Raw genomic sequence first — 71,125 nt, 5'->3', positions numbered from 1 at the left:
GGGTTTGCAGCAGCCAGGTGCAGAGCCCAGTTGCATCCTTTCTCCACAACAGCCAGAGAAATGAAATGCAGACTCCATGGGGCAAGTAGGAAAGGAGAGGGTTGGGAAGACAAAGGGAGTTTTTGGAGGGGTGCAGAGGGTAGCATCCAGGTGAGGAGGAATAAATAAGAAGAGGTTGTGGGGAAGCTGGTCGTCTCATAACCAGTAAGTGACAAGAGATAGGAAGCGCCCATGGATTGACAGAAAGTTACTGACCATGGTGGTATGCCACAGGCAGGTGTGGGGAGCCAGGTTGCATTAGAGAAGAGCCCATTGCTACCTTCCAGGGGCCACAGCTCACAATCCCCAGGGGACTGGTGGCCACAATCTTCTCTCCCCCAACTTCAGACCTTCTGCTGCAGGGAGGAGCCTCAGGGGAGAGACCAACATTCCTGAGCTCTTCCAGCCCCAGCATTTATCTTAGGGTTATTTTCACTCCCAAGAACAAAGAAGCTTTTTATTCAGCAAGTGGCGAGAACCCACACCTCTGACAAGCCATAGATCACCCTCAGGGAGGGCGGGAGGGATGGTGGCCAGCACGCGAGGCTTCTCCCTCCCACCCTGAGCCTCAGAGAGGGGCGTCTGGCTCTTGGTAAGTTCCCAGGCAGAAGGCAAGAACTGTATAGGACAAATTGGTTGTCCAGCAGCCAACCCATGGCGGGAAGGCGGAGAAGAGAGGGGATGACCGACTGCCAGGAAGGAGCTCTGAGTAGTCCCTGAGCCGAGACTCTCCGGGCTCAGTCTCCTCATCTGAGATACATGAGGATCAACCAAATCACCTGAGGAGCTCTTAAAAAAGGAAGGGAATAAAAATTCCCATTGTATATAAAGGTCAGCCCTACAGAAAAGGTATAGTGTATTCAACAGCCCCAGTGGCCACCCTTGTAGCTGAATTTCTTGTTTCTTTCAATAAGTATATTTGAATATACTAGCATATATAGGTATAGATATATACACATACAGATATGCAGGGATATATGTGTGTGTGTGTGTGTGTGTGTATATATATATATATATATGTAATCTGTTTTTACACATTTTGTAAGAAATTAAACACATTGTTCTACCTTGTTCTTTGTACACTTATATGGTTGTCACTTCCATAGTTATACATGTAGAACTGTCTCCTTTTTACCGACTTAATATTTCATTGTGTGGCTATTGATGGATATTTAGATAATTGTCCATATCTTCCCATTACAAACAACACTGCAGTAAATATCCATGCAACAAACTTCCTTGTGCATAATTCTGAGTACAAGCAGGGTATATTCCTAGAACTGCCATGCAAATCAAAGGGCATATGTGTGTATTTGTGTTCCAATGTATATTGCTAAATTACTTTTACAGAGGTTGTACTTATTTGCACAGACACCAACATAATGTCTGAAAGTGTCTCACATCTTAGGCTAACACAGTGTGTTATAAAAAATTTTGATCTACATTAATTTTAGATGAGAAAAAAGTAAAATTTCATTGTGGTTATAACTTGCCTTTCACTCATCATAAATAAGGTTAAAAAACTTCTAATGTGTTTAAAAGCCACCTGCATTTATATAAGCTTTAAAATACATGGATTCCCCAGGTCGCACACTTCAAAATCTAGCTCAGTAAACCCCTACATCAGCATTTAAAAAAATACTGAGGTGATTGGGGTAGATAAAGATTTTTTAAAGAGGAAAGAATTAAAAAATCGCTATCCATCTAAGAATAAATTGATAAATTGTATTTTGATTAACACTGTAAACACCTGTTCATTAAAAGAGAATGAAAAGTCAATCAACAAATTGGGAGAAGATATTTGCAATTCTACAAAGAACTCAGAGCCAGAATAATAAAGAGCTTCTACAAATGAACAAGAAAATGACGATGACAAGGCAAAGGCTGGGACACAGTAGAGGTGACATCAACAGACTATGACTAGAACATGTGCTCCCTGAGGATACGGGCATTGTTTGTCCTGTTCACCAGTGAATTCCAGAGCCTAGCCTGGTGCCAGGCACATAGTGAATACACGGTAGTATTTGCTGGATAAACTAAAAGGAGTGATGAACAGAAAAGAGACAAAGATGACACTCTTCCCCCCCGGGTTAAAATATAAGAGACTAGGAAGATGGGAATTCAAGAGAAGATGGTTTAGAGAGGAAAGAAGAAGATGCTGGGTTACCTGGAGACAGAAAACCTAGCAGAACACCCAGCTAGAGCAACACAATAAACAGTTTTAAAAACAAGACTAGCATTTGGACCAGAAATCCCAAGTCGCAATTTTCCATGTGAGATTGTTCTCCGAGAACAACCGTTACAGCAAAGCTGTGTGACAACATGACCTAGGCAAAAGAGAATGGACGGAAGACGGGTGAGGACAGGATTCGAGGATGGGATGCTGGGGAGGCAGCAGGCAATGCGAGAGAGAAGAATCAGGAAGGCGGGGCATCAGTGAAGTCAAGGGAAGAAGACAGAGCTCCAAGAGGAATGCGCTCTCAGTTCAGTCTTATTTGAGGACTCCTTGTGTGCCCACCCTCCCAGTAATCCAGAGGCAGAAAAGCTTAGGAGATTGTATGGACTTGAAAGGGAAACAGACCAGTCTTGGGTCTAAGCACAGCGATATTACCAATTAAGAGTGAAATCTTAAACAAGTTACTTAAACTTCTATTCCTCAATTGATTGCATCTCCTGTTTTCCAAATGGTCAAAAAGGGGGATTAATATAATCCACACCCAAGGATGCTGTAAGGATTAACTAGAGGCACATGAAAATAAATGAAATGTATGAAAATGCCCAGCACAGGAACTGGAATGTAGTTGGCACTCAATTCTTATTCATTTCCCTTCCTTCCCCACCTGTGTGCCAGACGCCAGGCATCTGACGTTTGGGGGAAATGATGCTGACAAATGCTACTTGTGATACAGTGGAGTAGACAAGATCTGTGCTCCAGAACCATGCGTCAGGACTGGTGGGAGCCACTGCACCCTAGAACCTGATCAAGCTGTTGCAGAAGGCGTCAATTAGTAAGGAGATGTTAATGACCTGCAAAGAGGTGTTTTAATAGGATGGTGGGAGGGTGAGTTCCAGACTAGAGGCATCAACTATCATTCTTCAGCAGCAAGAGGAAAGAGACTAAACTACCAGGACGAAATCTCCTCAGGTTGGGAGCAACCTAAACATGTATGTGGGCATGGAGCCCGGGGAGAAGGTAAAGGCTGCAAAGAAGAAGACTGGCTGATGGGGCAAGACACTCAAAGAGAAGGGCTGCAACCCAGGGGGGATCCGGGTTTAATGGCATGTGCATAACTTGAGGAGGGGGGACTCTTAAGGCAAGAAAGACAAACCTATGAATGCAAAGTTGGATACAAAAGTGGGTGTTTATGCAGAATAAGAATATTAGCCACAAGAAAGTAAAGTTTTATACTGATAAATACCACAGTCACAAAACCCAGCAAAATAACATTATTTATTAATTCATTAGCTGCTTGACAAACTCCTATAATACTTTTAGGGGAAAAGTACTTCCTTTACTGTGTACTCTTTATTAAATCATTTATATCGAAAGTTTTGTGGTGTTATTTTTTTTATATTTTTGTGGTGTTCAGTAAAATAAACCAATCTTTCCTCTAGCATGATTGATCAAAATTTGTTTTTTATTAGTAATGGTTTAGAAAATTTTTTTTTAGCTTCACAGCTTGATATTGGTAAGGTCATATAAATGTTTAGGATTGTCGTCATATTTATAAAAACCATTATCGAGGTCCTTTCATATATAAGCTATAGTATTTCAGGGTGTGTCAAGTTTTCTTACACAGTGACTCACTCATATATTGTTTGAATTGATAATATTCACTAACCAGTTTGTTGATTTGTCTTTTAGTGGTTCATCTATGAGTTTTATTTATTTACTTTTTTAATTCTCACTTTAGGATATGTTTTATTGTTTTCAGAGAGGGAGGAAGAGAGAAAGGGAGAGCAACATCGATGTGAGAAACATAAATCATTTGCCTCCCCAACACACCCTGACCAGGGATCACACCCACAACAATTTTATGTGTGGGACAACGCTCCAACCAACTCAGCCACCCGATAGGGCTGTCTATGAGTTTTGTACTATCTCACTGATGTCAAATGAGCAATAAATTTCAATATTCATTATATGATTCAGTATTAAGCTCAGGATCATAAACACATGACTTTTCAGATAAACATTCTAGTTATTTGTAGCATTACTGCAATTTGTGCCCTACAAGGACAGGTATTCTATTAAATCATGTTTTACATAAAAAAAGAAAAATGTCTGGTGCATTTTCAATCAAGTATATTCTTGGCAGGAAAGAATGACCATCTTGACTTGGTGTTAATGAGAACCGAATCTTGTTTACAGTTTTACATGTCTGATGAATAATTAAAAAAATATTTTCCTAGACTAGTTTATGGTTCTGTAACAAGTTGTCTGCTGGCATCCAGAAAGATATGTCCATGTCTTCATCTCCTGAACCCGAGAATTTGACCCTAATTAGAAAAAGGGTCTTTGCAGATGTGATTAAACTAAGGCTCTTGAGATCATCCTAGATTAACCGGGTGGACCCTAAATCCAAAGACAAGTATCCTTACAAGAAACACACTAGGAGGAGACATGGACACAGAGAAGAAGGCCATGTGAAGACAGAGGCCGAGGTAGGAGTTGTGCTGCCACAAGCCAAGGAATGCCAGGAGGGGAAAAAGGCAAAGACGGATGCTCCCCTAGAGACTTTGGAGGCAACGTTGTCCTGGCCGCACCTTGATTTCAGACTTCTGGACTCCAAAATGGTGAGAGAATACATCTCTGTTGTTTTAAGCCACCCAGTTTGTGGTGATTTGTTACAGCAGCCTGAGGAAACTAAGACAGGTTCCATACATTCCAAACTCTCTTTCTTCTCCACTACCCAAATACTTCTTACAGGATTGCAATAAGACAAACTCATAATCTAAAATGCCCTCCAGCCATGCACCTCCAAGTAGCGGGTAGGTCAGCACAGTGAACTGCAGAAAATCCCCCAGAAACCCTTCCCACCGTGGATGGCTGGCAACACCCCACCCCAATATTTAGTAGTTTATAAACAACAACCACTTTATTTTATCCCCCAATTTTGTGGGTAAGTAACTAGGGAAGGGATCCTGGGTGATTTATCTCTTCCATGTGGTACTCATGAAGGTAATGCAATGGCATCAATTGGTAGATGGTGTGGTTTGGGGGAATTTAAGGTCATTTTGTTCACATTTCTGGTGCCTTAATGGTTGGGAGGTTGGATTCACCTAGGAACACTGGCCTGAGTGCCTTCACCAGCATGTTATGCTAGGAATGGGCAGACTTTCTATGTGGTGGCTCTGAGACAGTGTTCCAAAGGACCAGGTAGAAGCTTCAGTGGAAAATTCCAGACATTGACTTCCACTGCGTGCTATTGGCTGAGCAAGTCACAAAGCTGCCTCATATTCAAGGGAAATGGATTAGACCCACCTCCAGTAGGAAGAATGTCAAAAACTTTTTCAGGCATCTCTAAGCCATCACAATGGGTTCGGGGAAGTGATGCTTATCTTTTCAGAATGGTGACCCTGGCTGTAGTGTCCAGCAAGGCTGAGGAAGAAAGGAATTTGACTAGGGAGATCCGTTCAGAGCCTGCTGGAAAAAGAAGTGCAAAAGTTTAAATGATGGTGGTACTAACTGGAAGGGAAGAAAGGGCATGAATTTGAGAGATGTTAGGAAGCACTAAAGAATAAGAGTAAGAACATGGACTCTGGGTTCATACAATCTAGCTCTTAATTCTTGTCCCACCACATACCAACTGTAAGAACTTCAGAAAATACTTGCCTTCCCTGGGCCTCAGTTTTCTCCTCTATAAAACGGGGATAATAATTGTACTTATTTCACAAGGTTGTTGAGAGGATTAAAGGAGTAAATGCATTCCAAAAGCTCAGAACAGTTTTCACATATGCTAAGAATACAGTAGATATTAGTTATTAAAAACAAAATATAAATGAAACTTTATAGAAGTCAAGTTATATCTACAGACACAGAGCACTGCCAGGGGAAATAGGAACAATTCCCTCTCTGTATCTGTGTCCTATTTGTCAGTGACGTTGAGGAAGTACTTTACACTTCCAGCTCTGCAGTTGTACCATAATTTAAGAGTGTTACATACCCCTATAGTACCTAGACATCGTCACTTGCTAGGTTTATTCAATTAATTCAATTCAATTCAGTTGAAGTGAAGGAGAAGGAAGCAATTAAAAAATAGAGGTTTTGGAAGTATGGAGGAGTTAAAGGCGCTCTATAAAATGGCCTAAGTCTTCATAAAATTGTTGTAACTCATGTCTTTTCTACTCTTTGTTCCTTCAAAAAATAATGATTTTGTGTTCACTCTCTTCCAGTCCCCATGTAAGGTTCTGGTAGACAGTGTGAAGAAGACACCAACCCTGTGTTTAATCCACAAAAAAATAAGTGCAGCTCAATGTCATAAGGGTTGAATCATGGAAGATGAGGGGACCCTTTAGGCACATGGAGAGAAGGAGGGCATTCCAAGCTGATGAGCAAAGCCACCGAGGCATGTTGGGGGTGGTATTTAGGATGGTGTCAGCACAGCAAGAATGTGGGATACAAGGGTCTTGGCAAGAACAAGAGAAAAATCAAAGAGGCGGCATTCAGACCCATGACAATGCCTACCAGTGGCTGGGCAGGGAGCTTGGGGATGTGTGGGTTCTTTATCTGGGTCTGCTGGGTACCTTTTCACAGAAATAGCTCAGAAAGCCACCAGAATGCTACCTGCCTATCTCTTTGCAGGAGCAGAGAAATAAATGCAGTTGATTGCCATTCCTAGGCTTTCTTCAAATTGTTTGAAAAGGCAGAAATCTGGTCACCTAAACACCAGAGAGCCCAAGGTGGCCCCAAGACCCAGCTGGCTGACTCTGTGCCTCAGGTCCTGAGACTGAGCTCCACAGTCTTGTCCCAACTACTTGGCGGTGTAAAAGGAGAGGCGAACATCACTGCCCACTGCTTCTGCTGCCCTTCTGCCTACACAGGGGTCAAAAGAGATAAACCCCAACACTGGAGGCCGCGATGGGGTTCATACGGGACATCTCACCCCCAAACACTCCCAGAAAGAAAATAGTGTATCTCTATTTTTTCAGCCCAAAACTGCACAGCAGGAACAAGGGCTTGGTCCAAATGAGCATGAAAATTCAGGCACAGCAACCCTCAAATGGCGGGTCCCCACAGATGACCTTCCAAGAGTTCAGTCCTAGTCCCAACACCAACAGCAACCACATACTGACCCAAACCCCACCTGACCCTCACCCTCTTTGCTAACATCACGACCCCAGCCCAGGCCTCATCTAACCCAACGCTAACACTAAATAAAATGAGTAAAGTAACTCAAACGCCAACTTCAACTCCAATCAGGCTTATACTAGCCTCCAAGCCCTAACTTTAGCTCCAATTCCAACCTCACCCCAGGTCAAAGGAAAGACGGCAGGGAATGATCTTTGGGAAGATAATCACCACTGCCCACAATCTGGTGGCCTTGACCAACAGCTGTCTGCAATTTGTAGCTTGAAACCTGCCTTGAACAATTGTCCTTTGGGTTTAAAATCTGATAGGAGACTATTGCCATTATTAAAGGATTTAATACTCAGAAATCTATTTGGAAGTTCATAGCTGAGAAATAGAGGCATTTTAGTTACTTCCTCTACAAACAACAGACTGGGATGAAAGTTCTTAAGAAATTCATCTCCCCCCACCCCTGGTCTGCCCGCAGTCATCAGGAAATGGGATTATCTTCAATATATAAATGATGAATAATTGCAAGCTTCTAAGAAGACAGAAGAATCCACAAGGAGAAGCTAGATTTTTAAAGAGATACCAGCATGTTTCATGCTGACTTAACGTCCAGCCTCTTCCCAAACCCTGGGAGGGTGGTTAGGGGGTGCCAGGCCTGTGGCCTACTGGGTATAGGGTTCACCGTGAGGCAGGGAAAGGGGGGTTTCAGAGCGTAAGGCCGGAGGTAAGTCCCAGAGACTTGAGAAGGCAGAAGGTCAGCCTGGAAATGTGGTTCCAAAATGAGCTGTCAGTCAAGGAGAAACAAGACAAATAACTGAGACTGAGACACAAAGCCCAGGGGCTGGGTGGCAGGAGCGGCAAAGGCCAGAACGAGAAACTGCAGGTTGGGGCAGGCACACAGGGGGCGGCCAGCCATCTGAACTCACCCCAGGGTCCGGAGGCCAGCACCCCAAGCAGCTTTCACACCCTTATGACCCAGGTTTGCGTGGAAAAGACAAATTCCTTTTTTAATAACTCTTCTTTCTGACTGATTAAAAATAGTTGAAGAAAATTTAGAAATTATAAAAAGTTTCTAGAAACAAATTAAAATTATCCACAACCTTTTGACTTGAGTCACGGTCATTTAAAGCGCTACGACATTACTAGCATTTAGTTATTTCAGGAATTTATCCTTTTACCCTCTAGGTTCAGTTCTTAACATCTAGAAGGAAAATATTCTCCTGTTCCCTTTCTTTGTCCAAGAGGACAAACGTGAAAAGAAACCAAGGCGAGATTCTATTTCCTGCATTGCTGGGGGAGGCAGCTGCCCATTGAGAAAACATGTACTGATCACTTCCTGTGCACCACACCGTACTAGGTGCTGGGTTACAGGACAGCAGACACCATCTCTTCTCTGGCACATCTACCTTTTTCAAAGGCTCCCAAAGGGCCCCCAGGCCAATCCCACAACATATCACTGGCACACGCTCGTGTGTACACACTCACAGACTCTGACAGCACAGCACACTCACAAGTACATTCAGCCACGCAGTCACTGGCACACACACATGCTCACATCACACCAACATACATTTAACACACTCCCATTCATATTCACACTCTCACACACACAGTCAGTGATAAACACACATACTAGGCAGTTACCTGCTTTTTCCTTAGTACTCCCCTAGCCCTGGTGTAAAGTCAGCTGTGGCATTTACCATATATAATGTGATTAGCCATATAACATCTCTCCTTCATCTCTGCCTCAGCCTGGAAACTTCCCAGGTTCATTTCTGAAAGCCCACCTTCCCACACAGTACCTGGCACGTAGTAGGTATTTAATAATGCTCACTGTGTGAATTTTGAATGCCATAACTAAAAAGACTTTGGCCCAAGGAGCAAGGCAATCTCTCTCTCCCCACCCTTTCTGGCTGGACTTGAAATTGTAAAAAAACAAAAACTAAGGGAGCTTCACAGAAAAATGCCAGGTTCTATGCCAAGGTTCCCTCCTCTCAGCTCTAGACTCATCCCGGCCCCTACCCCGGGCAGAGAGAGACAGACAGAGACAGACCGCACCCCTGAGCCTTCCCTGCCAGTCCACGGATGTGCATGAGACCTGTGACCTCGTGAGAAAAGGCAGAAGAGACTTTGTCAGTACGGCATCATGGTCTCAAGGTCCCCCTTGCCCCATCTTATTGTCTCCCCTTTCCTATCATATTCTTTCCTAATAGACCTTTTGCACACTTAATTCTGAAAGAAGGAGGAGGGGGAAGGGCAAGGAAGAGGAGGAAGATGAGGAAAATGACTGCAACTCCAAAGGGTGTCCCATTGGTGAGACTGACGCAGGCCTAGGTCTGACCCACAGCTTCAAGGAGCCAGAAATCGATTCCTTGGCCCTCCAAAGGCTGAGCAGATACCAGAAGACTGAGATGTACTCCCCAGTTTCACACAGGATGATGGACAAATGCAAGTGATTGATAAGTCTCAGAAGAGAAGAGAGAGACTTGTTACAAGACTTGATGAAACTTGACCAGACTTGAGGGGATGGGGCTTGATGGGGCGGGACTGGATGGCACGGGACTGGCTGGGATGGGACTGGACAGGACGGGGCAGCCCAGGTTGAATCTTGGAGCGCTCACTCCAACGTTTGGTGGGGCAGACAGCGCAAGAGCCCGAAAAGAAGCAGGCCAATTTCCAGGGCTGCTAAAGCTCCACACAATTGCCCTTCTCTCACCAGGTCAGCTCCAATCCACACCCAGGGCCCGCAACAAAGGTCAGCATAACTGCAGGGCCTCCCACCCTTTTCCCCATCACAACGGCCACACCATACACTGGCAGGATAGTCCATCCTCCACACACACACACACACACACACACACACACACACACAGCCTGCTTTGCTAAGGCACTGTGGCTCCCTTGGCCTAACATCAGGGCTGGGAGCTGAGGAGAAGGCTGCCATGGGGTCAGCTGGGGCTTTGCGACTTCGGTGGTTAGAGCTGCAGTTCTGAGCCCCTCCTCTAACAAGAGCCTGAGATTTGGGAGAAAAGAGAAAATTTGGGGTGGCATGAGGGCATTTCAGGTCAGGTTTGGCCATCATCATCCCTCCCAGGCTCTCCCTCTGCACAAGCACAGCCCTGGGGGGCTGGCTCCACAGCGCAATGCCTGGGGCTCATGGGGAGACCAGGACCTGCCCGCCTTCCCCAGGCCAGCACAGTACACAAACACTCAGCGTCCCCCTCTCCTTCCTGCAAGGCCAGCGGCAGCTACTACAACCTTCTACGCTTTGTGATTGCTTCCCTCACCCCCACAGCTGCCTGCAGCTTACTCTCCACCCTTGGACCCATTAGCATTTTTAAGGTTCTTATCCCCATACACATCCTGTCCCGGGATTGTCCTCTTCCTTGAGGCATTAGCACCTTCCACAGACCTTTTATCACCGGGGGGCCCTGCCTGCCTGGGGTCAGCCTTCAATCCACAAGTGTCTGAGGAAGAGCTCGGAAGCCTGGTCACACCTCCCAGGTGAGTATCACAGTCCGTCCCTTTCTGTCGGTGGCACGTCCTGAAGTCCCACCTCCCTTCTACCTTTTCTCCCTCCTCCCACAAGAGGTGTTCCCATAATCAGTAGGCATCAGTCGGCTCTAATCAACCCCCTGTTTTGACTATTTTAGCAGCAATAAAAGGGCCATAAAGAGAAAGTCAGTGGGCCCTCTAGGAGCAGGATCTCCTTCGCTGTGATATAATGAAAAACACCAAGTGCTTCCTCAGAGCCCTAAGTGACAGCCCTGGCGGCGGAGCTATTGGAGGAAGCCTAATTATGCTATAAATTAAAGGGCTTTTTTTTTTTACCCAACATTATGACCTTTAATAAGATTGTTTTTACAACCAGCTGTCAATAAATCATGCAGGAGCACCAGTGAGAAGCATTCTCTGAGAACTTCTGCGAATTTCATTAGCTGCAGTTTATTTGGTTTTGGCGAGCTATGATGTTTTTTAAATCTCAAATTAAAGGCTCTGAACCATAAAAGCTAATTCAGAAAAGTTCCTGTTTCAGCCTCTGAAAACAAGCTTCCCTAATTGCAGAAATTAGCTGAGATGTGGCCAGGCCAGGAGGTCATTAGCTGGAAAGCAGTGACAAGTGGCTAAGACTTCAGCAGGCCTGGCAGCCAAGAGCCCCGTAAGACCTGAAGGTGATAGTCCTGGGGGTCTACAGTGGCCAGCCCTCAGAAGTCCTCAGCCTGAGGACAGCTGACTGTAGAGAGACAGGCTAGCTCAGCAACAGGCGCTGGGAGAGGTGGGTCCTGCTGCAGCAGACAGGGTCCTTGGACTACCGGACGGGGAATCCCACAAAGCTGTTTGATCTACTGATCGGAACTTTTCCCCAGCCCAGCTTTCTCAGAGTTCATTTCTTGTCTTCCTTTCAACACCACTTCTGACTGTACTGGTGTTGTAATTTCCCTGAAATGCATACGAGGACATATTTGAAGAATAGGATATAAAAAATGGCATATTCGGGGACATCACTATGGCAAAGGGGTACACTGAGTCAGAAGAGACATGGTCAACAGAGGCAGAGAAGATGACATGAGGTCTGTTGCCCACTTAAGAAAGAAGGTGGACTGGGTTTAAATTCCAGCCCTGCTATTGACTATGGAAACTTGGGAAAGCAGAGTGCACAGTTAAGGACATAAAGCCAGACTGACCTTGTTCAAATACTGGCTTTGACACGTGCTAGCCAAGTGACCCAAGGCAAGTTACTTTATCTTTTTGGGCCTCAATTTCCTCATCTGTAAAATGGGGATATTACCAGTACTTTCCCCAGAGGGTCCTGAGGATGAGGGAGCAGAGGCAGGTTAATCATTTGCACAGTGTGGTGTCTGTAAGCTCTCAGTCAATACCAGCTGGTAACAGTGCCAGTCAGAGGAGTAGCGATATTTTCCTCTCTGGCCCTCAACTTCATTTTCTGAAAAGAGACTGGGACTAAACGATGTTTATGGCCACTGTGTAGAAGTGATTCAGGGAAATGTCAGCTCTCTGCTTAGCCCCTTCAAAGGCTTCCCGTTGTCCACAGATTTAAATATAAGCAAGCTGAGAGGAACCCACAGGGCTGGGTCCCTGAGCATTCCCTCAGACCCGTCTCCTGTCTGCCGCTGTCCCACCATGCAACGGAACCTGCGTTCCCAACGGCCCCTGCCTCTGAGCCCCGGCACCCTGTCCCCTCTCTGCGTGGAATGACTTCCAGAGCCTCTTGACCTGGTTAAGTCCTACTCCTTGCAGGCACGGAAGGTCACTTCCCCCAGGAAGCTTTCCAATGCCTCATCTCTACCCCTCCGCTCCCACAGGTGCTTCTGTAACACCTGGTACTTCTGATGCCAGAGACCACGTCATCTTACACTGATGGCTTTGTCCAGCACACTGCCCCCACCAAAGGCAGCAAAGACTGTGCCTGCTTTGGTTTCCCAGGATCCCCAAAGCCTAAAACCATCCTCGATGTATGTGCATAAAATATTTGTCATAGAAATGTTAAACATAGCATCCAGAGACATACCTAGAATAATTGTATGCAGAAATAGAATAAGTTACCTTGTAAACAGATATTTAATTTGTAACTAGGAGTTAGTTGGGCTCCTTTCTTTTAATGAAGTGAATATATTGGATTGTCAGAAAATAAGACAGTTACTACATCTTACCACAGCCTCATCATCTGCCCTTCGTCTCCTTTTTCTCAGAGAATGAGGAGAGAAGAGGGAATGAAGCAGGGAGTGAATAGGGTGAGGCTGGCTCAGAAAGATTGCCTTTGACGACCAAGAGAAACGGAGGCTAGGACCCAGGAGGGGCCGACTGCTCTCCTCCGTGCTCCCCCACCTGCCCAGCTTCCACAGCTCTCCCAGGACAGGAACATCAGTGGTTCTCCAGTTTCCGAATGAAAACCATTCGTGAAGTCGTGCGTGGGAAATGAAATGCCAGCACATGGGCGTCAGTGACTGTGAAGAAATCAGGGCATCTACACTCACCTGGCCTTCCTTTGGTTTGCCTCATTAATCAGCTCCCCAGGTCATCGGGGTGTCTCGCCTCAGGCTCACAGGTCTGGTTTTTGTATAATACACATTCCCCCCAGTTTTTATTTCATCTGCTTTTTTCAAGCAGCCTTTCCATTATTTCTGAACATTTGAGTTTTTTTTTTAAAAAATGTAAATTACAGACGCCTGTGGATTGACGTAATGTGAAAAGAAGGCGGCTGTTTTCCCTCCCTCCAAACGGGGAACGTAGTTTTTAAAACTAATAAACCCCTTAAACCTCACGAAGCCCATTTCGACCTTTTAAAATGGCTATTTTCAGAAAGAAAAAGGGGGAAAGAAGAAGCAGGGAAATGTGTTTTGGCCTATGTCTTGGCAGGAGGAGGAACAGTCCCAGCCTGTGCCAATGGAGTCTGTCTCCTTCCTCAGGTCCAAGGTCATAGACCAAGGAGAGCCTGGGAGGGGACGGCCCACAGGGCGGGGATGAGCCTCAAAAGTCCTGGTAGGGGGGAAAGATTGAACAGATACAGGAGACGGGGATTTCCTGGTACAGGGGCTTCTGGAGAAGGTGAGAGCAGAGAGATCAAGAGGGAAATAGAAGGGATCAGTTTTGACAACCAGGCTGGGACAGTGGGTGGGAGGGCACTGGTAGGAGCAGAGGGTCAAGAAATTAGCTGGGAAGCGTACTCAACATTGTTTGCCTTCTCTAGACAGGAATCGAATGGGCGGGAGACCAGGGAGTTGGATTTTATGGACTATGGGGAGATCTGAAATAGCACCGTGAGCAGCTCTAGGGAGATAACAAAAGCCACGTGTGAAGACTGATCTGACCTTTAACGAGTACAAGACTCTCTGGTTTTTGAACACCCACAGACTAGGAGCCCACTCATTAATCCTTACAGACAGAGTCAAGGGTCACTTTCTCTTCCCAGCAGGCTCTGGCTGTCTGTCTACTCAGGCATTGAGTCCTGTTCTTTCTACAGCCCAGAACCAAATGCCTGACAGAGACTCATAGAAGACATCTAGGGATATATATAGAATGAATAAATGAATCAATTAATGAATATAAGTGGATCAATGAATGAATGACACTTATATCTTCTAAGCAACTGTATTCCTTCTGGGAGGAAGTACAGGTGACTCTTCTCCATCAACACCAAAATCGCAACCCCCCAAAAAAGGCTGCTGTGGACAGTTGCACAGGTACAAGAAATCCAAATATATATATATATTTTTTTCTTCCAACATGGCTTGTCATTCAGAAAGCAAAATATTCTAATAATCATTAACTTTCTTTCTTGCTCTATGTCTCTCTCCTGGGTTAAACAGGTTGGGATTTGAAAATCAGAGACAGTAGCAGGGGCAGCAAAGGCGATTTGGAAGTGTTCTGCAAGAGCCTGGCATGAGACACCCTATGTTTTCCACATGGGTTGCTGATCCTTGCTATTTAGAAGCCTCAGAAGGCAGAGAGCCAACCCAGTCACCTGAGGGATGGTGCCAGCTCTTCCAGTTTCTGGGGTAGAAATGGGTCTTTGGAGTTTCTCAACTTGCCTCCCTGTCTCAAGAGAGATTCCTAGCAAGTCAGCCAGTGCTTCCCCTTTATGGTGTTTGAAAATAATTTCTCCAGTGCCTCCGTCTCCCAATCCACTGAGGAAGCTTAAAAATGTATCAAATTTAGCCCTTCTCTGCCACACCCACATCAAAGGACACTGCTAGGGAACTCCTCCTTCCAGGCTGTTGCAATGGAATGGAGGGGGTGGGCGAAGATGGAGATCATGTGAACAGAAAGAGAACCCTCAAATCCACCCATGTCCCTTCCTCGGCAGAAGCCAGGGAGGTGTGGGTGGGTTGCCAGTCAAAAGGCAAATGTCACTGTGCCTCGCAATTTGAACTGGCTAGAAGAAAGCATGTGTTTCACCATTGTCATTCTACTCTGGGTTATAATTTAGGGATCAGAGGATAAGTCTTCATACAGCTAAGAATCTCAAGCTAAAACCATTCAAGCTAAAAGTAAAATTACTTTAAAAAAAGTACAACTGCTTATCAACTTTATTCACCTTCTATTTAGAAGTGAAAAATGCTCCAGAGGGAAGTTTCCTGAGCAAAGGCCAGAATTTCCCATGTACTTCTCACAAACAGGGCTCCCTGGCTTGTTCTGTGAGAAATGAAACCCAGAAGACCCACCCAGCAAGCCTTTTGGGCAAAAACGAGTCTAAGCCAGACTTAAAAATCCACTTCAGGACTTTTTTACTGCTGGGGTGGGTTGGAGAACTGTCAATGGGCAGGAAAATAGCACATCTGGGATGTGGCTCTGTCCCCTTTCTGGCTGGTATAACTCAATATGTATGTTAGATCTTTCTTCCTTCCTTCCTTCTTTCTCCATTTTTCTTTCTCTTTCTCTCTTTCTTTCTTTTTTTTCTTTTTATGGCCATGATTTATCTGGCCTCTATTCATTTTTTTTTTAAATCCAGGATGAATATGATTGTTAAGTTCTATACATTTACATATGTGCAAATTAAAAGCCCTATTTCACTACTGGGCAGATCTCCCGTTTGCCTTACAGGTAAAAATGGCGAAACTAAGCACAACGATCCAAGACGCTGGTTACCCAATTCACCCAGAAGATACTAAAAGACAAGGATCTTGTGATTTTCTTCACTAAAGCTATATCCCCTCTGTGCCTTTATAAAATCTGGTTCTGGAAAAGTCGGCGCCAAGATGTTCAAACTGAAAGTAGACTTTTGGATTACTTTAGTCAGTCATGTTCTGACTGTGGCAACAAGAGGCTATTATAGAGGCCTTTTTTGCAGCAAGCAAATTGGTTTGTAAAATTGATAGAGCCATATTAACTCCTAAAGGGATTTGCGAAGAAAGTGAGTAGGCCCTTCTGGAAACAGTGATTTTTTGCTTTTTTTGGTCAGGGACTGACATCAGTTCTGAGGATAAGAGAATGTCTTTTGCATGGAAGTCCACACTTGGAATTTGCTCTTAAGTTAAAAGCAAGAGCAATGTAATAAATGTTTGGTAACAACCCCCCACATACTTAGATTTATTGGCTAGTTAAATCTTTAATGGTTAAAGTTAAAAACCTTTTATTTCAATGGCCCGGGGATTTGCACAGCTGGAAGGTTGTATTTTAACATATTCAAATTGGTATGGAAAAGCCAAAGTGACCAGGACATTGACTTTCTTTCTTGGATACTCTGAAGCGGGTAGAGAGCAGACAACAGGCACGGCCTTGCCCCAGGCCCTCCCTCCTGACCCCAAACCAAGCCCAAAGCGGGAAGAGGAGAAGGGGAAAAGGGAGCACGCTTCAGGGGCCAATGTGAGTGGCTCCTTTCCTACTTTCACACTCTTGCTCTTGTTCTCCACCCAAGTAGTCAAGAAATCAAGGAGCCTCTCTACGCAGGTTCTGCCACCCAAGTGACTCATCTTGGCTGGGTCATGCCTTGCCAGCTTCACCCCTCTGGAAACTACCAATTTGGTGTCCTGGATTGGAAAAGTTGCACCAAACGGCAGTGGTAAAGGGGCCGGGGTAACAATTGATGGGGGTTGATAATGTGGTAAAGGGAGATGGGGGAGAATGGACGGCTGTCGAGTCATAATGCAAGTACAGAATTTGAGATAAGAGCTCAGGGTGATGGAAGCGACTAGGTGTGGTGCTCACAACCTCTAACCAAATGCTTACTCTGGGCCAGGTAATTTCAAATTGCTTTATGTGAATTAGCTCATGGATTCTCCAGTTCAGTAGTTTACTCTCCCTTTAAAGGTAAGGAAACAGATATATAGAGGTTAAGCAAGTTTCCCAAGGTCGTATGTCTGAAAGGAGATGGAGCCAGAATTCAAACCCAGGCAGTCTGACTCAAGAGCCTACATCTTAATAGGGCCTTCATAGAATTGGGTATGGGAGCACCCAAAGTCTTGGAAATTAAGGGGCATGAGTGTCAGAGCCACCAGTCAAGCAAAACCAGCAACGACATCTCCATCACTCTCAGGAAACATGAGAATAAGGAAATTCTCCTTCTCATGCACATCCCACAAATGCACACCACCACTTCATCCCAGCAGTTTCTCATGCACCTTAACACACAGAAACACATTTGAAAAAAGATGTTATTCATTGATCTACTCACTTCATAGGCACGTGCTTCAGAAACACACACATATCATGGCACCAATGCTTTCACATAGATGCACGAACATTCAGACTCACACCTTAGCACCACGCACATGCGCAAGTGCATGCATATGCACACATCTGTGCACGCCAAGGGTATACCAAATGCAGTTATCTCTTGAGTCCTTGAAACTCAGCTATGCCATTGTTTTTCAAATGTCAACTGCTCTCTGTCCTGCTGACAATCACGCATCTGGCCAAGGTTGGATCCTGAAGGATGAGGGATAATGCATATGGATCAGACAGCCAGCAATATAAGATGGTCCAAAGGCCCCCAGGACAAAGTAGGAATAAGTAGGATCATACACCCACCACTTCCAATCCCTTATCCTAAGAGCCCTGAGCTCTCACCTTGAGAAAGTTCAACTGGTTTTGCTAGTAACCTTTGCCAGGTCAAGATTAAAGGTCAAGCCTGGGTCTTTGGTCACCGATAGCTATCTCAGCATCCAGGAGGAAGGCTGTAGGTGCAGGAGTTTGGGTCATTCTTATTAAGAAACTTTGATTGCTGGGTCCCAAGGAGAGAAGACTCTTCATGGAAAATCTCAGGTTCCAAGGGACTTTTCTAGCTCTGAAAAGCTAATATTTCTCATATGGAGGCGCACATATTTTCACAGGGTTTTCCATTTCAAGGCCATTTTGGTTTTTTATGGGGTTTGATGTTCTCTGCACAAACATAGGTTTAATAATTGACAGAGTGCCAGGCTGCCCACTTTGGCACTTGTAGGTCTGTCAAGCAGGACAGCGAGGCCACTCAGCTCATATGGCCCGAAAAGCCAGGACATTCTACTCCCTGGCACAGAGACCTTGCCAATTGCAGGAAGTTGGGAAATAAAAGAAATGTTTCAAATAAAAAGATGTCAATTTAACAGGGACCTGGAAACAGATGTTCCTCGCAGAGCCCCAGAGCCGCCCACCCGCCCGCCCATCCATCCTCCGGGTTTTCAAAGTCACTTCTTGTCAGGTGCCCTGGTTAAGAGGGAGAATTAATGAGCTGTGCTCCATTTTACGGCTGCCGTCTGATGTGGCAGCCCTGTGCGGAGCGCGGGGCGGACTGGCCAGCCTGGCCCCCAGCCCTTCCTCCAGCAGCTCAGCCTGGATCAAAGAGGAGAGCAGCTCAGATTTTATAGCAAAATGATTAAAACCACGTGGGGCTTGTTTCCTCACACGTGACCTCCCGACAAAGTGCAGAGGGGGAAGCAGAGGAAAGGTGAACCCAGGGGTCTCCAGGCTCAGGGAAGAGTAGGACCCCAGATGCAGACACCATAGAAAATAAGCACAGACGAGCATATGCGCGTGCGCACACACAAATAGGGTGGCTTTTCCCTGAAAGTTGAAACCTACCCAGAGAGCGAGCACCTGGAGAGCCCAATTAGGCAGGTTAGCTAGGACCACAGAGCAATAAATAGGTGATAGATGATAGATAGATAGATAGATAGATAGATAGATAGATAGATAGAAAGTTATTTGATTACTCCTAGTCATTATAGAAAAGTACAACTGCATTGTATGACAAACTAAATCTCAAATGTCCCTGCTGCATCTGGACGAATAATTTCTCAACCATCTGTAGTCTCTGGCAACTCTGCCACACCTGAAAATCACAGCACGCTGGTGGTGGGGGACCTCACTCTGATCTCCCAGGTGATTCCCCTACCCCATTCCCCTACTCATGTGTAATCTCCTTCCCCGTTCCCCCCCACCCCGGCCCCGCCAGTGAGGACTGGATTTGGTGACTTGTTTCTAGAGAACACAATGAAGCAAAGGTAATGAGATATCACTTCCAAGATTTAGTTATTTAAAGACGGTGGCATTCTTCTCAGATACCCTCCCTCTTGTTCTCAAGGAAGCCATCTTTCATGATGGGAGCTATACAATGAGAGATCTACCGGGCAAAGAACAGAGAGAGAACTCCCGCCAGCAACCTGTGAGCAACTGAGCCCCGCCAGTAGCCACGAGAGCGAGTTTAGAAGCAGACCCTCCCCCAGCCAAGCCTTGAGATACTTGCAGCCCCAGTCAGTACCTTGATTACAGCAGCCAGAAAGGCCTAAGCTGTGCCCAGACTCCTGACCCACAAAAACTGTGGGTTGATAAGTATTTATTGAAGTTGGTAAGTTTAGGACTAGTTTGTTAGGCAGCCATAGATAACTCATATACTTACACATCTGAAAATCACAGCTCCTTTAGCCTTTTTTCTTCCACTGAGATATCCCTGTGCTCCCAGGTATAATTTACAGCAATCTTGAAGGGGGCTTCTACCATCAGCCCTGCTTTTCCTCTCTGAGCTCATCCCAGCCACCCCGGCCTCCTGGCTGTGCTTTGAGCACACCAGGTATGCACCCACCCCAGGGCCTTTGCATTTCCCCAGGGCTTCCTTCCTCTTTCAAGTCTTGGCTTGAACATCACCTACTCGGCAAGGCTTTTCACAACCATCTACTTGGAAAATAAATCCCTTCTACTCCAACCCCCGTGCTCCCTATTTGCCTCTCCTGGTTAGGTTTTGGCCACAGCCTTTATTATCACCTGGCTTATAACATATCTTATTAATTTTGTTTCTTATTTGACCCCTACCCTGGACCAAAGGGCAGAGATTTAAGGATTTTTGTCTATTTTGTTCACTGCTCCATTCCCAGAGTCTAGCCTGGCACTTTGTAGGCATCCAGCAAGTATTCACTAAATACATTAACAAATGGATTTATAGATCTCCTATTTTCTAAATACTTACTATTAGATATCAAATGTATGCTGTCGTTAATTCTCATAACATTGTCATTACTCCTCATAATGACTCTACAGGGTTGACATTGTTCCTCATTTTATAGAATTTAAAACCTGAGAGCAGGGAATGCTCTGTTATTTAAATTCTCACAGCTAATACACAGAAGTGCTGGGATTTGAGACTCCTACATTCTTTTTTTTAAATTAAATTTATTGGTGTGACATTGGTTAATTACATTACATCATTTTCAGGCATACAAGGTCACAATTCGGCATCTGTGTACCTACATCCTGATCTCTACACTTTTTCCATTGTATTGGGTAATTCTTTACAATTAGAGTACTTTCCAAAGCAATGATTTCATCTAACTTTAACAATTACCCCGTGAAAGAGGAATTGTAATTATTATCTCTATTTTGACAGAGATAGAAAGCAAAGCTCAGAGAACTGAAGGCATTGGCCTAGGTTGACACAGCAGGTAAACAGCAGAGCCAGCATTTCTTTGGTTCATTCAACAGGCACTGACTGAGCAGCCCCCAGATACCAGACACCATGAATAATAGAACACAGGGCCCCCTTCAAGTCCTCAGGATCCCCTCTCTCCCCAGTCCTTGGGGCTCCGTGTTGGCCAATGCCATGTGCTGAGTGCTCTTCATGTTAAATGTGGATCTCATAAATGTTACCTTGTGCTGATCAGACACGGCTTGAGAGAGGCTGATCTCAAGGGAGATGACAAGCAAGGGCTGAGATCTTTGGGAAGGGACCCAGAAGCAATTACAGAGAAAGGGACTTTTTAAAGATGGAGCCAGAAGATGCATTAAGCAAAAGAAGGTTAAGGTATCAGAGCTTTTTAAAACCCCCTTTTATCCCCATGCCTCACTCCCATCACCCCTCCCCCGCCCCCCGCCACCAGGCAACCATCTTAATGAGCTGGATGTGTATGTATCTTTTGGACTGTTTGTGCTTTTGCAAAGTGCTTATCTTTCCTTTGTGCATAAGTCCTTTTAGTTTATGCAAATGGTATTGTGTTGTAGATCTCCTTTTGCTTTTTACTTTTCTACTCAGCACTATGTTTCAAATTATCATGCATGCTACTGAGCGTACATACAATCTGTTGCTTCCACCTGTTACATAATAATACCACATCCAACCCACCCACTCTTCTGGGGATGACACCCAGATGCTCACCACCACCCCTGCAATGCTGCGATACACATCGCCACATCCTTCCTGGGCCGCTGTGAGTGGGACTGCTGTTACGAAGGGTATAAAGAGCCTTAATTCAGTCATGCCTGCTTACTACCCTGCTACACTCCCACCAGCAGAGCATACACATTATTACACCTTCTTACCCCAGCCAGCACTTTGTGTTATCCAGCTTTCCAGTTCCTGCCAGTCAAATAGTTGTAAAGTGATATCTCATTATTCTTCAACTTACACCTCTCTGATTATTAATTTACATTTTTCTGGTTATTATATATTATTCAGCATATACAGCAACTCTTCCTATTCTTGCTCTTGTTTAGGTTCTTTTGAGTGAGCTAATCATATTTAAAGTAGAAGAGAAGATTAGTCCACTCAATTCACCCAGATTCCTAAAGAAGGGGGAAGGGTTGGGAGTTCCCCAGGCCCAGGAACCAGGGATGCTCGGACAACAACACCTCCAAGTGGAAAAGGCTTCAAGGTGAACAGTGGGGCCTGAACTACGGGGTTTTCCTTGAAAACCAATTTTTATTTCCCCCAAAACACAGGACAGAATATGGAAAACAGATGACTCAGAAGTGGAAAATGGAGTTAGCCAGAAAGATAGAAGCTGGGTTCAACCTGTCAAAACATATTTCCTGGAAACTTAAATAAATTGGATTCTACTAAAAGAAAGAATTTCTGTTCTTAAAAAGGCACAAGAGACTGGAGAAGCAAGCCAAAGTGAGGGGAAAATATTTACAGAATATATATGGCAAAGGACTCAGATCCAGAATATATAAAGAACTTCTTCAAATCGATAAGAAAAAGACTATTCAATAGAAATAACAGGCAAAAGACTAGAACAAGCACCTCACATAAGAGGTCAGTAACCATATGAAACGAGCTCAACTTCTTCAGTAATCAGAAATACAATCTGACACATCTGAGAGGTAACCCTACACTCCTACCAGAAAGGCTAAAATTAAAAAGACACACAATACAAAATGTTGAGTGGAATGCAAATTGGTGCATCCTCTTTGGAAAACTATTCAAAGATATCTTCTAAAGCTGCCTTTTGGGTAAGCATGTCCTTAGGATAAGCATACCCCTTCACTCAGCAATTTCATCCTAGGCATGTACCCAACAGAAATGCATTCACCAAAATATATACACGAGACTGTTTATAGCATCACTATACATAAAGACCTATTAATGATAAAATAGATAAATAATTGTGGCTTAGTCACATAATGAGATACTACACAGCAACGAAAATGAAAGAACTACCACTTCACAAAACAATATAGGTGAATTTCAAAACCATGATGCTGAGCAGAAAGTAGCCAGATACACGAGAGTACCTATATCCACTTGTATACATTAGTACAAAGTACAAAAACAGGTGGAATTAATCTATAGTGAAGTCGAGACTGTGATTAGCCTTGAGCAGATATCGACTGGGAAGGGTATGGTAACAGGGCTTCTGGAGTCAGGGAAATGTTCTGTTCCTTGATCACAGTGCTGGTTACACGGATGTGTTCACTCAGAAATTTCACCAAGCTATATGCCTATGCTTTGTATTCTTTTATGTATGTATTTCATGCTTCAATAAAAAGTTCAAAAAATATGTCCTGAGTACCTATTGCCTCTCCTCAGCCCCATGCTGACAAATATGGTGGGAGATGGGCTGGGCAGGGGGAGCAGTCCACCGAATCATCACACACATTCAAGAACAGATGCTCGCGCTTTCTTGCTTAGTGAGCAGAGAACAAGTGAGCACACAGCCAGTAACTACACGCCTCATGAGGTTTCAGAGGAGAACAAGACAGGAGTGTCTCAGATGTGGGGAAGGCTCTTTCAAGAACCAAGCACTTCTTTGTGGAATCTAAGATACAAAATAAACAAACAAACAAAACAAATGAACTCATAGATACAGAGAACATTTTGATGGTTGCCAGATGGGAGCGGGGTTGGTGGGGGTGAAAAAGGGGAAAGGATTAAGATGTACTAATTGCCAGTTATAAAAACAGTCACGGGGACGTAAAGCACAGCCCAGGGAATATGGTCAATAATGTTGTAATAACTATGCGTGATGTCAGAACGGCGCTAGACTTATCTAATCACTATGCTCTACCCCTGAAACTAATATAATGTCGTGTGTCTACTGTACCTGAAAAATTAAAAATTAGATTTCAGAAAAGGAACCAAGCACTTTTATGTGTTTTATCCGGCTCAGTGCTCTTTGCAGCTGACTGAACTGAGATCCCTAAAGGTGGTGTGCGTTGCCTAAGGCCACACTGCTACTAAACGCCAGAGCTAGATCTTGTCCTCTGGTCTTCTGGCTCAAGGGTCTTTCTCTCAGGCAACACTACCAGTTCTATCTGAGCTGGAGCAATCAGGGGAGACTCCTTGGAGGAGGAGCGAATTCCCTGGGATGTGGAAGGATGGAGGTGGTTCATGAGCAGACAATGGAGGAAGCCAGAGCACATGCTATGGCAAGAAAATGCCAGGACCAGGAGCTTACCCGTGGAAGGGGAGCTCGGCTTCCTGCAGAGGAGCTGCCAGAGGTTCTCTTGGGAGACAGGAAGAAAGAACGGCCAGGGAAGTACAGTGGCACCCCCAGCCCTCGCTCTCCTGCCCCTTCTTTAAAGCCCTTAGGAGTCTGTCCTCCCAACAGCTCTCCGTGCTCCCAGATTTATTTTGCTTTCTTTCGCTAAATCAAACTTTATCAGACAGTTTTACTGTCAGCCGTTAAACCAAAATGTGTTTGTGCAACAGTAAACACCTTGTTACTGCAGGGAAGGATTACATAAACAACAGCAGAGACAGGCCTGACTCACCGCACCCAGGAGCCCCCAGGAGCTGAGCGGCTGCGGAGGAGCCGGCAGAGAGCCCTTCGGGGGCATCCTGGAGCCTGAGGGCGAGGAGACCGGCTGCACTCTGGCCTGGGGCTTTTGCTTTCACCACAATGAAATGGCTGGCAAACCTTCCTCCAGTCAGAGGCCGGCATGTCCTCTAGAGAGTTCCAGGGGGGTATGCACGGACCCTTACCACAGCCCTGGGGGAGGGGACAGCCGGAAGGGAGGGGGGAAATGCTGGGCAAGGGCGGGATGGGTCTGGATTAGAATCGGGGGAGATAGGGCAGGCTGAGAGCTCGCTAGGGGTGGGAAAAGAGGTGAAGACCGGAAGGAGTAAAGAGGGGAGAAGGTTACAGCCGGGCTGAGGAGACAGAGGGTGAGAAAGAACGTGGCAGTGGGGCTGACTGCTTGGGCCTGAAATGTTCGCCAGGGAGTAGAGAGACTGAAGTCCCTTTTGAGGTAGCCGGGAGCATGGGGGTGTAGAGCAGCCCGGGATGAGGGGCAGGGAGAGACCCTGGGGGGATTTGACAGGAGCAGGGACCAGAGGGCAGCGCAAGCCAGCCAGGCTGCCTCTCTCACTGGGCGCGCCCCAGGTATCGGGTCTGAAGGCCTCCTCCCAGGGCACCCTTTGCTCTCTTCTCATCCAGACTCAAGACTCCTCAGCGCTGCTTGCTGAGCCAGAGCCATTTGATATAAGCTGTTCCGGGGAGCTTGAAAGATGGGCTCTAACGATGGAACATGGGATAGCTGGAGACCAGATGAGCAAATAGTTTACATTTTTGTCCCTCCTGGGCATGGGGCACCGTGCTAGGAGCTTCAGGAGCACAGACACTTTTACTTTGAGCCTCACACCCACACTTTGGAATCGAAACTATTAGCCCCACATACCACGCTGCCTGTTCACATTCTCTTATTCCTCCTACACGACTCTACTCACCGTTATCGTTTTATTGAGCACTTATTGTGGGACAGGTACTCTGGCTGTATTTCTTCATTTAATCCTCACATCCAGTTTATGAGACGGGTGCTTTTATTAAACTCTTTAATATATGAGGAAGGCAAGGCTCGGAGAGGTGGGATCACACAACTGGTAAATGGCCGTCGGAATTGGAGCTCGGCTGTCTTAGGCCAAAGCCTGTATTCTTCCTGTCTGAGTCTGTGCTAAGAAGGGCGTCTAGGGGAAGGGGCCCCGTAACTGGGAGGAAGGGGGAGTGGAAGACGTGGTGCACTTGCAGAAGGGGAGGCCCTGGCTGCACACAGCGCAAGCAGGGGCCCCCACTGAAGAGAGAACAGCCATGGCCTGCTCATGGCCAGAACGGCTCCTGAGCTGGCACTCCTGGGCTGGCATGGCCCTAAACGTCTTCCTCAGAGACTAGGACATGCCCTCCAGAGCCGTGGAAGCCCCTGCCATTCAAGGGTGAGAGTCTGGCAGGCACTAGCCTGTACCCTGAAGTCCTGGCCTGAGGCATTTCAACCCTAGAAGCTGTATCTCCCTCTTCTCTCCCAGGTGCAGACCCCAAGCACCTCAGCCCCGCCTTTCGCCTTCTCCCCAGGTGTTTCTCTCCCTACCCGCCCCCCACTATCCCATCCCCCTACCCTGTACCACGCTCTGACCCCTTCCACCAGGCCACAGCCCTGGAGCCTGAGGCTACACAAGAGAGACCTGACATCTGAGGTTATGGTGACCTCAGAGCCTTAGATCACTGGGGCTCAGAGTAAAAATTAGAGACAATGTAAGTAAGGAACAATCCTTAAACACCTGCCACATGTCAAACATTGTACTAGATACCTATTCCCTGGGAGGCCTCATTTAATTCTTAACATCAACCTGTGAGGTAGAGATGGAAGCTTAAAGAGCAAACCCTGCCGAAGGTGTCAGAGCTGGTGAGAAGCAGACCTGAGGTTTGAAGCCCATTCTGTGGAACGCCAAGCCTTCTGGGCGCCAGCGCCCCTCCCTGCCAGGCAGTGTGATGCTGAGCTAGGGATGTGTATGTGGGTTTAGTCACATGGATTTGTCAGTGAGAAAAAGATTCTAAACGTAGATGACATCAAGGAGGTTCTTCCATGAACTATCATTTACAGTCTCTCTTCTGGAAAAGAAAATTTTTTCTAAAAGGAAAAGTATAATTAGAGACCATCTATGTTGTCTCCATGGAGCCTGCCCCACCTCCCCACCATCCGCCACCCTGTCTGAGACAGAATTGAATGGAAGTTACCATCATGTCTGGAGTGAAGGTTGCTGGGATGTCCGCCAGCCACCCAGGCTCTCCCATAATCCCATTGCATTTAGTGGCTTTTTGCTAATGTTTTATAGGTGTATAATTTACATAGTGAAAGTGAAAAATTTGTTAAGTATGTGGCTTGATAAATTTTCACAAATCAAACACACCCACATAACCAACATCAAGAAACAGAACATTCCCAGTGTCCCAGAGACTTCTCTGCTGTTCTCTATGAATAAACTACCCGACCCCACCTCCCAAGGGCTAACTTTCAACACCACTGATTAGCTTTGCCTATTTTAAAACTTTATGGCCCTGGCTGGTGTGGCTCAGTGGGTTGAGTGCCAGCCTGCGAACCAAAAGGTTGCCGTTTTGATCCTGGGTTGCTGGCCAGGTCCCTGGTTAGGGGCATGCGAGACGCAACCAGTTAATGTTTCTCTCACTCATTGTTCTTCTCCCTTCCTCTCTCTCTAAAAATAAATAATTAAAATCTTTAGAAAAAAACTTTACATGAATGGAATCAAACACTATGTGCTCTTGTTTCTGGCCTTTTTGTTCAATATTATGCTTGAGAGTCATCTATATTCTTCTATGTACACAAACACAGTTCATTCATTCACCTTGCTGAATAGTATTCCTTTGTATCATCAATTTACCTATTCTGGGCACTTGAGTAGTTTCCAATCACTAAAATTTTGTAATGTCTTATGATTTTCAGTGGCTAAATGTCAGGCTCTCTAAAAGACTATAAAAAGTAAAGTTATGTTTCATTACTGGGGGATATTTTTTTAAAAAAAAAAAAAAACAAGGATGGTGAGGACTTCTCTGAAGTTAAAGCATCACAATCAATTTGTGTGATATTTTCACCTCCAATTGGAAGCCTAGAGAAATAATAACTTAAAAAAGTCTCTAGAAATAAATACATGGATGAATTCTACAAGCATGCCACTGAACCTTCTCTTGGAGCCAATAGCAGTTTCAAGAAAATGTGGAGCTTTTGTGGCAGCAAATTTTTGATGATGAGAGAGAGTGACAACAAAAAAAGCTAAAATGTCCCTTATGCAAAAGAAAAGCTGGGAAGACCCTTTCAGCTGGCAAATGCTTGTCTTTTTTTCCTAAAAATATGGGCGACACTAAAGTGACTTAGTAATTCACCCTGCTGTGAGTTTCTCCATGAACTTGCCATTGCCATAAAGTGCTTACATTACTGAAAAGGCCTGAGGACTCACTAAGCCCCAAAGTATCACTGAAACTTTAACAGTTACTCCAGACATTTTTTTTTTTTACATTAACTTTGCGCTACAGTGGCTACCATTTTTAATTGCCATCATTGCTAACAAGATGCTAGAAACAGTGGAGGAGAAGTTGGAGGGCTCAAGTTACACAGCTGAAAGTAAGAGGGGCTTGGATTCGCTTGCCTGTGACTGCGGACCAATTTCTACATGTTTAAAAGAAAAGTAACATTTTCAAATACATGTTAAACTTCTCCAAGTTAGTTCGTTAAGCAAAAATATGTTTTTATCCCTCATTATTGAAATCAATGTGATCTTCCAAGAATAAAATCACCCTTCTGAAAGCTTGCAATAGAAGGGTCTAAGCCACTTTTTAATTTTCTCTGTTTAATTAAAAATTATATCCAAGATGTTGCTCTTGGGAAAAACTCATGAGTCCCTGGACATTTTTCTGCAACTTCCTGTGAACCTATAATTATTTCAAAATTTTAAACTTTAAAAATAATAGTAACATTAAAATAGTAAACAGCCCCATTGGGTGGAAGTTTGACTCATTTGAGCCTGCTTAGGGCGCCATCCAAGTGCTCAGATGGCAATTTGAAGACATTGAAGCTGGGAAACCTTTCCTTTTCACAAGTTTGTTATCATTCCGGAGGGCAATATAGAAATATAACCTCCAAAAATGACTCCAAATTACAGACATTTGCAGCCATTCAAGACTTAGAGTTTATAAAAACGTCTACTTTCCTCCCATTTGGAACTTTGGTTGGGGGGATAAAAGGCTTTTGGAAACTTTTCTCCCCAAAAATGATTACACTGAACAGCCTGGCCTTGTTCTACATTCTATGTTCATTTTTGGTTCAATTTACATCTGGGAGTAGATTTTCCTTCTTCCATAACTACATTTAAAAGACAAGTATGGAGTTAGGTTTAACAATTGTTCATTTAGGCAGCCCTGGTTTGCAACTCACAAGAATAAAACTTTCTAAATATTAAAAAATTGCTAAAACTTGTCAAAATAGTGTTATCTTTTTGTTTGGGGGCCACACTAGCAAGGTCCTGCCTAGAGGTCCCTCAGAGTCCCTAAGGCGATGTCTCCACCTCAGTCCCTCAGTAGATTCCCGAATTTGGTTTATGCGCTAGGCGTTGCCAAGAGCAGCAATTACGTTGAGAGACCACGTTCAAGTTTTGGTCCATGCCTTTGAGAACAACAATTGAATGTTCTTCTGCAGCAGCAGACTCAGATTAGCAAAATGCAAAGGAGCTTCTATGGAAACGAGAGTTATAATTTATTCATACACTAATATAGGATTGACCCCTCACTCCCTGCCCAGAATACTAAATCACCAACTAAGACTACCTGCTAGATCTCCAAGTGCAAAGAAGGGGTTAAGAGCTGAGGACCTGCAAGCCTAAGTTCAAATTTCAGCTCTCTCACTATGTGACCTTGGGCAAATTAATTAACTTCCCTGCACCTCAATTCTATCACCTGGGCGATGCTGCCAAAGCTGCCCCATTTTTTCCCTTCTGTTTAAAGAGCAGTTTGATTGTTCTTTCCACAGTCCTAGTAGATATCTTCACCCCAACCCCTCCCGGCCGGGTGTTGATTCAATTAGAACCTCTTTCCAAGCTCCGCCTGGGCCGCCCAAGGTCAGAGCCCATGTGCAGAAATCACATTACCTTCTCTATGAATCACAACCCATCATTTCTTACTGGTGTCAGCAAGATTTAAATCTTTGAATAAGAGCCACACATGCATTTTATACTTGTATAGTTCCTGCTTTATTATTTTTTTAACATAATTAAGTTTAGGGCACATGTGATTTTATTTTAGTTGCCATTGCTTTATTTGCCTCTCACAATGGAAACTATAAATGTTTGTGTATTTTTTTAACATGACAGGTTCACATGCTGAGGTAGCTCACATCAACTCCTTTGATCTCAGATTTCTTGCTGAGCTGAAAGTTGACAACTTCCATCCTGAGCATCAAATTTTCAGAAAACTCGCTTTGGAAATCTCCTGGCCCTGGAACATAACTGTTGATTTGACATTTTCCCTCCAAATGGCAAAAGCACCTTATGTGCAGTATATCTCAAGCTAAACTCATAATCTTAGCCCTGCCAAACTAGGTCTTCTTCCAGGGTGCCTCATCTGAATGATGGCACCTCCCACTAAAGTAGCAATTGAGTAAAGACTTGGAGAAAGGGAGAGTGAGACATGTCTGGAAACTAGAGTTCATTTTTGGTGTCTTCTTTCTCTCGCCAGCCGTGTAAAATCCACCCTCAAGATTTTAGTTCCTGAACATTCCCTGAATCCATCCACTTCTCTCTGTCTCAAATGCCTCAGCCCTAGTCAAAGCCATTCTTGCTTATGAGCTGTAACAGCAGCCTCCTGACTGGTCTCCCTGTATCCCTGCCTGATGCTCCATTCTCTCACTAACCATCATTGATGAAGGAGGCAGGTTCTCTTTTCCAGGTTGTCTCGCTGTGGTTTCTAACTTTGGTGCACATCACATCACCAAGCATCCTTGTTAAAATGCAGCATCCACCTGTGAAGATTCTCATTCATTTGGTTTTGAGTGGGATTCCAGATTCTGTATATGTAATATACACCCCAAAATGATTCTGATGCAGCCAGTCTGAAAATTAGCATTTGGGGAATTATTGGCTACAGCTCGCCAGGGCCATGCCTGGCCCAGTTTAGAACTGGCCAGATACGTTTCCTAAGTGAATCAGAAATAAGCACTCATCTGACAGGTTGTTTATTGAGCCTCCACTACCTGCCAAGCTGTTCAGTCAGTAGGGATAGAGTAGTGGATAACATGAACCAAAATCCCTCTTTTCATGGAGCTTATATTCTGGTAGGAGAAGACAAATAAAACTAAAACTAAAATAAAATATATGAACTGTTAGATGGCAGTAAGTGCTATGGAGAAAAATAAAACAAGTTGTAGGAGGGGAAATGGAGCTGTGGAGGAACAGTCAGGTTGCCATTCAGAACAGGATGGTCAGGGAAAGCTCTGCTGGGAAAGCGGCTATTGAGTAAAGACTTGAGTGAGGGGAGAGTGAGCCACTGAGAACACTGGAGAAAGGGCTTCCTGGACAAACTCTAGAAGGAGCAAGCACACTTTGCTCTCCTAGCATTCCCCATGAGAAAGATATTCTCTGTAGAGCCCGTGTTCAATCTCCTCATCCTCAACTCCAAACTAGAGAAGGTATTCCCAGGAAAATGTGGTATTTATTTCCCCTGTGTCATTGCTCAAGTATTCCATCTGCTCTGGACTGGACCTCTCAGTGCCAAAACTTTACTAACTCAGCTCTCCGGTGCTCCGCCATATCTGGACATCTTCTGCCCGGGCACCTAAAATTTTGGTTTACATGCTTGTCTCCTCCGTTCTCAAGACGAGAGTTCAGACAGTCTTTCTCTCTTATGGTATCCTTAGTGCACAGCAGAGTATTGGGTCAGAGTGGATTCTTGATAAGTGCTAAGTACAGAAAAGAAAGGGGCAAGGAAGGAGGGAGGAAGATCTAACTTTGTGGTAAATGTCAGGACAGGTATTAGAGTGTGGTGGATTGGCAAACCAGGACTCCTGCCAATCAGTCCTGTGGAGAGCTACGCCCTCATTCTTCTACCGTCCTTCAGTAGTCTCTCTGGGATTGCCTTCAGGTGCAAGTGAGTGATCATAAGATTTGGAAATAATAATAATAGCTGTCACCTGTCAGATGTACGCTATGTGCCAGGCACAACACTAAGTCCTTTACATGCATTACTACATTATCTCGTTTAATCCTCACAACAGCTCTGTGATGTACAATAGCTATAGTTATTACCCCTATTTAAAAAAAATAAGGTGTCCGGTGTCTTGCCCAAGGTTTCCCAGCTGGTGAGTGATGGAGCAAGGATTCAAACCCAGGGAGTGTGACACCAGAGCGCAGATGTCTAACTTCTGTTTCTGAGTCAACCGAGCAGTAATTACAAGAGGACCCAAGTTCTAGGTCAAGAAACTGGGGAGGGCAAGTGAAAAAGATGATTAGAAGGATGGTCTGAGCCAGAAGAGGGACCTGCTTATGAAGACAGAGGGTAGGTCAGAGGTTCAGGGCTTCGGAACCCCCACAGTTCTTGAAGGAGCTCTGCCCAGAGCAGAGGAAATGAGGCTGAGAATCCTCTGAAGGAATTTGAGGAGGATAGCTGGGCTGAAAGCTGTGTAGAGCAGGCATCCAGATACCAGGACGTTCTGAGAGAGACATGTCTCCTGAGCTGGCCACAAGCAGACTGAAGGCTGCTAGGTCCTCTGGGGCTGCACACTGGTCCAGGCCGCCTCAGTGCGCAGTGCCAGGGTCAACACTCGTAGTGGGCTACAAGAGGTGCTTTTTTCTACTGGGTGAGCAGGACGGAAAGGAAGCATATTTGGTCCTTGCATTCACGGGACTCCCTTACCCATGCCACGGAGTTCCCTTTTCCACAGATGCTCACTGTCCTACATGCTCCCCACCCCCAAGAAAGTTTCCTTCCATTGGATTTTTCCACCACCTGAAGAACAAAACTTTACTACAGGGCCTGGGTCAAAGAATAAAAGACACACCAAAAAAAAAAAAGGTGAAACAGAGAGAGGTGAGGGGTCCAGCTTGAGCCCAGGCAGGGCCTCTAATTCTGGAAGCTCTGGAGAAACTTGACACCATGGCCAGGTCCGGAGCCAGGGCGGGGGAGGGAGTAAACCATCTTCCCGGAGCAGGAAGTGAGGGAGAGAGAGTGAGAGTGAGCTGGGGAAGCGCTCTGTTTTCTTTGGCCTCTGCCAGCCCAGGGAGGGAGAGGGAGAGAGGCCAGAGGGAGGAGGATGGGGCTGGTGGAAAGATCCGGCCTTTGTGTCCTTCCCTCCCCCAGGAGGGGGAAGCGGGAAGCAGGTTGGGGGCTAGGGGGAGGTGGAGGACAGGCCACCTTTTCCCCCTGCCTGCTCCCTGTAAGATGTGCAAGGGAGCGGGGGCCATAGAGTCCTGGAATCAAAGGCCAGTCAGGTGAGAATGCAGGGTGTGGGGGGGAGCGTGAGGGCTGGAGGCGGGAGGACAGAGCATTATTGCATTGGAGGGATGGGATGAGCCCCAAAGCATGACCCAAACGCCCCCTGACTCCTCTCCAAGCCACCCCCCAAAAGGCCTTAACGTCATGCACTGCTCTCTTCAGCAAACAGGTGGGGGTCATCCTGGGAACAGGCTTAGGCAGGCTGGGGCACCCCTTTGGGAAGCGGGACTTGCAGAGCCCCAATGCATCTCTTGACTTTATGCTGGGATGTAGTCAGAGGCAGTCATTTAGACTCTGAAGAGAAAGACTTCCTTAAGAGCAACTCCATCCCTAATCCTAATTCTCCCAGCAACTTCCAACCCACACGTCAGCCTAACCCCACAATCTGTCCCTCATGAGACCACAAACCAGTCTCAACCCAAACACTATTCAAAATTGCTGAATTTAACCCCACACCTTCATTCTCACCCAAAACTTTCCCATAGCCCAGCCCCAGACTCCCCCAACCCATGTAAACCATGAGGCTGACTGCCCAGGGGTGTCTGCTATGGGGTGGGAACTGGCAAATGGTAAGAATTACTATGCACTGAGCACTTAGGAGGCGCTAGGCACTGTCAGGGGCTTTTTCCATTTATTGCTGTATTAATACTCATGAGTTAGGCATTACTATTACTACCATCTTATAGAGAAGAAAACCAGGCTCAGAAAGAGTAGGTTAATTACTCCGGTGAAGTGCCCCCAGCCCTGGAGGTGACTGGTGGAATCACTGTTCCCCATCAGCAATACCTCACAAAGTGAATGTGGGGAACATATGGCTGCTCGAGAAACCAAACGAAGCTTCATCATTTGAGATCCCGATGGGGTTTCCGCTCAGATATTGAGAGTTGGCTCTGAGGTCTCAGAGCCTAAAAACCCACTGCAGAGTGATGCAAGAATTGTAGCGCAGGTGGAAAGGATCTGATCCAGGAAAACGACCCCAAACCTTATTAATTTTCAGCTCCGCAGAGCCACTGAAGACCCCACCCCCATAGCCCCTACTTCACTACTTTGGGGGTGTTCCTCCTGATCTGCCAACTCTAATTTGAGCTCAGCTAATATTCTGTTTCACCCTGAGGAATGCATCCAGAGCCTTCCAGAATTCAATGAGGGGAGTCCTCAATCAGGACAGGGATGATGACCTAAGCTTAGTGATTTATCACACACACAAACACACACACTCACGGATGAGCCAGTTCATATGCTCACACGGTGCCCTGTTCAGGACCTCTCCAGTTTATTTTCTCTTCACCAAATCTTATGTTTTCTCCAGTCCAGTGAGGGAAGCCATGGTGGGTATTCTTCATTCTAAAGGCCCTCACTTGGGGGAAACTGGCCTACAAAGTTCCCAGAACATCAGCAGGTATGGCCAGACCAAAAGGAAGGTGCCCGTTCTTCCGAGTCCTCTATTCCTTCCTCGGTTAGGTGTTGTGTCAAGGTTTTTATGGGCAGGCGTCTGTCCAACCATGAAGGCCCACATCAAGAAATGCTTAGCACACATCACCTCTACCACCACCATTCTCAACCAGTCTTAAGAAGGTGACCCAGCCAGGGAACCTTGGCCACAAAGATGCCCGACCAGAGGCCAGCTGGGAGGCCCAGTCTATGGCCCAAGGTGCTTTGGCTTAGAGGCCAGAAAATTCTTCTCAGGGATACTTTAATTCTATGAACAAGGAACATTTTGGCCACACAACCCTGGCTCCTGGTGTTGCATGTAGACATTACGTGGTGCCTTTCCAAACCAGTCCAGGGATCCCTGAAATAGCCCAAGGTGGCCCGCTGAAGCCACCTGTGCCCAGCCCCATCGTGTTCTCTCTTCTCCCATCCCCTACATTTACCTCCCTCCCATATGCAACGTGAATGTTCTTTCTCTTCTGCCACCATCCCCATTTGTCATTTGGGAGCCAAAACCTGGAGTGAGTAACAGTAATCCATATAATTAGCTTCTGGGGGAGGAAAGACACGTGGCACAGGCGAAGCAGGGCTGAGGAAGGGAGAGGGCCTGGGGCGGGAGGTGTGAGGCTCTGCCAGGGTCGCTCCCGGCCAGAACCACAGGGCCAGCAATCCCTGCCCGCAGAGGGGTAGGAGCCAATACCTGCAACTGAAAGCCCCTCACAGCAGCTCCTCCGGGCTGGGCGACATGGAGTCCTCCTCAGCCCTCCCCTGAAAACTGGCAGCTCCTGGGGCTGGGAACCCTACCCCCCACAGGCCCCCTCTCAATTCCACAGATGCAGATAAAAGTCAGAATAGAAATAACCGGCACCCAGAGGGGCAAGTGCAGATGTGGCCACGAGAGCCCCAGATGCGGCTGGGCTGTGGCCGCCGCCCGGCTGCTGGGGCTGCAAACAGGAATGCAGACCCAGATGGGGCTGGGGCTGGGGCTGGGGGCTGGGGGGGCCGCCAAGCACAGAGCTGCTTTCTGGGCTCCAGGACGGTGCGCCTGAGCGGGAGAGAGGTCTAGCGTGTGACTTCATGAAAAGTCTCGGCCTGCTCCTGGGGAAGATAGACTCCTGCAAATGAAGACTTCACCCTTGTCTACCCCAAACCTACTTCCCCTCATCCTGCACTCTCCTCCACCTCCTGCTGCCCTTGTCCTCCTGGGCCTCCTGCCACAGAACCAGCTGCACTGGCACCCTTCCCCGCAGGTGGCCCAGGGGCGCTCCTCGGGCCCCTCCCGCCACAGATGAGAGGGCAGCAGCACTCCCTCGTCTCCGGGAAATGAAAGCGGCAGCCCGGCAGGTCAGCCTCTGTCCTAAGCCCCGCTAACGCCCAGCATTCAGGGCCCCATAAAGATGAAGGGGTCTACAGCCCGGCTCACGGGCCCCTGCCCATAAACACCCCCAATGATAGAGCTCCCTGCACCATCCCTCATGAGGCCCATTTACTTCCCACTTTGTTTTGAATTTTCATCTCAGGAGAAGTTTGCAAACCACTAACAGCAACTTTCCAGAAATTGCAGAATATAATCAGTGCATTCTCCGCCTTGCCATTCACTCGCAGACACAGCTCCCCCAGGCCGCCACCTAAAACTGAGCCGAGGAGGCAAGAGGCTGAAGGTGGTCAGCAGTCTGCCTGGGCCAAGGCCACGGAGGCCTCCCCTGCCCAGCCCCCCTCTCCCCCACCCAGGGTGAGCTTGGTCTTCACCCCGGCCAGCCCCCATCCCTGTCCTGTTTGTGAGAATAAGAAGACCAGCCCACGCTCAATTATTCTAGGAGGATTAGCTAGCTCAACACAGAACTTCTCTGCTGGACAGGAAGTTTTACTTTAAATATACCCTGGACCCCACCCACTGCAGAATCAGCCATTGCCTTTGGTAACGGCCCAGGGACAGGGAGGTGGAAGAAGACAACTGTCTCTGTCCTCTCTTAAGGAGCCAGAGTCACAGCGCTGGGATCGCCCAATCTTCCCCCACCCCCACCGTGACACCCCGCCCCTGATCCCTGCACTTCTCTTTTACAGAGGTCAGCTCCAGGATCCAGGGGAAAGTCCTAGGACTGGGTTTCTCAGTGTCGCCCTGTTCCTTCGATGATCTCTAGGGATGGCCTAGTGCATTTACCGCAGAAAACAAAACCTCTTTTAGAAAACGTCACCTCTTTCTTCCAGTCTTCTCCAAGGAGCCAAACTAACACTTCCTGAGTGCCCACTACAGGCTTCACACACATTAGCATGTCTAATTTCCTCTCCACAACCCTACAAGTGTGGAAATACCACCATCCTCTTAAACAGGAGGGTACAGGTTCAGAGAGGATAAACAAATTCACCTGCGGTCATGCAGCTGCTAAATGACGGGACGGGGCCAGCACTCGAACCCGGCTCAGTCCTCAACCTGTGCTTCCTCTTCCACATCACACTCTCCCTGACAGGGTGGGAAGCTGGACCCTGAGTGGGCAGGGGAAAGTGACAGAGGAGATGCATGCAGCAAGCCTTTCCCATCATTCTTCACAGTCGCGCTTCTGCTATGACTCACCTGGCTGCCTTCTTCCCAGGCAAGCACCCTGGCTTCACACCTGGACTCATCTTCCCACGGCCCAGGCTCAGGGTTTCCAGCAGCCAAGCAAGGCCAGCGGCTACCCCGAATCATATCATTCCCCCTGGAATTATAGATTGATAAGGACTATCAATGTCAGAGGGCTTGCAATCAAGGCTGACTCCCAGGAAGAGGGGAGACCATGGCCAGTTTTTACAAAGAAATTCTGTGTGCAGGAAAGAGAGAAAAGAAAGCCCCAGAGCAGGGAAGGGACTGATCAATGGTTGGAGAAGTGGGCCCACCACCATGGGGCAGGGTGGGTGACGCCAGAAAAGACACATTATGTGGGGTTCAGCGGCCATCTGCAGTTCTCCCATCCAGAGCTCAGAATCCCGGATCCCAGAGGGGGCTGCAGCAGCCCTCCTCCTGCGATCTACTCCACATTCCGCACATTCTTTACGCTCAATTAAGAAGAAATAATCAGGGGAGCAAGCAAGGCCGCAGCAGGGCGGCCATGCCCCACGCTGGCGGCATCACGTGTGCGTGTGCGGAAACGGCCCCCCTGGGTCAAGCCAGCCGAGACCCCGGACGAGGGGCCTTGGGGGGATGAGGAAAGCAAGCCGGGAGGGCAAGGGTGTCTTTCTGCACTCCACAGACACAAAACAGTGCGAAGGAAGCAGGGAGAGGGGGCGGGGATCTGGAAGGAAAAGGAGATGGGAAGGTAAGGTGAGGGCAGAGGCAAGGTGTGCGGCCAGAGGGCCTCCGCCATCTGTTACATAATTGAGTTATCGCTTAACCAGATCACAGTCACCATCCACCAACACCATCAAATGCGCTTTGCGACGCTCCTGGTTGCTGAGAGCACACTCACCTTTCCCGGTTAGTGGCGTGAGTTGATTAAGTGTGCGATAAGAATAGTACCTGTCAGTGGTCTTCAAAATATACCACCCATAGTCGGCAGGGGGATAGTATTCTTGACCCCAGTGGAATGTGCTTGTCACTCCCTCTGGTTAGCTAAGCAAGACCCTCTTCTCTCAGGCCTCCATCCAAGGGCTGCCTCCACTCCCACCCCTAACCTCCACCTTCACAAAAGCCTCCCCCGACACCCCCAGCAGACCCGGAGTCTCCGCTCGGCTCCCTGGTACGTGTAACCAGGGCAGATCGTATGCTGTTTTGTAATTTTAGGTGTGTATGTCTATATATCCACCAAAATGAACAGTAATTAAATGGATGATGATTATTATTTATAGAGCATGTTCTACGTGCGGGGCACTGTGTTAGTGCTTGATAGATTTCCTCATTTAACCCTTTTAACATCCCTAGAGGTCATTATTATTATTATTATCCCCAATTTACCCGTGAGGAAACTGAGACTTGGGAAGGTTAAGTAACTTGTTCAAAGTGACAGCTAATACATCAAGGAGGGGGAATTTGAACACAGGATCATCAAATGCCAAAACCTGTGCTATTACTCTAACGCTAAGATGTTCGAGGACAGGGTCTATATTTAACCTTGCTGACCACTAGCTATATGGCAAAGAACAGATGCTCCATATAGGATGTATGTATGTACATATGTATGTATGCTCTGGGCTCTACAGAGTTTCACAGTAGAAGTAGGCAAAAAAACTCTTCCCATCTTCCATATCAATGGATCAAATTTGTGAGATGATTTGTTAGAACAAAGACCTATCCTATGCTTTTTATTGAGTCTACCATTAGGATGCATTCTGGTCACTTTGGAGCTTCAGTCTATGACCATGTCTACACTCAGTCTGTGGTCAGAGGTAGGGGCCAGTTTATAAGGAGAATGGGAATCAATCTGGACCCAGTGTAGAGCATTAGCCTGTGGACAGTCAGATGAAGGGGAACGCCTCTCTGCCAAGCTGGCTTGCAGCTGACTAGAGAATGGACAGTTCTTAAGCCAGAGCGCCTTTTTCCTGGGATTTAAAGGTAGAGGGATATGTGAGTAACTAGGTGTGTGAGACAGTACAGGATGAATTGTCCTGGGAACGGGGTGAGGAGATGCACCCACTAAGCGAGCACCGTGTCCTCTTTGTGAGTCATACACTAATGTGTGTGGTGTGGCACGTGTGTGTGTGCTGTGTGTGGCGGGACAACAGGGGCTGGGCAGGGTGAGGCAGAGACAAGCACACACCTGTAATAACATTGGCTTCAGACGCTAGGAGAGAAGAAATTCCCCCAACTGTTTTATCAGAGCCAAAGTTACCAAATTACATTGTTGTTTTAAATTTGAGCTTCTCTGCCTGCAAATGGGGGTTGGGGGGGAGGATCTCAGGTTCACGAGCTTAATGCTTGGCTGGGCCTGGAGCTCTGCCTTCCCACCCAACCAGGCTCCCAGAGCTCCCAGGCCCAAGGAACAAAAGTCTTCTCTCTCAGGGCTTCGGAGTGGAAACACTAACTGCTCCCTTTAATTAGGAAGAAACCCCCTATTGTTCCTGCTTTATTACTGATGGATGAAGACATGGGCGGGGGGGGGGGGAGGTAGATTCTGAAGAACAGCAGTTGGGGGAGGAATGAGAGGTCACAAAATCTCTGTGGAGAATAGAGCATCTCCATGCTTAGTCTCCACGCACCAGACCAGACCTCTTTGTCTACCCAATCAACAGAGATTTTACAGACCATACAGCCTTTGATTAGATGTCATAGGAAAGAGAGAAGACAGGGTCCCAGGCCTCAAAGAGTCTATAATCTGGATAAGGGAGGCAGGGCAGGGGGACAAGAAATGAAAGATAATTGATACTAAATCAGTGCTACCAAAAAAAGCTAGAAGAATTTAGAGTGAGGAGATAGTCCCTTAGACAACCTCCTAAGAAAATTCTGGGGTGGTATCTAGGCACTTGAGTTGAATGCTGCCGACCGGGGAGAGTTGACAGAGAATCAAAAAAGGGTATTGCTACTCCAAGCAGGTTAGTGGCCTGTACAAAGGCACAGAAGTCGAAATGAGCACAGCTTCTTTGGAGGACAGCAAAGAAGCAGGTCTAGTTGTAGAGGCGGGTGCGTGCAGGGGAACTCCAGGGAACCAAGCTGCATAGAGCAGAAGGAAGAGAGGAGTGGAAGACTTCTAAAGCATACAGGGGAGAATGGCCTTGGCGAGACATCTAGGAAGCCACTGGGCTTTCCCGAGCAGGGGAGTGACCTGATAAAAGGTGGTTCTTGGGGAGATGAATCCGGCAGCTCCGTGCAAGAAGGCATGGAGAGGAGGGAGTCAAACCAGGCAGGCCCATTGGGGAGCTTCTGAGGAAACCCAGGTAATGATGGCTTAGACCAAGGTGATGGCAGCGGGACGGGGAAAGAACAGGTGAGTCTGGGATAGATTTCAAAGGGAGAAATAAAATGTGTTGACAGAATAGATATAAGAGGATAAAAGAGTAGGAACAAAGATACTTCCAAGGTCTCCAGTATGGGAGAGTATGAGGGTAATGGAAGGGGAAGGAAGTAGAAGTCCTCTATGAGATAAACAAAGCACCCCAGGGCTTGATTCTCCCTTCCAGAGCCCAAAGATGCCTTGAACCCAGCACTCAGAGAACAGCAACTCCAGGGCAAGAAAGCCCTGTTCCCTCAGACTGGGAACACCATGATGAAAACTACTTTTGTACAACCTTTTTTCATGCACTTCAAAGTGATTTTGTGCCTCAGCTGATTCTCAGAGCAACCACAGCAGGTATGATTATCCCCATTTCGCAGATGAAAAAAACCGAGGCCTGGAAAGACTAAATACCTTCCTCGAAGTCACACAACTAGTTAAGGGCAGAGCCGGGAGGAGAACCCTTCTGACTTTCAGCCCAGAACCCTTCCCAATGCCTGTCGGCAGCTCAGAGGAGGGAAGGGGAGGGTCCTGGAGCTACGTGTGCCCTGAGTCACTGGGGCGAGGAGTCTGGGCCTCAGAGAGAGGGTCCACCCCGGACTTCAACAGCACCTCCAGCCTGCTCCTCACACTCACATAGGGCGTAAGTCGGGAGCCCAGGGTTGGAAACGCCAACTCTAATCAGACCTCACAAGCCCACAGATGGTTTGAATCAACGTGCTACCTTGATAGGAATAATGAGGAGTCCTGAAGACAGTCTTATGCCAGCTCCATCCGTCTGGTCAGGGAACCACATCTTCCGCAAGAATTTCCCCATCCAGGGTCTCACCAGCCTCTAAGCTGGGCAAATCCTTCGTGAAGAAGTCCCCTGGTCCCACGGCACAGCTGCTCCCCAGCCCCCACCAGTAGAACAACCCACAGGTTTCCAGAAACTCTGGCCTCAGTTTCCAATTTGGCTTCTTAGGCATTTCTTGAGGCTGAAAATGGTTCCTAGGGAGAAATAGGTGACCACGGGTCACAAGGCCAGGGCAGGGGTTGGGAGCCGATATGGTCCAGTGGATGGGCCTGGATCCAGGCAAAGAGAGAATCGGACAAATGCCCCTCTGCCACTTCCTGGCAGAATAAGCATTCCCAACGTTCATTGTTTCATTCACTCAACATAACAAATATCATCATGACACTTCCTTTGATGGGACACCTGACCTAGGGCATCTAAATCTCTTCAAGTCTGGGGTTAATAAATCTATGAAGTCACAGAGTCCCAGGAACAGAACCAGACCTACAGTTTAGGAAAACCTCGCCTCTAACTGGGGGAGCCCCTTAGAGCCAGGCCCTAGAATGGCAGCACTGGCGTTTCCCCAGGAAAAGCTCAGGCTTATGATCTCGAACCGTCCCCCACCCCCAGGGTGGCTTTGTGGGCAGGGACCTGCTTTAATAAAAATTTGGCCTGGCCACCCCCTTGCCTAGCAAAGCTTAATTTGAAGCTTAAAAAACAATGAAGTTAATTTTTAAAAACCTTTCATTGAGTTCCATGAGACCCCTATTAATTTTATTGTTTCAATAAAGCATTTATTTAATTGTCTCCAGAAGGGCCCTGTTAAATGCACAGATGTTACCTGAGTCAGAAGGGAGGGAGCTGGGAGTCTTTTTATTTTTTTTTTTACCCTCTCCCGTTTGCACATTAGCAGCATTCTGTTATTGGATTAACTGATTGTCACCTTTAAAGTCACAAAATAGAACCCTGAGGGAATGAGACACAAGACAGGTAAATTCTGGGGAGCAGTTCAGGTCACAGTTATAGGGAACAGGAAGCCAGACTCATGCTAAAGAGGCTGTGTTTGGTTAAGAGGAAGAAAAGGATTTTTTTTTTCTGCTGATGAAGAGACATTTGTTATTTAGCCTCTGGCACAAAACTGATATTCCTGAAAAACATCAGAGGACAAGCGCATTACTAGATGTATGTTGTCCAGTCCATAGGAGGAGAAGGGCTCAGCTTGAGTTGGCAGGAAGTCTCAGGAATGTTATGTTTGGTCCTTCCACAATTATTTACTGAGTACCTACTGTATGCCGCCACTACTTGGCACTTTAAGTATACAGCAGTGGACAAAACCAAGACTCTGTCCTCACGGTGCTTGCATTGTAATGAGGGAAGACTAACAAAAAAAAAATAAAAATATAATTGACATATCAAGATCATACCAGACAATAGGTGCTGTGGGGACAAAACAGGGCAATGTGGTAGAGAATAGTCAGAGGACACCTGTCTGATGAAATGATATTTGATATGCAAAGACATGCATATATGAAAGAGACATCCACAATTGTGAGAACCTGGGGCCCCATTTTGAGAGGAGCATTATCAAATGACTGAATAATCGAGGAGCATGATCTAGGGAGAGGCCCAGGGGACCCTCTTACATCACGGATACTTCAAGAACTACCTCGGGACAGAGACTCCATCACTTGTCTTTCTGTCCCTGGTTATGTGCTTTTGGTGTCTAGCGCAGGTGACCAAAAAAATAGTAAGATTGAAAGGGGGGAAAGGAATGAGAGGAAGGGGAAGATTGAACACTCAGAGGGAACTTCATTTAGTCAAATTATTTTTTAATTCAACAACCAATTAAAACAGAAAAAGGAGGTCGGAGGGGATTCAGTTTATATACCAGGTCATTTTTTACCAAGCTAAGGGGAGTGGAAGACATGAGGGATATACATCTAGATCCATTTAGGAGATCAAAATGCAATTGAGGGAACAGTAATAGTAATTACTTCTAGAATTATTATAGGCTCTGATTCAGAGCTTACAAAATGCTTGTGCATACATTTAACCTTTCTAACAACCTCGTGAAATAGGAAAAAAACAATATTACTCAATATTAACTAATTTCTTATAGGCCTTGACACTGTGCTAGGTGGTGGGGATATACTGGGAGCAGAAATCAAACAAGGCCTTGCTTTCATGGAGTATATAGTCCAGAGTAGACAGACTTCAACCACAGGACACAACGAGAGAAATCACAGCCACAGTGAGTGTTGCAATGGATAGGTACATATGGCTCCAAGAGCCCCTATTGGGAGCCATTAGGAAAGACTCCCCAGAGGATGTGTCTTAGGAACTAACTGAGCTCTAGAATGAATGGACTAACTGCCATTCAGAGGGGAGAAAAGAGTGTTCCAAGCAGAAGGAGCAGTGATTGGAGGGGGTTGTTGGAGAGCAAGGTACAAATGAAGAACAGGGGAGGGCAAGTGGGTCTAAAGCAGAGAAAGGGAGGCAGGGCATAGTTAAGAGGGAAGTGGAAGAAGTTAACAAGGCTATAGTATATGGGACTTCAGAGGACATGGAAGCCATAAGCAAATGAAGATTTTTATCTTCAAATACTTGAACAGCTGCCTTGAGGAAAATGGAGTAAATTTGCTACAGTCAGCTAATGTCTTGGCTACCTGTGGGAAAGCGTGCTTGCCCATCACAAGGGTGGGGGATGCGGGTGAGCGGGCTATTTGAATGTCAGGGAGGAGTGCTACTTTGGTTAGGAGATGGGGCAGGGTCAATGACTCCAACTTTTTCATCATCAGGGATCCCTTTAATTCATCCTGCACCACCCAAACCATAGATTCTTTAAAGAGTCTGCCTACCAGGGTATATTTACATAACATAATCCCTCCCCCCATTTTTATTAAAAAATAATCAATGTCATTCATCAATACAAGAGACACAGTGCATGACATAATTCTGGCCACAAGCAAAGAAAGTTAATGTTTTTCTTGATTGGACTAACTAATCAAGAAATATATATATCATTTCTTATAGGCATTCTGAAATATTGACATAGCTCTCCCCGCCTCCCCAACACATCACATTGGACATCTTAGGGCTCCAGGCTGGGAACTGCTATTCTGTGGTCAGACCCAACATCTCTTCCAACCATGGGTCTCTCTGAACCATGAGGTACAGACTCCTTGTGTTCAGACATTTGGGAAAGGAGCAATGGTGTGAACCAGAGCAGTCAGGGAAGGTTTTCTGGGGGCAGGGTCGGGGGGGAGTCTTGACAAGGGCCTTGAAGGATGGGCAAGCTTTGGACAGGTGAGGAAAGGGTATGGTCAGGAGGGAGCAGAAGAGCATGCTCTCAGATGGGCGAAGCAACCAGCCAGGCTGCAACAAAGAGTCAGGAAGTACTTTGTGGATACAAGAATAGAATGGGTGAGTTGTGACTGACTGGAAATGCCAAGCTAAATTATCCTCCAAATGACGGGGAATCATCAAAGATTTGAAAACAGGAAAACGATGTGTTGGAAGCAGTGTTCTTGGCAGATGAATCTGGTGCCCATACATGCTTTGAGGTGGGAGAACTACACGGAGGGGACCCAATCAACAGACCAGATGTGAGAGCAGGAGCCTGAACTGGGGAGGACGGCAGTGAGGGAATAAAGGAGCAAATCCAAGAGACGGTTTTTTAAAAGCACAGGACTTGAATCTGAGTTGGGAAGCATCAAAGGGACTCTGAGGTATCTTGGAGCCTGCGGTACCAAAACGAGACAGTCGCCCACGTAGGGGGAAGGAGATGGTGAACTCACGATCCTTCTTAGGGAGTCTTTACACAGTAAATCCTTCACAGCGGTTACCTCTGCAGGTGGGGCTGGAGGGGCAAGCGAGGTGGCTTTCATATCTTATGATAGGTAATCTCTTTTAATAGAGGGATTTTGTGTAATTTTTACTTCCTTTTTTTTTGTACTTTTTAGAATTTTTCAAATAACCATTTTAATTCTGTGCAGACTCCCGGAGCCTCGTTAACCCTTCGTAAACCATCCCTCTTGATTTGTCCCCTCTCTCCATGCCCTCCCCCCACCGCTCCCCCAGCAGGGAAGGGAAAGGAAGGACTGATTTACAGGGTCTGCTGGAGTCTCTGAAAAACACTTCATAGGGGCTTAGTCTCCACTCCTGAGTCTGTGGTTTTCCCTAGGATAGGGGGTGGGGGTGTCCCCCCAATGTCTCTGTCTTTCTGTCTCCCTCCTTCTCTCTCTGCCCCCACAGGGCCTGCCTCTGTTCTCAAAGACTCAGACGTCAGACCCCCATTTTGAAACCAGATTGCAGTGCTGGGCTTGGAAAGACTGACCTTGGGACTTTTATAGCTGACATCAGCCCAGCCCATAAACTACAGGCGGCAGGACAGACCATGGAAGAGCCCAAGCGCTGATGTCAAAGGCATCTGTGTCCAAATCCAGCTCTGCCACAAGTTACCTAACCTCCCTATGTCAATTTTCTCATCTTGAAAATTGGAGATAATAATAGTATTTATCTGCTAGAAGTATTAAGTGGATTAAATGATGATGAAAGGCATTTAATAAGTGTGCTCTGTCATTAGTGTTATTAAGAATGATAAAATAATAAATCTATGACCAAACTTTGTTGCTCAGAGGCAAAAATAACCTTTAATACACTTCTATCTTGGTTCCCACTGGTGGCATTTCTTTGCATCTCTGTCTCTCCCTTTGACTGGAATTTTTCTTTTTTCCAAAACCAACAAAGAGCTGAGAGAAGAGCTGAATCAGGGCCTGAGTTGCTGCCTTCTGATTCTTGGTGGTCTACCCTGCCACTTACAATTTGTGTGACATTTGACAGATTCCTTTATCGCATGAGCCTCAATTCCTTCATCTATAAAACGGGTGTAAGAATGCTGACCTCACACGCTGTGTCAAGAGGCCCGACAGTTGCTGGCGCACAGCAGGCTTTCAGTACGGGGTAGTTCTCCATCAGCGTTCCTGGTAAGGGCCCACGCTTTCCTGCCTGCCCCCCAGCCCCGAGACCCTGCATAATCTCCTATGTGTTGGTTAGGCCCTGATGGTTTGGGGTGAATCTTCCCAATTATCCTGTAAACTCCTGGGGGCAGAGGCAAGGCCAAGGTCTCCTGAACTGTGCCGAGCAGTCTTCCTCCTGGACCTGGCCCCAGGCCAGCCTCCTGGGGCAGCCGAGGAAGAGGGAGAGAACTGTCAGCCCTCTGGAGGCCCAGAGCCAGATGCACAGACTCAACAGCCCCTCTTTCTTCCTTTGTTCTCTCCACTTTCCAAATCACAGCCCTGAGGCTCCTCGGGAAGAACTGGTTCTTTCTATTTGACCATGGTCTAGAAGAAAAGTTGCCCCATTGGCTCAGGGTGCATTTGGCTTGGTCAGAGAAGGTATGATGTGTCAGACCTAATCACCCCGCCCCTGTGCTCCCAGTCTCATCACCCTCCTGTACAAAGGCCTCTGAACAAAGGCAAAGGCCTCCCCTCCATCACCCCTTCTACCTGACTCTCCATCTGCCCAGGGGAACACAGGCTCTGGAGTGCAGCCCTCACTGTTCTCTGTCCTCTAAAGGGTCTTCAGGACAGAGCCTCTATTCTCTAAGTCCAAGGCTCTGAACAGGCACCTCTCAGCCTTCTCTGTCCCCAGTCCTCCCATCAAAGAGAAAAGCAAAGGAAACAGGGAACGCATCTCAGATGGCCAAGAAAGGAAGAGAAGAGCAGAGCGTCTCTCCTGGGTGGGTGGGTGAGGCTGAGCAGCAGGGAGGCAGGAGGAGGAGAGAGCCAGGCCCAGGGAGGGAAACTGAGAGAGACACACTGGACCAAAGACGTAGAGGCCCAAACAGACAGACAGACAGACAAACAGACAGACCAGCCCAGGCACTGAGAGCTCTGGGAGCCCACAGAGCCTTTTGGTTTCTGGGGTCCTGGAGGGCCTCGCCCTCTGCCACGGTCTTGGAAGCAAAATGGCTCATGTTCTCACCTTGAGACTCACGGAGAGGAACTAAGCTCTTTTCCAGAAACGGGTGGAAAGAGCTCTCCTGAGCCAGGGCTTTGTGCTCTGTCTTTGTCTGATTACCTTTTTCAAGATTCGGGGGCTTTTGTCTGTCTCCATGTTTCGGCATCTTGTCTCCTCTCTTTCGTTCGCTGCTCCCGTCTCTGTCTCAGATAATTTCTTGGGGACTCTGCCTTGGAGCTCCCGCTCTCCCGTGTGTAGGAAACCTGACCTTCATCATCTGTTTTTTATATTTTGGAAACGTCCGCTTAACTTCCTACCTGAGGGAAGTGGGGGTGGGAGAGCAGGCTGCCTGGTTCCACCCCCTTCCTTCCCCCATTCTTCTCTGAATCCATTCCCTCCCCCAGTCCCTTGACCCCAGAGCTCAGAGCTGAGGGCTTCCCCACTCAGGGTCACTGTGGCATCAGGAATCAGGTCTGATTCCTGATCTTCCCTCCACAGCTCACCGCAGGGAGGCGAAGGCAGTGAGGCCTCTTCTGATCCATTGCTGGTTTGCTGATTTGGGAAAAAGTGAAATTTCCAAGCACAGAGAGAGCCCAGGATGCTGAGAGATTTCACCAGTGGCAATCAAGATAGAATGTAAAGTCATTTCTGCCTCCAGGCAGACTTACAGCCAGCTGGGTTGCCTAACATGTCGTCACAGATGTTTGTTTAATATTATTACTAATACTGGCCATAGATTACACATACTGAGGGTGTATCCTGTGCCAGGCACTTTATATGACTTTGCACATCATCCACTCAACTACTTTATATGGTAGATACTATTATTATCTCCCAATTTCTTAATGAGAAAACTAATACTACATAGAGAGGTTAACGGACTTGACCAAAGTAATCCAGCTAATAAGATCTAAACACAGGTTTCTCTGATTCCAAGTCCTAAGCTCTTTATTCCAAGTTTTTTAAGACCTGAGAAATGTATTTTGTTAATTTCCTTTTAAAGGAAATAAATCCACAGCACCCAGAATAAACCTTCAAGATCCCAGGGACCCACGTACCCTAGTTGGACAGACATTGTCTGGTACTCACTACTTTCTGGAAGGCCTTGATGAACAAGCCAGCAAAGATTATGTGCAAAGGCTAGCAGAGGACATTTCAGGAAGGAAGAAGTGGAAGGTCAATGTGAAGAAACGCAAATGATGGCTGTGAGTCAGGAGACAGTGCAAGCACCGGGCTGGGGGAGCCTGGCTCTGTGCAGGAAACTGAAAGGGGTAAGCAGAGCTAGGTGGAAGGCTGGGGCCAGCCCATAGAGGCCTGACGTTCAGTTTATGCTCCAGGTTTTTGAGCAGGAGAGTAATGCAGTTGGCCTTCCATACCTGCAGGTTTCCTACCAGAGTATTCAACCAACCATGGATAGAAAATAGTTGGAAAAAAAGGTTCCATTGTTGCTGACATGTACTATGTAGTTAGGCCCATGATGGTTGTATCTGAACTGAACACGCACAGACTTTTGTGTTGTTACTGTTCCATAAACAATACAGCTTATCGACTATTTACATTATATTAGATATTGTAAGTAATCTAAAGATTTAAAGTATATGGGAGGATGTGCACTGATTACATGCAAATACGATGCCATTTTTTATAAGGAACTTAGGCATCCTCAGACTTTGGTGTCCGTGGGATTCCTGGAACCAATCCCCTCAGGAACAGCAAGGAACAACTGTTCTCCAAAAGAAGTGTTTGAGACCAGACTGGAGAGAAAAGGCAGACATTTCTGAAGAGGGCTGCTGAGAGGCTGGTATTACAGTCCTGGCACCCTAGGACGATCGGACAAAACGTGTAGAAATTTTTTATCTAAATGACATTTCCAAAGATAGTTGGCATTTCGGAGTCTGAATGATCTGCTTCACTTCCACAGACTGCTATCTAGGCCAGTGTCGGGCCGGTGTAGGGGTGCGATAGGCAGATGGAGGGTCAGGAAAACATGGCGGGTCTGTGGCACTGAGCCTTCGCACTTCCAGACAGACCCTGTGGTCTAAGGGCTGCTGGGGTCCTGAGCAAGAGCTCTCAGCTCTCTGAGCCGGACAAGGGCCTGGGGACTTTGGTCCGGGAGGCCCAGGATAATGGCCATGCCAGTTCTTTGAGGCGGGGCGAGTAGACAGATTTTAGATCTGGAGCCTGAAGCAGAGGTTTTGTGTCTTTTTCAGTTCTTTGAAAGGATGATTCCTCTCCTTGGGTGGCAAAAAAAAAAAAAAAAAGGCAAACAAGCAAAATTTGGCTAAGACCTCAAGAACTGCCAATTCAGAAACTCTAATCTGTTCAAAAAGTTAAGTCCTTTTTTTCAGAGGCCAAAAACCTATTTCCATCAAAGATTGTATATGTCTGTGTGTCTGAGAGCTGGTGAGGGAGACAGAGTGAGTGTGAGAAGGAGAGAGTTGATATGCCTTTGTTCCTGCGTGTGAGGCTGCTGCTCCATGGGCTTATGTGTGCACATCGTACATACATTTGTGCCTGTTTCTCAGGCCCCTGTGTGTATTGAACTTTCAAACCATAACAGAAACACTGAAGCTTGGCAAAGAATAATTATCTAATTTTGGAACATGTTATTATAATACCTACATGATGTGTAACGAACTTAACAATGTTAGCGTTATATTCATCCACTCTGAGTTATAGACCCACAATGCCAAGTCCTACCTACTTCGGAGCCTTCTCCAAGACCCAACAGCACAGCAGGCCCCAAAGAAAGCTCTCTAAGGAATATTGCTCCCCCGCCCCCCGCCCCGCCCCCCCCTCCTGCCCACATACACAATGGCTTCCTCATGGATAGGAAGGTTTGGCGGGAAGCGGGGGCAGAACTTATCTTGGGATCCCCGTCCCTCCCCAGTAGTCCTCTGGGACTGGTAAGAAAAGAGCACCATTGGGGTCACAGAGGCAGACAGGCTTTCCCTGACTCAGCTGTGGGCCAGAGGGCCTCATGATCAGCAAGGCTCTCCTCTTCCCCAGGGGGCTGGATTGAACTGAAGCTGAGTGTGAAGGGAATGTTTGCTGTTTGCTGCTGCTCCCTGTTGACTTTAGCCAGTAGCTCTGTTTACAAACCCAGGTTGGTTTTCCCAGCACAGTTAATTAGACCAAAGACATCTGGTGTGAGGGCTGGGGAGGGCATCTGCTCAGAGCCTTCCCCCCCACACCCAGCAGCCATAGGCCAGCGCAGGGCAGAACAGCTAAACAGAACCAGACCGAACTCCGGCAAACCCAAAGTTCTCAAGAGAATCATGGCTTCTCTGGTTCTGCCTCTCGCATGCCTGCCGAGTTAGACTGGACTCCAGGAATCTGAGCTGGGTGCCGCTGCCTCAGGGGGATCACAGGTGGGGGATCACAGGCGGGAGATCGAGGACTCAGCGTTCGCCTCTACTCTTCCTTGTCCAACAGAGCTGGGCAGAGACTCCTGTCCCCTCTCCTATCGCAGTGGCTCTGCATTCTGTAGCAACGCCAGATTTCTTCGGGCCCCTGCAGGAAAATCTCCCCTCCCCCGACAACCCCGTGGAGGGGAGGCTCGGGCCCTCCTTCCCCTCCTTGACTCCTCTGACTCTACGGGGAGGAAAGAGATTAATCAGCCCAGCGCCAGAGGGAGGCAGGAAGGTGCCCAGGAAGGTGAGAGGATCTAGGTGGACAGTTCCAGGGCGGCGGGGAAGGGGGAGGCTGCAAGGGGGAGGGGCAGCGGCTTATCTCTCCCAGGAGGGGGGAGTTCACTCCAAACAGCTAATGCATTGGCGTGTGAAAGCCCCTCAATTAGCACTAATGATGCAATCAGGGAGGGAGGGGGAGGGACCAGAAGTTCTGGTGGAGTCAGCACCGACTTACAACGTACCCACTCCCTCCGACAGAGTGGCCTCTTCAGACACACCCACACACGCACTCCACAGATAGTCGGGCCCACGCACGTCCGTGGGTAAAAACGCACTCTGCAGAAACTGCTAGCATGCGTAGGGTTCGTGATCCGCGGCTGGCCGCGGCTGGCCGCGTCTGGCCGCGGGGATCCCTGAGCGGGAGAGGGAGTTAGGGACAAGGAAAATCAGAAATCAGAAAGCACACGGTAGAGGAAGTTGAACAGGGGACCTCCGAAAACCTCATGATTATTTCTCTGATTCCAGAGTTCCCGTCCCACGCGCGCTCGCAGGTGCAAGCCCCTCTGCCTCCTCCCCCCACTCCCGCCCCGTCCGCGAATCCGGGGCTGGGCCAGGAGCCACCACCCCCAGCCCCGCCAGCTGGAGGCGGGACCCACGCGCATTCCCTGCGCCCCGTCGGTCCCCAGCCACGGGTCCCAAGGAGGGCGCCCTGGGACGACACGTGTCTCCAGCACCCCAGACCCAGCCGTTCGTCCCCTCCCGAGTCCGCTACCTGCGTCCTCGCCCCTTTTCTACCACCCCCACCCCGCCCGCCCGGCTCCGTTATCCGCTTCCCGGTCCCGTTATCCGGCAGCCACGGCCCCGTTATCCTGCCTCGCGCTGGGCCTGGAGCCCCGCGCCTCGCGGAGCCGCCGCCGGCCCCTCCCCCTCCCCCCGCCGGAGTTCGGGGGGCCTCGGGCTGGGCAGGGCCGAAGCCGCCTCCGCGCCGCTTCCCAGGCCCGGACGGCCGCGGGAGGAGGTCCCGCTGTCAGTCAGCGGGGAAGGCCGGGCCGGGAGGCCGGAGGAGGCGGTGCCGAGGACGCTCTCGGGCTGGGAGCTGGGAGGCGGAGGCGGAGGGGGCGGAGGCGGGGGCGGCTCCGGGCCTTATAAGCGGCGGGGGCAGGGCGGGAGGGAGGCAAGTGTCAGGCCGATGTGCCGCCCGCGAGGGGCCGGGGCCGGGGTCGGGGCCGCCGGGGCCATGCGCACGAGCTGGGCAGGGGGCCGGTGGGGCGCAGAGCGGAGCCGCCTCGGAGCCTGAGCCTCCCGGGGCCGGGGCCGCGGAGCCGCGCGGGGCCGGCCGGCCGGGGGGGAGGGGAGCGATGCGGCGCCGGCGGGTGGCGGTGGCCGCGGGTTTCTGCGCCTCCTTCCTGCTGGGCTCCGTCCTCAACGTGCTCTTCGCACCGGGCTCGGAGCCTCCGCGGCCAGGCCAGTCCCCAGGGCCCTCGCCAGCCCCGGGCCCGGGCCGTCGCGGGGGTCGCGGGGAGCTGGCCCGGCAGATCCGAGCGCGCTACGAGGAGGTGCAGCGCTATTCCCGCGGGGGCCCCGCGCCCGGGGCCGGCCGGCCGGAGCGGCGGCGCTTGATGGACCTGGCTCCGGGCGGGCCGGGCCTGCAGCGTCCCCGGCCCCCGCGGGCCCGGCCCCTGCCCGACGGCGCCCCGGGCTGGCCCCCGGCTCCCGGCCCGGGCTCTCCCGGCCCGGGCCCGCGGCTGGGCTGCGCCGCGCTCCGCAACGTGTCCGGCACACAGTACGTGGGCTCCGGCTATACCAAGGCCGTGTACCGGGTCCGCCTGCCCGGCGGCGCCGCGGTGGCGCTCAAGGCGGTGGACTTCAGCGGCCACGATCTGGGTAGCTGCGTGCGTGAGTTCGGGGCACGGAGGGGCTGCTATCGGCTGGCGGCCCACAAGCTGCTCAAGGAGATGGTGCTGCTGGAGCGGCTGCGGCACCCCAACGTGCTGCAGGTACGAGGGCGGGGGTCCGGGGGTCATGGTGCTGGCTGGACGTGCTCCGGCCCGGTCGGTCACTCCGGCTGGAAGAGAACCCTTGGTTTTATAGAGAAAAAAACGGAACCCCAGTGACTGTGCCCGCATTAAGCTAGGAGCAGAGCCTGGACCATGGCAGCTTACCATTACGCCACCCTACCTCTCAGTCCTGGGTGTGTGTCCCTTTTACGGAGGGTTTCTCAGCTTCCACATCATATCCTGGGGAGACAGAGTCCAGGACAGAGGGTCCCAAACTTGGGGTGGAGGTCATGAGGACTTAGAACTCTACTTCTGACTGGAGCTAGGGTGTTGGGCACCAGGGAAATAATCCCAAACCAAGACGGGGACCCCAGTCATCCGGAGTTAGGATCCCAGCTGCAGTGATAGGGGCTCCCTTCTTGAAGGAATCTGAACCCCACTTCTCTCAACTTCCAAACAGTGACTTGTCTGGTTTGGAAGACAGGGTGGGACAGCCTTGGAGTTGGGAAGGGCTAGAAAGAGACCTTGTGTCCAGCTTGATTCCCAAAGAATATCCCCACCCTTTACCCCATCCAGAAATCCCTGAACCAACTGGAGGGGATTGGGTAGTTGGCCAGAAAGATCACAGCCCTTCCCAGAAGTGATCCTGGGGCTCTCCGGTCTTTAAAGAGGGCCCTTGAACCCCTGGGGAAGCCTTGGGGTCTTAGCTCAGTGTTCAGCGGATAAGCTGAGGGCCTGAGGTCTGAGGGTCACATTATCTGAGCAAATGTGGCCAAGAGGCTGGAAGACTGAGAAGGCCAGATGCCCAGGTTTCTACTAAATGGGATTCTGCCTCTCCTGTTCACTGAGGGCAGAGGGGAAAGATGAGACCCCCCACCTCGTCCCTCCAGTCTAGACTAAGAGAGTGGGCCTCTCATAGTCCCAGCACTGCCCTAACACAACCACTTCCTCCTCCGCGCCAGCTCTCTGTCCTTGAGTTGGCCCTGGGATTAGACAAACTGTTCCCTTTGCACAGGTCTGAGCAGATTGGGAAGGGAATCCCTGACTCCTCTTGGCCCACAAAACTATGGTGTGTGCACACTCTGCAGTGGAGGAGCCTTGCCCACTGCTCCCACCTCCTAGCCCGCTCGAGTGAGCCTTTCTGCACCCAGCAGAACTGATTAGAAACCCAGGAGTCCCTCCCCCTTTCCTCAGGAGTGAGATGGCCAGCAGGCCTAGATGGGCATTGCAGAACATGCCAAATAGGATAGATAGGCCAGAGAGTAGTGCAGAGTTCTGCTGGTTCTCAGCCTCCGCAGCCCTGCTCAGACACTTGTGACTGAGTCCGGGCTCTGAACTAGATGCTGGAGGTCAGGCAGAGCTGGCAGTTGTGTGTGGTTATGCCTGGTCGCATGGCTGACACTGCATCTGGAGCTTAAAGGAGTGAGCGGCTGGCTGCGTGACCATTCTAACTGGGAGGATCTTGTTCCCAGGGGCTTCCCAGGGGCTCTTGGAAAGCCCCGACTTTTTGCAAACCCTGGGGTGTCAGCCAGATTCTGAGTCAGTGGAGAAGGTCTTGAGTGACTTAGGGCATTAGCGTTAATTGACTCAAGAACCCCCCCACTTTGGACAGGTTTGAAGTTCGATATACTTACTTGTCTCTTAAAGAACTTTTTCCTCCCTCACTCACCCCGCCCAAACGTCCTGACTAGCATCCGACTCACCACCCTACGCATATCACAGAATGGGCCTCCACTGTAACATCAGGCCCCCAGCCCGATTCTTAAGGCGCCAAAGAAAAAAATTACAGCGGAATAATTTTCACCCAGTCCCTCGCTAAACCAAAATTAGTTCTGTCCGGGGTTAGTTCTGATGTGTGACTCTCATAGGGTCAAAGACTGGGGCTAGTTGCCCTAGGGCACATATTATAAGGTGGGTAAGGTCCCAGGTCCTTTCTGTTGGGGGATGGATGAAAAACTACCATCGCAGGGAAGCAGTGGTCCCTTAGTGCGAGTGTAGGGACCGCTGTGGGAGTGGGTCTCCCCCATTTATTCCCCAATGCCCAGCCCAGCGCCCCTCTGGCTCCTTCAGCAATGCCACCTCTGCTGCCGGGGAAGCCTGCAGGGGTCTTCTGGCTCAGGACACTTCAGTGAGGGTGTGCAGGGAACTAGAAATAATGTTGTTTTAATTTCTCTTAATCATTTAAAATTTCAAAACCAACTGTTTGCTGACCTGGGGAGGAGCCAGAGAACGTTTTCGTAGAGTTCCCGCTCCCCCAGGCCACCAGAGTCCCTCCCCCGCTCTCTGGCAGCCCCAGAGTAGGTGCTCTGCGTTCTAATAAAACATGCCCAGGGTAGCATGTCCCACAGGGCAGCTTCCAGCGCCTTGCTGTGGTCTCCAGAGACTGAGCGAGATTTCTCTATCCGTCTTCTGTGACCCCTGATACACACACACACACACTCTCTCTCTCTCTCTCTTTCTCCCCCCCCTCACGTGATAGATGCCTCTGTAGCCCAGGGTCAAAGGGCACAAGGGTCTTCCCTCACTCCCCCTTCCCCTCTTGTCTCGGGAGGCCCCAGGCCTGCCTGGACCCAGCATCTAGCCCTGCTGGAGTATATTTCTTCTCCCAAATGAACAAAAGATGAGACCGAAATGCTCAGCCTCATGCTTCCTGGGGGGGGTTAATGGTGTCTTTTTATTTTTTCCTGAGGGGTGTTGATTAATACCTCGTTAACAGCGCATTTAATGACCTCCGGGTGTTTAATAACCTTCAGAAGTTTCCCACAAAGGCTCAGACTCTGGGCTAGAAAATGAGAACCAGGCCCCAGGGCTGCTCTCCTTACCTTCCCCCTCCCCACCAGGGTCTGGGGCCTCCCTAGGCTGATTGGGGAGGGAGGTGGGGGGTGGAGAGAGAGAGGGAAGAAGAGGGTGCCTGGGACTGCCCCCACGTCCCGCGAGTCGCAGCCATAATGATCTGATGGCAGACACTGGGTGGTGCCTTCCCGCGTGCCAGCAGGAGTAGGACAGCTGGCTCCAGGGACAAGGAGTGGAAAGGGCACTCCCGGGATGGAAGGGGACATTCAAGGGCCCAGAGTGGAGCTGGGAAGGGTGTGAATGATGGCATGAAAAATGACAATATGCAGGGACATCTAGCTTGTGGGCTTGGCCACCCCCAGCCCCCATTGTGCCGTTCTCCTTTCTCCCTGCCCTGGCCTGGGCAGCTCGGCCTTTGTGTTCCTACCCCACAGGGTGCTGGTTGTTCTGCGTGCAGTCTGACCCCAGCTGATGTGCAGTGTGGTGGGAGAGGCCGGGAGATTAGGGTTCTCTGTGGATGCTGATTTAGGTGTTAGTGACAAAGTCAGGCTGGCCAGAAGCCCCTGGCCAGCTGAGCTATACCAAGCTCCTCCCCAGATCCTATGGAGTGAGCAGGCCTTTGTGGCCATGGCTCCAAGGAACTGACCTCCCCCAGGAACCATCCCTAACTACCACCCCCACTGATGGATGTGGCCCCCGCTCACCAGCGTATGCAGAGAACACCCAAGGACGTGCCCCTTAGATTCTTTGTTCTTAATGCTTGCTACCAATCCTGCGGGAACTTGCTTTTCCTCCCACAAGACCTGGGCAGAGAACAAAGTGAAACTGCCCAAAAAAGTGGAAATGATGAGAAATACACAAGGATAGGAGCAGGGAAGAAGGTGTAATAACCATTTGCTGGCTTGTGGATTAGCAAACGGTATTCTTGTAAAGAACCAGGCTGTAGAATCAGTGGAATAAATTTGAATCCTGGTTCCTGAAATAATTAGCTGTATGACCTTGTGCAAGTAACTTAACCTCTCTGAGTTTCTTTCCTTACCTGTAAATTGGAGATAATGATAGTAGCTACTATGTTCACTTGAGGTGACTATAAGAATTGAATTATACCTGTAAAACATTTAGCTCATAGTTAACACATGGTGGCCAGACTGGCCCATTTGCCTAAGTGGCAAGAGGTAAGTGGCTGATGTACTCAGTAGGGACTCTGGCTACAGGGATAGAGGGTAGGCTTCTCAGGCAACGTGCTTCTATACTCTTCTGACTCCAGCTGAAGCAAAGCCTAGAAATGGCCAGGGAGGAGGACTGGTGGCAGAGGGAGGAGGCACAAGATAGCCCATCCCTTCTCTGTCCCCACCCCCGCCCTGGGACCTAATGACCCACCCTGGGTCTCCCCCAGCTCTATGGCTACTGCTACCAGGACAGTGAGGACATCCCAGACACCCTGACCACCATCACGGAGCTGGGCGCCCCTGTGGAGATGATCCAGCTGCTACAGACGTCCTGGGAGGATCGATTCCGAGTGAGCAGGAAGGAGGGCCGGGCCCTGGGCTCTTGGCTGGGATGGTTCTCCCTTAGAAGGCCAGCCCTCCAGAGCAGCTTCAACTCCTCCTCAGCAGAGGGAGGGAGGGAGGGAGGGAGGGAGGGGAGGATAGGGCAGAGCTGACTCAGCCATCAGCTAAAGGGTTAAAAAAAGAAGCAAGACACAGAGGACCCAGGCATTTTTTGTACTCCAGCTACACACACATACACTTCCAGCTTGTTGCAAAAGGGTCAGTGTCCTAGGACTAGAAATGGCCCTCTGACCCTCCTTCTCTTTCCACACACTGGACTAAAACTGATACAGCTCCAGGGAGGAGATCCATTACCCCCAGCAGCTCTGCTGCCCACTGCCCGCTTACTCCATGTTACTTTCGGGGTCAGGCCAGCCAAGGGTTAATAGAAAAACTTCTGGCTTGCTCTATAAAGCCCCTGGCATCAGTCCTTGGTGAGCACTGGGGTCTTTAAAAGAAGGGCCAGTGCCCCTGAGCTTAGTCCAGATTTCCAAAGGAGAGAGCCCTGGAGTCCCCAGGTCCCCTCCCAGGGCAGAAGCAATGAGCAGCCCTGTGTCTGCCCCTCAGATCTGCCTGAGCCTGGGCCGCCTTCTCCACCACCTGGCCCACTCCCCGCTGGGCTCGGTCACTCTGCTGGACTTCCGGCCCCGACAGTTTGTGTTGGTGGATGGGGAGCTGAAGGTGACGGATCTGGATGATGCCCGTGTGGAGGAGACACCGTGTACAAGCAGCGCCAACTGTATCCTCGAGTTTCCAGCCAGGAACTTCACCTTGCCCTGCTCAGCCCAGGGCTGGTGCGAGGGCATGAACGAGAAGCGCAACCTCTACAATGCCTACAGGTGACCTCCACCCCCTACTCAGGAAAGCCAGCGAGGGGGGGTGGGCCTGGGGTGGCATGGCTGGGAGAGAGCCCGCACAAGGTCCAGGAGGCCAGCCAGAGTGGAAGGCTCAGCCCTGGCCAATGGAGGAGCAGGGAGGGGAAAGGCTTCTACCCGTCAAGAAGGGAACATTCAGGCTCCTGACGGTGAAGCTAAAAATAGCCAGCTCCAAGGAGAATCTGGGTTGGGGGCAGCAGCTGGAGGCTTCTTAAAATAGTGTCAGACTCAGAGCTTAGGGCTGGTGACACTGACACTGCCCCCTCATCCCCTGGCCTGGGCCCCAGCCATGGGGCTGCTCTGACACTGGTCAGTCAGGGGACAGTATGGGGCTGAGGGGTGGGAAGAATAGGCCTCAGCTTTGTTGGGTGGGTTAGCTGTGGCCCTAGCATGTACCCAGACCCCATCACTGAGTCTGAGTAGACTCCATGTACGCACTGGGGATGCGCCTCGTTGACCGGGCTCCCTGGAGAGGTTGGGGTTCTCTCCCACGTCGGCCTAGAGGAAGGATGTGTCCCCAGAGGCTGGACCACTGAGCCCCTGGTTTCTCTCTACCCCAGGTTTTTCTTCACATACCTCCTTCCCCACAGTGCCCCACCCTCACTGCGGCCTCTGCTGGACAGCATTGTCAACGCCACAGGTGAGCTCCCCAGGGCCCATCTGCTTCCCATCACCCTGCCCCTCCCCCCGCAAGTGTGGGGTCAAGAATGACCCAGGACAGTGCGCGGTCCAGAAACCATCATTTCCCAAAGTGGCATTCTGAGGCAAACCTCTGCCCCAGTCCACCAGTCATCTGGGCCCAGGCTCCAGAGGGAGCTGGCTGCCTACAGAGGGGAGGAGTGGGAGTCCACGTTCCCTCTCATAGCCACACTGCACCCTGCAGGGGAGCTCACGTGGGGGGTGGACAAGACCCTGGCCCAGCTGGAGAAGGTGCTGCATCTGTACCGGAGCGGGCAGTATCTGCAGAACTCCACCGTGGGCCATAGAGCTGGTAAGTAGCCCGATCAGGGAGCCAGGGGCTGGGGAGATGGGAAATATGTGGGGGGTTGACCAATCCCCCTAATTGGACTAAGCGGCTCATGCCCCCATGAGACTCACTTGGCACAATAGAGGCTGCTGGCTGTGTAGTCCTCTCCTCACTTGGGGAGTCTCATCTCTGGCTGAACTAGAACTAGAACTTGGCCTTAAACTGGGGGGTTGGCATTGACACCCCTTCTCTGAGTGGCTCCAGATTGTACTATGTACAGTCTGTATGATTTTGGGGCAAGTGATACTTTGAGCTTCACTTTCCTCATCTATGAATTGGGTTCAATATTACCTGCCTCACAAAATTCTTATGGGGCTTAAATACTAGGTGAAGTGTGTGAAAGCAATTAACCCAGTTCCTATTCCACAGCTGGAACACCATATATGTTGCTTCTCTTTCCTTCCTCTACACTTTTGGGGCTAGGAGGGCAGCTGGAGGTAGAGGGGGGCTCCACACTGAAACCAGCAAGGAAGCACTGGAGCAGGGGGAGGGTTCTAGTCACTGTTTAGGACTGTTAGTCCCTCCGCTGAAGCCCTGGGGTTTAGCATGGTTGGCTGGGGGAACGAGGGGTGGGCAGCCTCTGTATTCAAGGAGCTCCGGCCAGTCTTAAGGGTGGGGGAGCCCTCGTTAGCCCTGTAAATAAAGTTTAACGAGGTGAACAATGGCTGGCTCTGTCCCTGAGGACGCTGTTTATGGGGCTGTAAATCACAGCCAGCCCTGGACTTTGGTCTAGTCCGTGGTGGAAGAAGGAGGCAGGAGGGCGGGGTGGCCAGAGGCCCGGGGCTTCTGCATTATCAGTGCGGAGCAGGGCTCCCCAGGCAGTGGGAAAGGCTCCGGGGAACGGCGGCAGGACGGGCTGCAGCTGAGCTGAGCCAAGCCTGCGTCCCGACTGAGCAGATTTCAGAGGCTCTTTTCTGCTTCTGCGGAGTGGGTGGATCGCAGCTTCTTCCTCCAGCCCCCTCCCCAAACACTCAAGCTGTGGATTCCGAAATAGTAATTTGGTATATTACATTTATTTGCATACCTCTTTACTTCAAAAATCCCTGATTGCCCCCTTATCTGAAGGGCCTGTCTAACCTTTCCCCCAAGGCCAGGAGGAAGGCCACCGTAGGCCTTCTGAATCAGAGCCTGCACTCTAACAATATTCCCTGGAGATTCACATGCACAGTGAAGCTCAAGAAACCCATGCTAAATGCCCAAAATGCCCTGATCTCAGCAGCCAGCCTGGACAGACAGTGACACTGGGTGTGCGTTTATCCTTCCCATGTGCCCGTCCCCGTGTGCTGCCTGAGCCAGCTGCGTGTCCTTAGAGTTGGGAGATGTGTGTCTCCCCAAAACTAAATTTGAGCGCTGCCTTTACTGAAGAGTCAGCCCAGTTTCGGAGCGCTGGCTCCCTCCATCTCCATGCTAGGGGGACTGGGCTGGATTTCAGCTTCCTCCTAGGAAATGAATCTTCCCGCCCTTTTCAGAAAGCAGCCAAGCCCTCACCTCGGGGCACGCAAAGTTCTCACGTGAGCTCCATCCCTGACCCACAGAGTACCAGCGCCTGCCAGACAGCACCATCCCCCAGGAAGACTACCGCTGCTGGCCGTCCTACCACCACGGAAGCTGCCTCCTTTCCGTGTTCAACCTGGCTGAGGCCGTGGACGTCTGTGAGAGCCATGCCCAGTGCCGGGCCTTTGTGGTCACCAACCAGACCACCTGGACAGGTGAGCCCGTAGGAAAGGACACCATGAGGGAGGTGGCTGGACTTTCCCAGAAGAGATTGATAGGTAGTAGCCCCCCATCGGAAGTCAGAGGTGATGAGAAGACAAGAAGGCCGAGATGATAAGAGACAAGTATATGTGTCCTCAAGGCAGTCTCCTTAGGGAGAGCAGCGCTGCCTCCAGGGAGAGAAACATCCAGACCTATTTACCCCTCACCTCTGCCCCCAGGTCGGCAACTGGTTTTTTTCAAGACGGGATGGAGCCATGTGGTCCCTGACCTCAACAAAACCACGTATGTGAGGGCCTCTGGCTGACCTGTCTGAGGGCTTAGCTGACCAGCTGACTATCCCCGCCAGCTGGGCTTGCCTGTGGAGGGAGTGACGTGCACTAGCAGCACTGCATGTCACCTAGGAGCTGCTGCAGACAAGGCTGACATCCCAGACAGACCAAGGTGACCAGGACAATGTGCAATAATGCCAAATGTTAAAATGTGAGTTTACCAGTCTAGGTATGGGACTGCTGGCTCCAGGGCTAGGGGCCCTGAAGGGCGGCTGACTGCCTCTCTGACCCTCTGGGCCGCCAGCAAGGCTCTGGCTGGTCTTCCCTCGGGGGCTCTGCCCCTCACTGGGACAGTTCCGTGGGCAGCTCCATCACTGTGTTCATAGTGTGAGAATGTAGCCAAAGCCCCAACTGCTGCTGCTGCTGCTGTTGCTACAGGCATCATGGCCTAGTGGGGGCTGCGTGGGGACAATCGGTCACGGAGTGTTCTCTCAGCTAAGCTCCGGACACGAGACTTGATGGGATGCTCCGGGAAGTCAATGATTCTGTCCCCGGGGAGGCCACCTCTGGACACCTGACCAGAGCCTCTCATAGGCCAGCCCAGGGACAGGGGCAGAGGAGCACACATGGTATGAGCCAAGATGTGGGGTCGAGGAGCAGGTTGCGTTTTGAGCCAGGACCTGGGGTGGGGGTGGGGCCGGAGACTTTCTGCCTCATTTGCTTTCAGTGAAAGCCGCAAAACAGCCAAAACCAGCCTCTCCCTCCTCCTGGAGTTTGTATATCCGGAAGCTTTTGTACTTCTTGTTCATTAAAATGTTTATTTTTGTAAAAAAAAAAAAAGATCAATTAATAAAATGACATTTCACAGCAAGGCCTCTCCCGAAGCCACAGGTTCTCGGGCTGACTTACTGCTCCTCAGTTATGTCTTCGGGGTATGTGTGTGGGAAGGGGCAACGTGTCATGAGGGGTGACCGCTGAGGCGGTGAAATCTCCATGGCAAACACGGAAGTCGGCAAAATGCGTTTTCAGGCGCTGCTCCCATGGTGCCCACCTCCCTTCTTGGCCGTCCACACCCATGTCCCGACAAAGGACACAAGGGACTCCTTCCCCTAAGGATGTTCGCATTTTAACACACGCCAACTTCTTATATACAGAGCCTTTGCCCAAAGGAGTAATGTCCGAATGTCAGCCACCTCAGGGGACCCCCAGCAACCACCAGTCAGGCAGCTTTTGCCTCTGTACAGGGATGGGGGCTGGCCATCTCCATCACTGCCCTCCACAAGGTGATGCGCACTTTTCCTTTTAGAGCCTTTGAGCAAGAAATACATGGAAAATAAAGAGGAAGGCCTCGGAAAAGACCAGCCCCCTCTTCAGGGTTTTAGGAGGGAGGGTCTGGCAGGGAAATGCCCAAGTGTACAGAAACCCAGAGCAAAAAGACCTAAGGGTTCCAGATCACACCGAGGTCAGAAAGAGCCCCAGCGTGGATGCAAGGCTTCTAATCCAAAGCCCCACCTCTCCTCTCCTGGACACTCATCTGCTTCTAGACCATTCTCAAGGTGCACAAACTTTTAAGAGCTTTAAAAAGAAAAACTAGACTTTAACTCAGCCCGATTTCTCCTCAACAGATGTGGTTGGTGTAATTTCTCAAATGCACAATGTCCGTGTTTTAAACGATGGAGGAGCCAGTGTTATCTCTGGAGCCCTCATCGTGGACGCCATTTGGACCCTCAAGGTCGCACCTCACCCACCTCTACGCCTGTCCCCACACAGCCCACATCTTGCCTCTGGCTCCCGGGCTTGGTGATTGTAGTGAGGAAAGGGTCAGAGCCTCTACCGTCCCCACCTCTCCAAGGAGGACCTCAGCCTCCAGGTCTCTTTCCTCAGCTGAATTCATGCACAGCAACGCGTGTGGCCTGCCCCGTGCCTTCTGTTAGTCTCCAACTGCCAAGCAGTCTGCAGGGCTCTGAGAGCAGGAGGAGACATGTCACCACACTGGGCCTAGGGAGGTGACACAGATTGGGGACAGGAAGGTCTGTGGGGTCTGCACAGTTCAGAAGGAAACAAAAAACCTGGTTATAGTCAGCAGAGAGGGTCACAGGGCCCAGGGGACTCTGTGACTCCGTGAGGGGAAAGAGAGCTGAAGATGAACCAAGCTCTACCTTCTGGGATTCTAGAAGTTTCTAGACAAGGGGTTCACTGGTCTGTGAAGAGTGGCAGTCTCTGGCCTTCATGAGGAATTTTTATCATTCCAGTTTTACAGACCTGGAAACTGAAGCCCAGATCACAGCAGAGCCTTAAAATCCAGCCCAACTTCTAAGCCTGATGGCAGCACGAGCGATCTGAGTTAGAGTGACCAGGGGCGGGGGGGCACTCACTCACTCTGAGCGTGTGGCAAACTAAAACGGAGGTCCAAATCACAGAGAGCCTTTTCAGAAAGACTCACCCGCGGGTGGCTGAAGTGATGGTACCTAGCTTCTTCCTCCACGAGCGAGTCATGCCTCAGAACCGATATCCGTGCACAACTGGCCAGGGTCAGCCCTGCAGAGGAGAGAGGAGGGCATTTGCAGCCAGGAACAGAGGGCCCTGAAAGGAAGGGCATAGTGAGCGAAAGCCTGAGGCAAAAATCATTCCCCCCAGATAGTCGTTTACAGGTAGCCACCTGTCTCCCTGGAAAACTCTGAATTCCTGGGTACATTCTGTCCCCTTCCTGCGGAAGCCGGAACCGTTCTCCCCTCCCCACCGCCTCCCCGAAGTCCGGGTCCTTTCCACTCCGCTGCACAGCCAGCCATACCCAGGTGTAGTGCAATGAAGTAATACACTCACCCAACCGAAGCCTCAAGTATGGTCCAGGGGCAGGGAAGCTGGAGATGTGTCCTTTCCAGGGTTGCCACTGGCCCCTCACAAAGCTCTGGAGGAATTCTGGCCAGTCGTGGTTTTTGCTCACTGTGTGATCTGGGCTGTAACAAATCCCTGAGCCTCCACGTCCTCATCTGCAAATTTTAGATCCATCATATCTACTTCACAAGAGTGTTAGAGTAATTGAATGAAATCATGACATAAAGGTCTTAGCCAATGTCTGCAAACAGTGAGTGCTTGGGCAATCAATACTGGCTGATCCTATCATTGTTAAGACAGAGCTAAACCCTTATCATTCATCCACTGCCTGGCCTGGAAGGGTATCCAGGTGGGCTGGGGAGGACCAAAGCACAGCCAGACTGACCCCAGGCCCCACCTCTCGCAGGCCCAACAGCCAACACTGCCACTGCCTGGAGGGGGTGGGGCCCAGCTCCCCGGGTCAGTGCCCTGGTAGTTGAGTGTGCAGCAGACAGAAGGAGGAAGAGGATTAACAGGAAAGCAGAAAATGGGATTAGGAGGCCTCAGGATAATGTGCCCACCCACTCCCCGTCTACAACAACAGCTTCTTGCTTTCACTTTATGGCCTCTGGAGTCAGGAGCAGAGCATGTCAGGCTGGGTCTCCCCCTGCTCCCACGGGCCGAGCCGGGAAGAGGCCTGGTAGACTCAGAGCATGAGGCTACTCCGTCTGCTAGGAAGAGGGAGCTGCCACACCTTTCCCTTCAATCCTCAAGGCAGCAGTGTGCAGGGCAGGGGGGCGGGGGGGGGGGCGGGGAGGGGCGCAACAGCCCAGAGGGGTGAGGAGCCAGGACGGAAGCCAAGGAGATTGCCCCTAAAAGCCTGTGTTCCTTTCCCGTTGCCCACCATCCCACGCAGGAATAGTGTCCCCCTGGACCCAAGAGATCAATGACCCACTCAAACCTGCCACTTCCCTTGGGAAGGATTCCCAGGCTCACAGCCTGCCTTTGACAGGAAGCCCAAAAGGCAGTTAAAGGAGACCAGGTCTGCCTCTCCAGCATCATCCCATAAGAGTGAGTATGTCCCCAAAGAGCCTGACCTTTGCCAGTACTGTCCCCTTGGGTGGAGACAGTGCTTCATTAGTGCCGACTATGTGAAGGAAGGAGGTAGAGCACAGTATTTATTCAATTACCTCTGAAGGGCTAGCGGCTCCTGGACAAACACAGAGGGGGAGTTTAGTTTCCCATCTCATGAAGCCCTTTGAGACCATTTTTTAGGATGTGTGATTCCTTTTCCTCCAGACCCTTCTTACCCAGTTCCTCACTTCCTCTCACCTGTCCTCTGCTGGCCTCATTCCAGCTCCAGATGTCTCTTCTGAGGTGCGGTGACAAGACCTCCCCCCTCTACCATTCAGGTCCCAACAGGAAATGGGGAGCACAATGAGCATAAGATATATTTACAAATGTGTGGGTACAGAGGGACTGCAAGGGATTATCACTGTAACTTGGGGCTAGAAGCCATAGAGCCATTGCCACCTTTACCCAAGGGAAGGGGAGGGGTCTGTTACCAGAACCGGGAAGGAGAAACCAGAAGGAGTCAAATACCGAAGGGCACAGCCAGGCAGGGTGACCTCGCCGGAGGGAGCCAGAAGACCTGCGCTCTCACGGCACTCTCCTTCCTGTCCCCAACCCTGTCTCCTGTGGAGCTCGTCATTGGTCAAACCTGCCTTGAAGCCAGAGGGCCAGAGGGAGCTGGATGTGAGGTCTTGTCAGGCTGCTAAGAGAGCAAGGGAAGTAGGAGAGAGAGCAGATCAGGGGCATATACCCAGCACACCACCCCACTTCTCATTTGGGCTTGAGGGGAAGGCAAGAGAAACCTTTCCTGTTTTTGTGCCCAGTTCCATTCTTAGATGTTCAGCTGTCTGTCGTTCCATTTGGATGAAGGCACATATTGGGCCCAAACCTTCAGGGAGTCCTCTACAACATACATTCTTAACCCTGGGCATGATCGTCCCCAAGGAGACAAAACTTGGTTCTTGGGAGATGAAAAACTCGTAGCAATCACAGTAGTTCCTGGCCCTCCAAAGGGCCACAGCACATAAGCAGATATACTGTATATCTGTGCTATTAAAATGTTATAGGTGGTGGCAATTAGGGAGAAAAACTCTGCAGCAACGCTTTTTGGGGAGGGTGCACCAATAAAAATAGGTTAAGCAGCACTGGATTATAGTGATTTGTAACTCTTGGGCTGTCACTGAGAGCTTTGGATCTGTCACCCTCAAAAATGCGGTTTATACAATAATTACCTAAACTGATATGCACCTGTAGAGGTTCTCTCTGTGCAGTTCCTAATAAAAAGAAAATGCTATTTGAATTATTTTTCACTTAGTGCTTTACTCAATCTACCCTTGCCCGTGGTGGACGTCTTGGGCCACTCCGGAGTCTCCTGCATCTCTCTGCAGCATACAGCCTTTGGTTGCTATTTCCCTGCACAGAAGAGCTCGAGATCGTTGGCAAGACACGGGATTTCAGTGTGCATTCTCGTCTCACTGCGCAAGCCACAAAATATTTCTTGAGCACTAGTCACCATAATGAATACTGAAATATCAGACATGCCCCCTGCCTTTCAGGAGCTCACAATGTCACTAGAGATGTCACAGACTGGACAAATTCAACAAGGCAATATACAAGCTGTGACTGTAGGGCAATGAGGCCAATTTCCACATGTGGCTTGTGAAAGCAAAGGGCTTGTTGGTCACATCTCAAATCACTGAGGGTCAGTTAAACTGGTCCCCTAAGAGCATCAGTTCCCCAGCAGGCACCCCACCGTTAACTCTTTTCCATCCTGAGAAAAGTTGTTTATCCTTCATCTGTATTCCTTATCACTAAGCCAGTGAGTTCCCTGTTGTCACTGGGTAGTCCCCCATTCCCATGGCAACGCAACAGGTTTTGGTGTGGAGCCTGTCAGAGGCTTCTTGAAAGTGTAAATAGAATGTGTCTACTGTTTCCCCCCTTATCCATACACTTATTTGGCCCTTCAAAGAGCTCTAGTAGATTAGGAGGCATGATTTCTCCTTACGAAAGACAGGCTGCCTTTCCACCGGAGGCGGAGTTTGCTCAAGTGCTCCATAATCCTGCCCTTAGAGGTTCTGCTGACTTGCTTGGCATGGAAACAAAACTTGTGGGCCGTTTCCCAGAAGCCCCTCTGGCGCCCTTCCGTTCTTTAGCACAGAGGTCAGTCTCAAGCAAAGGCTCTGGTTCTGCCCTTCCATAATATCAATCTGCTTATTTATTTGAGGAAAGACATGCAGGCAAAAATAAAAATAAAATGCTCAGTGTGCTTTGCTTTCCATTGCTTGGAGATTTAAGGCACTGTTATCAATCTGAACTCATACAGAATATAACAGTGAGGTTATCTGTATCACATTTCATTTTATTACATATCACCTTGTTTACACTGCTCCTTAGGTTGTTTATAGGATATAGATTACCTTTAAATGCTCTGGTCTTGTTCAGTCATTTTTTTCCCTCCTGTCAATAAAAAATTTTAAAGGCAGCCATTGTTCTAAGAAGTGACTATGATACTTAGGGCACAAAGATGCTTTAATCAGGAAAGACACGTTTATCTTGTATCTTGGCCTCCCGTATCTTTCTGAACCAGGCTTTGATGCTATGTGGAGTTTTGTGACTCCATCGTTGAGCTATGCAGCGTTTTGCAGTTATTAAGAGCAAATGAGTTTCTTCTTTAAACATAGGCCTCTGCTTAACACATTTAGTACTATTTGACTTGGGTCTCAAGATAGTGCTATTCCTGGAATGGACTTCACATGCTGAAAAAAAAATTTTAATTACCCACAATCCTATCACATATGCTAAAATGACCTTTTCTTTCCTATAGCCTCTCCAACAATTTGCTGAGGTGAAGAGATTTATACAGGGTACTTTTGGGTTAGGAATTTACAGATTAACTCTTTAATGAACAAGTCATTGTATAAACCATTTGTGATACCTCTGAAAATATATTCTGAGCAAATAACACAAAATGTGAAAAGATTCAAATGCACACAGATGTTCCTTACAACATTATTTAGGATAACAAAAAATGAGGATTATCTAGCAATATGATAAGATATATAAATTAGAGTATTAGATGAAAAAAGCAGGATACAAACCCATGTATGCAACTCTGCAAAAAAATGGATGTGAAAAAAAGACTAGAAGGAACACACACGATTAATAATTTAGCAAGGGTGACAAACTTAATTAGTATTTTTGTAAATTTTCTAACCTTTTCTTGTACGTTGTGATGGTGCCTGATTTTAATTTTAAAAAGGATTTTAATTCGGTAACTGTTTACATAGCTCAAAGAAGTGGCTCAATCTTTTTACCTAACATGGGACCAAAATCCCTCTCCCTTTTTTTAATGTATCCTTTATTTAAATGGGGCTTTTGGAAAATCGGCCCCACTCACCCCCGATCCATGAAAAGTGCTTGATGCAGGAGCCGACCCGGCAAATGGTGGGAGGCGCCAGCAGGGAAGGCAGTCACGGTGCCTGCCGCCATCTGGAGAACTTAGGCCTGAGTGCACAGGCATTTCAGGGGAACCAAGAGGTTTTTTTGTGATTCTCCTAATTTATGCATTTTTGCCACTAATTCAAATTCAGAAATTAAATAAAGACATTTGTGGGCCAAACAGAACATGTCTCAAGCTGGATTCAGCCAGCTGGCCGCCAGTTTGTGACCTGCAGCCTAAAAACCATTTCTGCCGTTACAGCCAACCGCCTGCTCTCCCAGCACCCAGGCGACCCAACCTTCCCCACGTTCTCCCGTCCGCTCGCTCTTCTTCAATTAGCCCGGCACAACTTCTGGCTGTTTGATGAGGGTGATGAAGGATATTAGTCTTCAGAATTATGAAGTCTTGTAAATCTGTCCCTCGTTGGAAACATTTCTCTTGCCAGAACGTGAAAGCTGGCGACATTTTAAATATTAATTTGTTTCTTTGTCTGTCGCTTACATTTAATGTGTCTGTGAGGAATGGATTTGATGCTGTTCAAATATGCTCAATTTCTTGAGCCTCTTCGCAGTTGTCAGATGGTGCCAGCTGGGCCCAGGCTGTTTCCAGCTTGTTGTCAACCATCCTTGAGCTATGTGTTCATCATTGTTTCATCCAATACCACTGCCCTGGCACCTCTTACTGCCTTCAGAGGGCTGAACTCAAGATGTAGCCACCTTTTCTGCTCCATTTCCACTCTCCCTCTGACGCCCTCTCCCTCTCATCCCTGGAAGCTCCTTTGGTACCACGACCGACCGCTGAAGGATCCTCCCTGCTTCCACACTAACATCTGCTTCTGCTGTCCCACGAAGGAGCCCAGGCAGCCTCCACTTTTGGGAAATGAGCCTTTTCCCTGAAGTAACCCCACCGGCTTTGCCACCCAGATTTTCCCACTGTTCTCAGGCCCTTGGATGTTTGACCCTGGACTTTCTGCCAGGTACAGCTGACACACCAGAACTTAACCATCATTCCCCATCCCTGCCACACCATGTGGCCCCACAGAGTCAACGTGATGGCCCTGCTGCATCAGGGCCATGGCAAATGACACCAGCAGGATCTTCTAGAAGCTTGGGCATCGATCTATTAATTAACCACCCATCAATAAACAAATAAGTTGAGGCTCCCCAAGTAGCAAGCTTTGGCTTCTATAGAGCAGACAGCCCTTCCTGTCTCATCCAGAACCTATTGTGGGTACAAATGCCTCCTATTAGTTCTTGGTTTATTTTGGGCACTGCATTTGCCACCAGATGTTTACTTTTAACATAAGGAGAGTAACACTGCTTCTGTGGTTGGGGGGTGGGGATGGAGGCTCACGGTTATAGGCAGAGCTGGCAAGCCCCTTGACAGCCCAGTCACTGGGGGCTCCTTCCCTCTCCTCTCCAGATGGGGACCAGCCCCCACCCCATTTTGCCAAGTCAGCAGATCCAGGCTATCCCAAGCATGGAGGGCCCTGAAGGCTCCAAAGCCCAGGCAGGAGCACACATGGCCCACCATGTGGGGTGCACGTGTGTAGCTGAGGTCAGGCCTGGGCCTCACCAGCTCTCGTGGCACTCTCTGAGAGGGACTCCTCGCCACAGGGTCCCCTTCTCACCTCAATTCCCCTTTGAAACAGCCCCCTCCTTGACAAGATCAAAGGCAGAGTCCCCTCCTGAGGGATTTGGACCAGTGAAAATGACACTTTTGGCAGCTAGGGCCATGGCAGGACCCCAAAGGCTATCCTTGGAACCCCACAAAGCTTGACTCATTTTGTAGCTACAACCCTGTCACAGCATGCGGTGTCCAGGAGGATTTGTGGCGTCTTGTGACCCTAAGGGGTGATGAGGCCGATGGCAGAGGCTAGCACAAATACAGGGGCTTCCCACCAGGTTCCAAAGTCCTCCCAAGACATGGCAGGCAATTACCTACAATTACCCTTTGAAGGAAAGTTCCTAATCCCATATCACCTTGTGCCTCGATCATCTCTGTGGCTAGACAAGGAGGGATAGCCTACTCCTCTGTCCATCCATCAACATGTCAGGCCCACCCTCCCTCTTCCTTCAGTCTTCTTGGGCTCTAACAACCGAGAGGCTAAAAATATCTTTTTTTTTCCTTGCTGATGCCCAGAGAGCATGACCAAACAGCAGAAGCTCATAACTCATCTGTACCCCCAAATAGAAATGGATCTGGGAAGAGAGAGGAGTGAGCAGCAGCTCCCAGCCACACAGGCTGGAGGAGCCACACAGAGGAGAGGCCTGGGGTAGAGCCACACGTTTTTATCGAGGACTTATTATATGACATCATACAAGTAGGATTGTGACTGAGTTGGCTATGACCCACGTGCTGGATTCCTCTTAAAATTCCTAGGAACTATACCCCTCCCATTTTGGGGCCATTTATCCCAAATTCAGCAACAATTGAGAGCCGGTAGGAGGAGAGGAGACTGCCTTGATAGCTTTCTCAAGAACTTGTTTTTCCAAGAATGAGTGGGAGGCAGAATCACAAAGTGATGTTTTAATACAAAACTGTGAACTTACCCAGTTCATGCCTGTATCCATCCCCCTCTCCACCCCCACCCTTCACCACCCCCACCCGCTGCACCCCTCCACAGTATATAATTATTCAAGTGGAAATAGAAGTACTTCCAATCTGGTGTGCATGCTTCCTTCTCCTCTTCCCAAAACCCCTCTGGGGTAAGGCTAAAGCCCTAGCGATCTTTACCACAGCCTCCTCCAGAAGGTCCCTCCGGCTTCTTCCTCAAGGACTCTGCACCCCCAAGACATGCTTTGCTTTTCTGCTTTGTGCTCATGGAGTCCCTGACCCTTCTGAAAAGGTAGATCCGTCAATTAACAAAATATTCACACACACCTGTTCTATTTTTCAGCTTTGTTCAATAACACTACCGCCAGGTGACTCTCCCTGAAAACTGTAAGGAGCCCAAGGGAGGAAGCACAACGGAAGAAGGGCTTGAGGAGGACTGGGGAAATGTGTGACGCTGGTGGCCCCCTCCTGAAGGTGACCAGGAGAGAGGGTATTCTATTATTCTGCTTGAAGAGAAGCAGACAATATCCAAAGTCTTGACTGAGACTGTGGCTTTAAACTCAATCCTACACCT

At 49.0% G+C, this 71,125-nt stretch overlaps 1 protein-coding gene across 3 annotated transcripts; it reads left to right on the top strand.

The window, feature by feature from the left end:
- The first annotated feature begins 51,795 nt into the window (after positions 1-51,795).
- PKDCC (protein kinase domain containing, cytoplasmic) lies at positions 51,796-61,549 on the top strand. 3 transcript variants are annotated; one of them, XR_008528630.1, is made up of 8 exons: positions 51,796-52,441; positions 56,631-56,753; positions 57,352-57,623; positions 58,220-58,299; positions 58,543-58,650; positions 60,222-60,395; positions 60,621-60,882; positions 61,399-61,549. XR_008528630.1 is itself a non-coding variant. In XM_054567366.1 (7 exons), exons 1-7 carry the CDS (start codon positions 51,803-51,805, stop codon positions 60,704-60,706), a joined length of 1,452 nt encoding a protein of 483 aa, XP_054423341.1. In that variant the 5' UTR covers positions 51,796-51,802; the 3' UTR covers positions 60,707-61,549. The 3 variants fall into 3 exon arrangements, 2 of the variants coding, with proteins under 2 accessions (XP_054423341.1, XP_054423327.1); XM_054567366.1 differs by having other exon boundaries at positions 58,250-58,299; positions 60,621-61,549; XM_054567352.1 differs by having other exon boundaries at positions 60,621-61,549.
- Positions 61,550-71,125: the final 9,576 nt, after the last annotated feature.

The sequence above is a fragment of the Pteronotus mesoamericanus genome, unplaced genomic scaffold (genome assembly GCF_021234165.1).
Source record: "Pteronotus mesoamericanus isolate MK-2021 breed Mesoamerican mustached bat unplaced genomic scaffold, CSHL_Meso_final contig_101, whole genome shotgun sequence".
In the NCBI taxonomy this organism is placed as follows: domain Eukaryota; kingdom Metazoa; phylum Chordata; class Mammalia; order Chiroptera; family Mormoopidae; genus Pteronotus; species Pteronotus mesoamericanus.
The sequence above is the reverse complement of the archived record's forward strand: the minus strand, read 5'-3'. Positions and strand labels throughout refer to the sequence as shown.

Bases quoted from the DNA above. Each gene is read 5' to 3' on its own strand.
- PKDCC (XM_054567352.1), top strand. From the start codon at position 51,803: ATGCGGCGCCGGCGGGTGGCGGTGGCCGCGGGTTTCTGCGCCTCCTTC. The intron at 58,651-60,221 runs GTAAGTAGCCCG...CCTGACCCACAG, and splicing joins CACCGTGGGCCATAGAGCTG to AGTACCAGCGCCTGCCAGAC. The intron at 60,396-60,620 runs GTGAGCCCGTAG...CTCTGCCCCCAG, and splicing joins CAACCAGACCACCTGGACAG to GTCGGCAACTGGTTTTTTTC.